This window comes from Diplotaxodon limnothrissa, linkage group LG7 (genome assembly GCF_057381915.1).
Source record: "Diplotaxodon limnothrissa isolate DT_005_m linkage group LG7, D_limnothrissa_male_GT1.1, whole genome shotgun sequence".
Classification (NCBI taxonomy): domain Eukaryota; kingdom Metazoa; phylum Chordata; class Actinopteri; order Cichliformes; family Cichlidae; genus Diplotaxodon; species Diplotaxodon limnothrissa.
In genome coordinates, this window is record NC_140602.1 from 55232682 (window position 1) to 55303776 (window position 71095).

General features: G+C 41.4%; 4 protein-coding genes across 5 annotated transcripts in view; 3 read left to right on the forward strand and 1 right to left on the reverse strand.

Moving 5' to 3' along the window:
• dab2 (DAB adaptor protein 2) overlaps positions 1-4562 on the forward strand; it is a 9296-nt gene extending 4734 nt beyond the window's left edge. The window contains exons 6-15 of one of the 2 annotated variants that reach the window (XM_085359968.1): positions 352-435; positions 699-725; positions 831-878; positions 977-1039; positions 1705-2328; positions 2805-2931; positions 3048-3653; positions 3747-3922; positions 4063-4152; positions 4236-4562. In XM_085359968.1, the coding sequence (XP_085216094.1) occupies positions 352-435; positions 699-725; positions 831-878; positions 977-1039; positions 1705-2328; positions 2805-2931; positions 3048-3653; positions 3747-3922; positions 4063-4134 (1827 nt within the window). In that variant the 3' untranslated portion in view covers positions 4135-4152; positions 4236-4562. The remainder of the gene's footprint in view (positions 1-351; positions 436-698; positions 726-830; positions 879-976; positions 1040-1704; positions 2329-2804; positions 2932-3047; positions 3654-3746; positions 3923-4062; positions 4153-4235) is intronic. The other variant, XM_085359969.1, reaches the window with a different exon arrangement.
• Positions 4563-10064: 5502 nt separating this feature from the next.
• On the forward strand, positions 10065-27843 carry LOC146629270 (uncharacterized). The gene is made up of 27 exons (XM_085359970.1): positions 10065-10161; positions 10921-11114; positions 11208-11850; positions 11990-12093; positions 12490-12555; positions 13147-13302; positions 13667-13800; positions 16004-16098; positions 16191-16245; positions 16618-16752; positions 18478-18723; positions 18943-19006; positions 19094-19265; positions 19366-19478; positions 20132-20516; positions 20681-20815; positions 22382-22418; positions 22513-22626; positions 22725-25555; positions 25781-25835; positions 25954-26107; positions 26198-26336; positions 26434-26467; positions 26561-26662; positions 26776-27007; positions 27097-27406; positions 27501-27843. Exons 2-27 carry the CDS (start codon positions 10927-10929, stop codon positions 27597-27599), a joined length of 6798 nt encoding a protein of 2265 aa, XP_085216096.1. The 5' UTR covers positions 10065-10161; positions 10921-10926; the 3' UTR covers positions 27600-27843.
• Positions 27844-29321: 1478 nt separating this feature from the next.
• On the forward strand, positions 29322-50567 carry LOC146629271 (rhotekin-like). The gene is made up of 12 exons (XM_085358465.1): positions 29322-29339; positions 31063-31262; positions 31463-31509; positions 31585-31638; positions 31790-31907; positions 32032-32274; positions 32375-32469; positions 32578-32684; positions 32775-32909; positions 33719-33881; positions 42602-42700; positions 50476-50567. The coding sequence occupies exons 1-12, from the start codon at positions 29322-29324 to the stop codon at positions 50565-50567; spliced, it is 1371 nt and encodes a 456-aa protein (XP_085214591.1).
• Positions 50568-55382: 4815 nt separating this feature from the next.
• On the reverse strand, positions 55383-58647 carry arid6 (AT-rich interaction domain 6). Its single transcript, XM_085358466.1, has 5 exons — positions 58485-58647; positions 57766-57818; positions 57439-57536; positions 57186-57351; positions 55383-56708 (listed from the first exon to the last, which is right to left on the reverse strand). The coding sequence occupies exons 1-5, from the start codon at positions 58627-58629 to the stop codon at positions 55383-55385; spliced, it is 1788 nt and encodes a 595-aa protein (XP_085214592.1). The 5' UTR covers positions 58630-58647.
• Positions 58648-71095: the final 12448 nt, after the last annotated feature.

Here is a 71095-nt window from a genome sequence, read left to right on the forward strand (position 1 = left end):
AAGCTTAACAGCTCGCTACCTAGTTGGGATGTAACTGTCAACCAGCCATGTGTCTAATAATGTATAACTTGATGTCATAAAACGGCAGTTCACCCCTTTATGGTTGTCATGAAGGTAAAAGGTTTACTTAAGTAACTTTTTTTTTTTTGTATGTGGTTGTTAAAAAAAAAAAAGAGATATATATATATATATATATATCTCTTTTTTTTTTTTTTTATTTAACTGAGAAGCTGGAGATTTTAACATTTGAGCCTACCTTCTTTTGATAACTGCTAGAAGTGGTACTGCCACAGGCACCAAAGACAAACTGACTCCAATTTCCTAAGATTTTTGGTCTTTGTTTCCATACAGGCAGAGCCACTGGTAATCGATTTGAAGGATCTATTCCAAGTCATCTTCAACCTGAGGAAGAAAGAGGCCGAGGGCACACAGAAGGTAATGGAAGCAGAAGCATTTAACTTCAGACTGGAAAAAATTTTCTCCAAGTGAATGGCAGCATTTTCTTTGTGAAAGAAAAACACTTTCATGTGGTCCTCTGGGAGTGCTGACAGGGTACACACTGTATGTACCGCTTAAAAGTCAACACTGCCTCTCTGTGTTCTTTCAGTGAATCACATCCTCAGCCATTTTTCATTTTAGTGATGAATGCGTCATTTCAATGGAAAGTCTGTTCGTTAACAGTATGCCTCTGTTTACAGGTTGAAAATGGCAGTGATGTAGTGGAGGTAAGCAATTAAGTTTTTTTTTTTTTGTTTTTGTTTTTTTTCCTTAAAGCAGTTACTGACTTTTTTTAAAATTTATTTTTGTACATTTTTACTTTCTGTCTCTAGAATGGAAATGCCTTGCTATCTATGGGCAATGACGTAAAATCAGCTCAAGTAAGAGTTATTGTAATGTGTCCATCTTAACAGTGAATGAAATGTTGGAGTGCTTTATTTTCTTAAATGGCATGTTTCTGTTTCATTTTCACATCCAGCCAGTAGAGCAACATGACCTCTTTGGAGATATGTCAACCCCTCCAGACATTCAGGCTCCAAATGTAAGTATCACACCATGATGGTAAATATTTCTTTTAATATGGGGATTGTAATTGGTGAAGTGTATTATTACTGTATTTACACAATTGTGTACCTGCTAATTATTATCACTCTTATGTAATGAACGTATTTGTAAGAAATGACTCTATAGTAAAATCTCAACGCCCTCTGCGAACTCCATTCTGAAAAGACTTGTGAAGTCATCAGATTCTGTTCATTTTAAGAATCTATGAAGAGTCTTTTAGGAATTGAGTTTATGCTTTGTGTTTTACTAGTCTCGTTGTTGTTGTTAACTTTAAAACTGCTACAAGTAGAATCTGTTAGACTTAGAGTTGTGGCAAATCTTTTACGTCGGTGCTGCTGAAATGTCTCATTAACCTGAATTTATGGGTAAGTACCAAGCGCCGGCTTTGACTTGTAGTCCAACTTGTTGTTCAGAGCAAGTAGGATTACAGTAAGTGAGTTAGAAGTGGACCCTAGACCTTAAAGTTGTCAGCATTAAATTGACAGCGACTCTTCATAATCTGCAAGTAGCAGTTTTAAAAAGGCATTTCTTTTTCACACCATGTGATTCATTGTTCATCTTGTTAACACATCATTACCTCCCTTCTGCAGAAATTATTTATCCTTTTCTCTTTTTCTCACTGTCCCCTCTCGTGTTAACCAGGACTCTAATGACATTCTCTTACTGGACTTTTCTGCTGAAGTTGACAGCAATCAAAATTGCATAAAGGGAAATTCCTTTGTAACTTCCTGTGCCCCTGACTATAGGGCATATCCCCAGACAGAGAATCCATTTTCCTCAACTTTTGGCTATTTCCCAACCCCAGACAGTGACCCTTTCAGAGATGACCCCCTTTCTAAATCACCCACTCTATTGGCAGCTGATAATGCACAGATTCCCGTCAACACCACCACCAATCACCTAAACGGCACTGTTGGCAGCACTAGTAAGACAATTATTAATGGTGGTGTAAATGGAGACTCTGAACATCTCAGTCAGCAAATAAATGGGTTATCCAGGGAAACCATGATCCTCGCGCTCAGTAACGGACAGTGGCCGCTGGGGGGGAAAATAACTCAGGGAAACACGACTACCATGATGGATGGAAATGAATCTGGACAAGTTCTCTCAAACAAAAATCCATTTTTTGACTCTTTGAAAACTTCCCCTGTCTCTAATGAAATGACCCATCGCCCAGAGCTGCCAGTGACTCATAGCAAGGATTCAGTTCTCATAAGCCCGCCTCCGCACAACTCTAAGTCTGGACGAGGTCGAAGGAGCGCAAAGGTGAAATAACACGGCTATGCCAATGGTAGTAGGCTTGCATGTGTTATGCGTTTTAATAAAAAAGGTTTACAACACATTTGGAGCTAACATCTCCCTTGAGCTTTTGGGTTATGCATTGGTGTTCGACAGGATAAGGCACTGAGAATGCACTGGGTTAGGGACTTTAATTTTGGAACTCTGGTCATGGTCTTGTTGTTTGGATAACTTCTTTTCTTTATGCATGCACTGGTGTTCGCATGCTTCTCGAACTGGCTTGAATGACTTTAACAATCAGCTGCTCATAATCTATTTTCCTAATGTTCACGCTTCAGTGAAAAGAGCAGGGGTAAGTGGCAAAGCATGCAATCGTATGCTTAACTATAGTTAATTATTAGTTTCTCTTAAGCATTTGTTAAATCTTAACTGCCACATAGTTGTGACTTGCTAACAAAATGTGTTGCATTATTCATTTTATTATTTATTTGTTTTGTGACTAGTCTACATCAAGTGATCTGTTTGGAGCAGAACTGTTCGCTGCTTCCAGTCAGTCTGAGGGGTCATCTGCTCCAGACCTCTTCAACAGTACACCGGCAAACTCTGCTCCCTCTGCCATAGCTGCTCTGGGTAATACACAGGAGGGGGAATTTGTATTTCACACATCTCTTTGTTTTTTTTTTTTGTTTTTTTTTAAAAACCTGTTTTGTGTCTGTAAACCTTTTTCTTCTTTTTGATATATTTAGGGAATCTCCAGTTGGGTCCACCAGCTACCACAAGTGTCCCTGCTGTAACCATGTGGGGAGCCTCCAGTGCTGCACCCAACATGTTCCCCATGCCAGGAGGGACAGTTCCAGGGCCCAGGCCCGCCTTCCCACAGCCATCTGCCTTTGGTCTACCCATACCACCAACAGGTTGGGGTCAGCAGATGCCACCACAGTTTGCTGCCGCTCCTCTCTCTCCACCCCACCTTTCTTGGGGTCAGCCTGCCTCTACCAATCCTTTCCAGCCTAATGCATTCCCAGGTATGGGTGATCCACAGGGTCCGTCACGCCCCCCTCCAAGAGCACCTGCTAAACAGGTCCCTCCGAAAGTAGAGAACAGTGCCTTCACAGCTTTGGATCCCCTCGGAGAGAAAGAGAAGAAGACTGGGAAAGACATGTTCAAGGACTTCCAGCTCGCCAAGCCTCCTGCCATCCCAGCCAGGAAAGTAGAGCTTGCAGCAGGGTCAGATCCAGCTTCCAGTGGCAAACAACCGGGGGCATTTGATCAATACTTCTCCACTAAAGTGGGCCTCGTGCAGGATGCTGCAGATCACGATGACTTTGAAATCAATAAGATGCCGTCAATTGGTAATGCTAAACTAGCTGAAATGGCTTATGTCATAATCTGATGACTGTGACCTGTTGGTAACTGTGTCCTGTGTTTGTAATGTGCAAATTTAGATGCCTCTAAACCAGCTGCTGCTCCAGTTCCAGGGCTCTTGGATGTTGCCTTCTCCTCTGCTCCCATCCAAAACAGTTCAGCACCACCCCAGGGATCAGAACTTGGTCAGGACATGTTTGACAAAGCATTTGGAGCCCCTGACTCCAGTCCATTTGGAGTGCCACCTGTAGCTATGGTACAGAGTTTTATTTGTGACCACCTTTTACTTTATCATCCTAATCCCAATGATCCTTTTGATAACAAGGATATTGTTATACTTGAGTTTTTGTTTTTTTCCCTCAATTTTTTTTTTTTTTTTTTTTTTTTTTAAAACAGAATACATCTGTCGGTCAGAGCTCTGGTTCAACAGCTGCCTTTGAGGATCCTTTTGGAAATCCTTTTGCTTGACCACAACTTTGTCCATAAGTAAGTTCATGTTTTTATGATGCTCCTCTGATTTCATTTAGAGTGAAGACATTTGTCACAGTTTTTCTCATTTGTCCTCATAGTTGGAGTAAATGGAACAAATGAAGATTTCCACTACCGTCATGATGTTTGGGAGAAGCTGCTCAGTGCACGACAATCCGGAAATGAACTATTATCCCAGACCCACCCTTCTATTAGATCTCACCTCTGATGGTGTTTTGTTTTCTGGGGGGGGGTCCTCCCTTTTCCAATCAGTAGTTCCCTCATTTTTGAAGACCACTGATCTACAAAGTAAATGTTATGTCAAAATCTGCTGAAGAAAGAGATGTGCTGTGTGAGAGAGGATGTCCAAAGTGGTTCATTGCTGATGCTGTCTTTGTTAAGGAAATAAAATGAATTATTCATCAAGTTGCAAGGTATTTGACTAATGTATTAATTTTTTTCCTTTGGTTCTGATAATGGTTTTTAAAACATCCTTTTTAACAAACTGAAATTATATCTATAGGTAACTTTGATACATTTCTGCTACTTGCTGGTATTTCCTGTTTTGCAAGGCATATTTCCTGTATAGGGGAACATCTACATTCATCAGGCAGAGCTGTGCAGTTGTTTTGCATTTTAGATCCAGAATCCACTGATCCTATCGCCAGTCAAAGGTCTGCTTAAGGTGCATTCAGTTAAAATTTTACTGCAGTCATAGAAATCCTAAATGAGGATGAAAGTTGCACTGCTCACTATCATCTGGTGACTATAGCAAAATAAAGTATGTATTTTCTCTTCTTCTTTTTTTTTTTTTTTTTTAAAGGATAGATTTCCTAAGTGGGGCAAATTACTGTAATACCATTCGCAGGGTGATCTATTAACAGCGTGAACCACTGAATATTAACCAGAATTCTGTCAAGAGCAGCACAAATTGGTATCTCAAAAACCAGCAAACCCAATGAGGGACAGAATGATGTTGGTCATCTAACCAAAATAACAGTGCAAGCTCTGGTTTTTGCTTCTCTCCCAGCCACAAGGGGGCCACAAGCCAGTGTACTCTTAGTGCCAGTGTCCCAGTCCCAAGCCCAGATAATTGGTGAGGGCTGCATCAGTTAGGGAATCGAGCATGAAGTCATTGCCAAAGCAAACATCAGGAAGGAGATCTTCATACTAGATCAGTAATGGCCTGGGTTAACAGTGACTCAATCTGGTACTGTTAGCCAGCTGTGTGTTAGTGGAAACTGTGCTACTGTTGGCTGGAAGATGAGAGAGGGTGTGTTAGGAAACACCAAGATGGAAGGCAAAGCCAGGAGTATTAGAGGTGGATTCAAACTGTGTTTGATGTATTCTCTGGAAAGAGAACAAGAAAACTTAGTGGTGGAGTGGGGAAGTACAGGAAAGTATTCAAAAGAAGAGGTTGACAAAGAAAAAGGGAGTCAGGTAGATGAAGAAAGTAGACAAGGGTATTCGGACTAGGTACTCCTGTACTAGGTGTACAGCAAAGAAAGGAGTAGAAATATTCATAATGACTTGTATGTAAGGTTGGACACTTACAAAGGAGTGAAAGGACTTGAATTGACTGGCTAGGCAGAGGTTGAGCTGGAGAGGATTTGCAGCGGGTTAGGGGGATTAGGGTAGCAATGGAAATGTACTAACCAGTAACGAGAGAAGATTTAGAAGAGTACTTTGAGGCACAGATAAAGAAAATGGGAGGAAGACAGGAAGTACAGAAGATTAGTGGGGAGTACGTGAGGGCAGCTATGAAGTGGATGAAGATTTGAAAGGCAGGTGGCCCAGATGACCTACCTGTGGAAGTATAGAGATGCCAATTTGAGAGAACTGTGGACTCATTGAATAAATTGTTTTACACAATCCTGAAGAGTGAGAGGAAGTGTACTGGTACAAGTTTTAACTTTTGAAAAAGTGTGATGTGCAGAGCTGTAGCATCTACAGAAGGTAATGTTAATAGGTCATAAAATAAAGCTTTGGAAAAGAATTGTTAAAAAGAGAGTTGACAATCAGCAAGCAGTGGTATGCCATCATGCCGAGAAAGAGAGTTACAGCTTTCAGAGTGTTGATAGTGAAGGTCAGAAGATGTTGCACTGTGTCCTTGTAGGTCTAGAGAAAGCACTGTGGTGTTTCACTTCTACATAAGGAAGTGAAGGGAAGTTGGTGCAGGAGATGTATGAGGACAGAGGTGAGGTGTGCAGCTGGAGTGACAGATGCATTCAAAGTTGGGGGGATTAAATTAGGGATCCACTCTGAGCCCCTTTTTGTTTGCAGTGGTGATGGACAGGCTGACAGATGAGTTCAGGCAGGAGTTTGTGGATTATGTTTGCAGACGACATTGTGCTCTATATTGAGAGCAGGTGGAAGGGAGAGATGGAGGCAGGGCTGGACTGGGACAAAAAAAAAAATGGCCCTGACATTTTTGGTCCATGTGGCTAAAGCTAAAGCTACACTTTAGCTATTAGCACTAAGCAATGACTCATGGTCAAAGTAGCCATGCTTTACCTGAATTTCTGAAGCTCTCCCCTCCTAATTATGTCACTCCTTCTATTTTCTTTCCACTTTAATTTAACCTTCCTGGGTGGAGGTATAGAATGAAAGTCAGAAGGTGAAGCTCCAAGGAGGGGAGGTAGTGAAGGTAGATGAGTTTAAATACTTAGGGTCAAGCATGCAAAGCAAAAAATAAATAAAAATTGCTTGTACTCATGCTGCCCCGACGTCATGCCAGCACATATTGTGAATGGCATAGGCACCGATCGGTTTTCTATCGCCCATTTGCTGGGAGTAAGGGCGCCCTCCGTTTGCGAGGTGCGCCTGCTGCTTGCGGCACAAGGAGGAGAGGGCGGGGCGGCGGGGGATTCTCTCGCTGGCTGGAGCAGCGTCTAACCCACCCCCAAAATAAAATAGAATAAAAACAAACCAACAAACACGAAAACACCAGACATCATTATACAGACTTATAATTTGCACCTATGTTTTTTCGAAATTCTATACGTGAAAAGTGAGCGCGAGAGCCCTCGGTGCGCCTGCTCGCTGCTGATGTCAAAGTAAACTTTATTGTAATCTCCGCTACATACAGTCCAGTATACAGAGAGACGAGACGACGAGGCTCCAGTTACAGCAGTGCAAGTAAACAAACAATATATGTAAGAAAATAAATATACACTTTAGGACCAGGGGTAAAGGGATCAATAACGATTTAAAGTCTCACACACAACACATCGAGAGGGGGCTGCTTCCAAATAGAGCACATTTCATTCATAATGCTGTAAATCCAAGCCCATTATGTATTCATGATTTGAATACTGGGTTGTGTGAAATCCCAGAAATAAACTCTAGACAAAGTGAATCTGTGAACTAAGGTGTAGGTCTATTAGGTTATGTTGTGGTGATCCTCGAGTTGGGGGATGGGTGTTCATACTGGAATGCAAAATTAAAACCAAGATGGACAAGAACAGTTCAAAGCCATCAGGTGCTCAGTTTACAAAAAAAGAGAAAAGAAGAGGAGGAGAAACGAAAGATACAGGACATTGGATAATGGCAGGTCATCCTGAAACAATCCGAATCAGAATACTTTATTATTCCCTAAGGAAATTATGTGGGTTACAGTTGCTCCAAGAAGAATTGGTAAAAATAGTAACAGTAACAGACTACTCCAAACTCCAAACAATACATTATGTTACAGATTTTAATATTAATTAGTCATTGTCAGTTGTTGATTTGTCCTGTTCTCATTGTATGACGAATTATGATGGCTGTTTGTTAGCCGTTTGCATACTATGCATACTCTCTCTCTCTTCATATGTGTGTGTGTATGGGGGGGGAGTGTTCGCCCAGGGCGCCAAACAGGCCAGGACCGCCACTCGATGTATGGTTTGGACACAGTGGTACTAAAAAAAAAAGGCGACAGAGCTGAAGATCTAAAGATTTTCACTGGGAGTAACATGAGTGGACACTAGGGCTGCCACAAACGATTATTTTGATAGTCGACTAGTCACCGATTATTTTTGCGATTAGTCGACTAATCAGATCATGCATCCATTGAACGTAAAACGTACAGCTTATTGCACCAGCATGCATCTGCTCTTATATAACTATCATTAGCTTACAGCTTTAAGTGTTTAAGGTATGTGCTAACTAAAAATAAAGACAAGATGATAGTTTATTAAATTTTAATGAAGTTTGCAGATTGTTTTGGTGGAGTTTAATAAACGCAGCCGTCTGCTCCTTGCTATCTAAAATATAACAGGACACCGGAGTATATTCTCGAGCATCTCACACTTCTGATAATCAGTTGTCTGCTTAACCTTTATTCAGCTGTGTAAAAACTATAACTTTAATCTCAGCCAAACTGATTTACTCAGGAACAAATAAAATACTGAAAAAAGCCAAACAATAACATTTTTAAGTTATCTAAGTGACTTATATATCATGTTTAACCTGAGTAGCGAACTACAGCGGTGGGTTTGAAAATGATTTGCCGGGAGTCCGGTGTTCTCACCGGCTCTAGTGAGCCTGTAACCCCGGCTAGCTAACGAGCTAGTGGGTAACAGACATCTCCGAAAACGTCGGAGCGCTTTTGAAAATATGTGGTGTCTTGATAAACTGAGCAGATATTTGAGGTTTACACAGCTACATTCTCGTCTGAAAATATGTTAAACGTCTATTTTGTGACCCAGAAAGAATAATAAGAGTAATATTAAAACTAACTAGCTGCCGCCATTGTTGGAAACTGAGCAGGGCGCTATGAATTCTGGGACAGTTTCTTCTTCTTCGTTTAACGGCAGCTGGCATCCTTGTACATGCAGTGCTGCCATCTTCTGTTTCAGTCCGTTATTACACTCTTAAATCCTACTACTTAGTCCTGCGTCTTTTGGGATCTTACAAAGCTTCAAACGACTGTCGACTATTAAATTAGTCGTCGACGATTTTGATAGTCGACGTAATCGTGACTAGTTGACTAATCGTGGCAGCCCTAGTGGACACCATTAGAAAGGAGAACATCAGAGGGACAGCTTAGGTTGAGCTGTTTAAGAGACAAGATTGAAGTGGTTTGGACATGTGTAGAGGAGGAATAACAAGAGATGTTGAATATGGAGCTAGCAGTCAGGAGGAAAAGAGGAAGAACAAAGAGAAGATTGATGAATGCAGTGAAGGGGGACACGCAGAAGGTTAGTGTGGCAGAAGAGGATGCTAGGGAAAGGTGGAGGTGGATAATCTGTCATAATCGGAGTCACCAAAAGAAGATCTTTCTGAAAACAGTGAGCTAAATCAGATTAATTAGAGGAAACTGAATGAGAATCAATATATTTTTGATATAAGGATTAATTCTTTTGACAGAAATTGCTGGGCACGGTGTATGAGGTCCTGTTTACCTAAACCAAACAGATAAATCCTACACAGATTTAGAGTCAGTCATGGGGCTGACCAGTTATTATCCTATCGGTTTAATCAGTTTATAGTAATGGGTAGCGCTAAACCAGTTAATAGTTATAGTTATATAATAGTTAGTACTCTGGAATCTTGGTTTCTTTTTTTAAAGACTACATTTACATGTAAACATAACCTGATAAACCACCATAAAAAATCAAATATTTCCGTGCTACTTAAATATGTATATTAGTTTGTTTCTCAAAGAAATTAAAAGAAATGGGTTATTTTCAGGAGATAAAACATGGTGGAGGGAAGGCAGGCACAATTTAAAATCACATATTTTCTTATACTTACATTTCATACAGACATATTTTATACTTTACACTAAAGCTTTTTTACTTTTTCTTTGTTGTTGTTGTTATTACTATTATTAGTAAAGCGCAGACAGGATTGCTTACAGAGATCGCGGTCTTACCTCATCCAACTCTTTGAACCCAACTACATTTCCCATAACCCCCTTCACTCAGGAAAATATTACGTCACTAAAACATGGCGGATTAACGTGTGCTTTGGGTCCGCTACTTACCACTTCTCGTCGGTAAATGAAGGCTTATTTCTTCCACAAAACGACATATTCTTAGTCAGGTACGTTAATACAAGTAAAGTAAAATATGTGGACGCGATAAAAATATCAGTGAAGCGGTCTTAGCTTCAAAACGTCATGAAAAGGGCGACCCAACGCATGCAGAGCGTCACGCTTAAACCTGTTTTTACCCGAGTTTGAGTCCAGCTTGTGCACTTTCCCAGTCTTTCTCCACCATTAAGATTGCATTTTGCGTAATTTTCACTGGTTTAAATTGTGTTTGTTGGCTTATTCCACGTCTGGCGGTGTTTCCGAGTGATTTTAAAGCGTTTGCCATCAAACTTAACGGCCTCTCGACTGTCGACGTCACCAGCCCTGTAAACAAAGTAGCTGAGTTTTGCATTTTTAAGTAAAAGAAGAGATCATTTAAATACTTTTTGTGCAGGCGAAGTTTATTGTTTTGTAGGCGAAATATGCCTAAGCTGCAGTAGAGTAAGCTGCTTTTTGTCAACACTGAGACGAAGCAAATGCATATTAGTGTCGAACTCCATCCATGGAGAGATGTTTATGTATTCATTTCTATTTAGCAAATAATTTCTTGAAAAGCTATATGTAAAGACGAGATTTGGTGCAGAAAAAGATCCCCACCTGTGACTGCTGTTCTGTAAGGGCATCTTTTCTTGGTTGATTTCCAGAGCACCTTTACAATACCTGAATACATTTTGATGGCGTATTAGGGCGTTAGATGGAGTTTAGCAGTATTTCATTTGCAGATTGATGTCATGGCTATTTGTTCAGTACTGATGCAGCTTTGCTTTCAGGTCAAAATGTTCCGTCGGTCAAGATTTAGTGTGCGTCCCAATGTAAGTACAGCAGGGCGATCAGCACCTCCGGAAGCAACTCCAGCAAATCAGGAGGCCAGTGAGGCCCAGAGGGAGGTTGGGGACAGCAACAATGCTAGTGCTCTGACGGATAAGTCCGACATTACCCTGTCAGAAAAAGCTGCAGCTTCAGTGTGAGTTTAAAGTAAAGTGTCTTTGAATTATTTTAGAAGCCTTAAGACTATTTGTTATGTTTGACAACAATAACTTTTCTTACTACCGTTTAGGGATGGCAGTGAGCAAAATGTGGATGGTACCAGCTCTTCAGTGGCTGTCCAAAGAAGGAAACGATTTTCTGTTAAGCCTAAAGTGGCCCCTGGCCGCCCCTCTGCTCTCTCTCGGACACCAAAGTCTCCCATCAAAGCAGTCTCTCAAACATCTGTTGATTGCTCTGGTGCGGGCCTTGACAAGGCAAAAGCATCCAGTCAAACGGGAACAACAGCAACTCCGAAGGGACTCCAGTCTCCAAGGCGACGCAGGCCTTCAGAAGACGGCAAGCTGCCTAAAATTCAACCTAAACCCACCTCCATTTCTTTGGACGCTTCAGAATCTTCAGCTGTTTCCTCAGCTGTACAGTCAGTAGAACAAACCCATCTTCCAGCAGACAGTAGCAAACAATCAGAGAACATTTCAGACAGACAAGTTAAGGAAGCTCCTCCCAGACCACCAGATAGACCCTCCATACCAGACAAAGAATCTACTGAACTATCGGAGAAAGCCAAAACACTTGCATCATCAAAGACTGTGCCTTCACTGACACCATCGGCACTCTCCCTGAGTAGACTTCTAAATGACCCATCAGACGTACAAAGGCTTGTGAAGGCTCAGAAGCTCAGAGATTTGCTCAGAGAGGAGAGACGCAAAGAAAAAGTGAGTCCTTGTCATTAACTAAGCATTTTTAGCCATCTTTTCACAGGTGTCTGAGTTAAATAATGTATTCATCAGATATAAACTGTTAGCTTTATCATGATTTGTTAACTGAAAGGTGTGATGTCATTTGATTCTGCAGAAACTTAAGAAAGCTAAGGCTGTTTCGAAGGTATTTAATTTAGATCCTGCCAAAATGACCATGCGGGACCTTATCCATTATCTTCCAACGTCTAACCCAATGACGTGAGTATCTTGCAAAGTTGTGAAATTCATGTAATTATGTGATGTTAAAGTATGGGGGAGGCCATTGTTCAGGAGGCAGGCAGGAGGCACGTTGTCTACTATTCAGAAGGTTGGTGGTTTGATGCTCGACTGCTCCGTTGTGCACGCTAAAGTATCCTTGACAAGCAGCTACAAGTTGCTTCCGATGTGTTCATCGGTGTTAATGTTAGGTAGAAAGCACTTAGATGCAAAAATGTGCTTTTATGAATGTGTGTGTAAATGGGTGAATGAGATATGTTGCATAAAGTACGCTCCTGTAGAACAGTCCAGTCCATGTACCATATATTTCACTTATGATGTTTTATATTGACGAACACTGATTTTACTTGAGAAAACTGAATTTTGAAATTCTTCCAGATCTGGTGTAGAAGAATTGACCCAAGAGAATGAGACTGTGCTCCCACCTTCACCAGGAAGAGAAGCGTATGTTTGTCCTGTTCTTTAAATCATGTTTTTTTTAAATGGTTTGTCTATGTTAAGCCTGTAATTCAAATGGAAATTACTTCAATGTTTGACATGCTTTTTTTGTCACATTTTCTTATAATATTTAAGTTTAAAAAGTTATGTTTTTTTTTAATGCTGCAGAAGGACACACATGAACCATGTTCTCACTGTGTGCAATTGCTGATCATCTGTTGTTCCTCAAAGAAAGAGTCATAAACACAGTTTTTCATCACAAAAAGTATTATGAAAAAAATATGAATGAAACAAAACAAAGTTGAACACTAGAATTGAGTTTGTCCCAGCCAAACATTATTCGTTTAACGTGTTAATTCAGTCTGTTTGAATCACTGAAAAGTGACTGCACATCTGATACAACAGAGAACTTGGTTTAAGTGTTTTAACTTTTTGGCGTACTTAAATGTGGAGGCAGCAGTGCATTTTAAACAGTTTGTCTTTCAAAAGCTGTGGCTTGCTGCACGTTTCAGAATGTGTAGAAAGTTTGTATACCAGTTGCTTATAATAAATTGATTTTTCTTTATTTTCTTTCTTCTTCTTTTTTAATGTTTGAAGGTCTCCAGAGCAGGCACAGGAACCTGAAATCCCCCCTAATACCATGGGCAACACAGAGGAAGAAGCAGAGGAGGCAGAGGAAGAGCAGGAAGAAGCACTTATGGTTCCTCAAGTCAAAGTTGCAGAAGATGGCTCACTGATTATTGACGAAGAGAGGTTAGTAGAGATTTGTAGACCATTTGATCTGTATCCCCAGGCAGGGATAGCTCATTAGGTAAAGTGGTCGCGCCATGATTGGAAGGTCGGTGGTTCGAATCCACTGAACTGTTACTCTGAGGTACCCCTGAGCAAAGTACCGTTGTGATGGATTGGTGGCTGCTCACTGCTTCACTGAGTCAATGGGTTAAATGCAGAGAGTAATCGGCCTACAGGGGATTAATAAAGTATGCATTATTATTATTATTATTATTTTATTATTATTTTGCCCCATCCATATAAAATAATTGCTTTCCTATTGTGATATTGTAGAACGTTCAAACCATTTATAGGCTTTTTAAAACCCTTTCATCTTATCTCTCAGCTTAACTGTGGAAGTCCAGCGAGCCAAAGGGCCAAACCCAGCAGAGAATCGAGACCCCATCTTTGAACGAGGCTCCACTACAACTTACTCAAGTTTCAGGAAACTTAACCATGCAAAACGCTGGACCAGCGAAGGTGAAACAGCCACAATATTAAAGGAACCTTATGCAAAGCAGCACTGGCTTTGCAGAGCAAAAGCACGAGACATTGGAAACAAATACGTGAGTTGTGTGTAGAGCTGGGCGATAGAACGATAACGATATGTATCGCGATATAACTTTTTCTCGATAGAAAAATTCAACTATCGTGATAGACCTCGCCGCTCTTGTCCTCTTTAAAAAAAAAAAAAAGGTCAGCCAATCCAAATTAAGTAGCGCAGAGCCGAACCAATCACAGCTGCAGCGTCACGTCACGTGACTTGTTACGTACAGCACAAGTGCCAAGCCGCACATGTGTATTTGTTTGGGAAGCAGCCAGCCACCGTACCGCCCGGGTAATGGAGGAAATGAGTGTGCCGACTAGAAAAATCAACCGAGCGTGACCGAAGGTTACCGAAGAGAAAACAGATGATGGTTCCAATGCCGGAGAGATTGTCGAACGGAAGAGCCATAGAAGTTCCGTAGTGTGAAGGTATTTCGGCTATTTCAAGTCTGACAAAAAACAGAGTAGTGTGCACTGTAAATTGTGCCGAAAGCAACTCTGGAAATACAATAAACTGGTGCATGCGCTACGTCCACACGTACCCGGGTATTTTTGAAAACGCAGATTTTTCTATGCGTTTGCACCTTTCGTCCACACGTAAACGGCGTTTTTGGTCACTGAAAACGAAGATTTTTAAAAACTCGTAAACTTGCATTTACGTGTGGACTAGAAAAAGGGAGAAAACGCAGCGTCAAAGGTGTGCGCATTTTTTGACGTCACACTGTGCGCCACGTTATTGTTTCGGTGAAATGAATTTCTACAATACTGTTAATTCTACTCTCTGCAGTGTTTAAATGCTTACATATACACACAGTTACTGTCCCTCCACACATACGACTCGGTTCTGCTTCTATGCCCCAGCTTTGTTTACTTTTTCCCACCGAGGCTTCTAGACTTCTGATTGGCCAACATTTCTGCACGGTTAGGAATCTAGCGCCACCTGCTGCTTTGGAATGTTCATAGCAGCGTTTTCCTTCATTTCTCCCTTTATGTGTGGACGGGATTATTTTTTAAAACGAAAACGGAAAATCTCCGTTTTCAAAAATACCCGTGTACGTGTGGACGTAGCCTCAGTCTCTGACTGGAAGCGCTAATTCGTCATTCGGCTTTTGTCAGACTAAAGTAACTGTTAAAACTGTTTGAAAAGCTAAGCTATACAACAAGGAGAGATTGAGAATTTCCTTTTAGTTCTCAGTTTATTTGATATTGACAAAAGTTAGTCAGTTTTGTCTGTTCTTCTGTAAAACAAACTAAGATTTATTTTTAGAATTAATATTTTGTTTCTAAGTGGAATCGACAATTTAGTAGTCTGTTTCGTTTGTTCTATTTTGAAACTTAAACGCTTTAGCGGCTGCCTTTTGTGTAGTTTGCAATATTTGCCTTTATTTATCTGAAAAAGTCTCATGTTCCTTAAGTACATCTACCCTGTTGAACTTATTATGGGAAATAAATATTTAAATAAAAACAAGCTGCTGATTATTTCACATTTTACTTGTGAGCAACAGCACATTTAAATCTTACAAATATAGTTATTTGGCTTATATCGTGATAGATATCGTTATCGCCTGAAATGAAAAAAACATATGAAAAAATCTTATATCGCCCAGCTCTAGTTGTGTGATGGGTCTTGTTTCCCCGTCCCACGGATACTTTATCAGATTGGGATCTGAGGAGTTCTTAGGTTGGATCAATTCCTTGTGTTCTTTTTTATTTTCCTTGAGTCCTGCTTGAGCAGTTTTTGTTGTGTTGCAGGCAGTATTGTTCTTCTGAGGAGGCTATTGCTGTCAGGGACTGTTGCAACATAGATACTGTATATAATTTGGTGATTAGCAAAGTCCTTTTTTGAAGCCTTTACCTATTGCAGGTAAAGGCTTGTCTGCACTGACTCGTCTTTTCAGGTCCTGAAGCCATCTTTTATATACAGTCCGCAGTAATAGTTAAGAGTGTGGCATGTGTCTAATTGAATGCAGAAAATTATAACCACACAGTCGATGCTGTGCACTTCACATGTGAATGGTTATAATACAGTGGCTTATCAGGTAAGATAAGCCACATATATGGTAACATATTAAGTGTTTTTATTATTTTGTTTTGATGCCTTTTTTGTGACTTTTCTTCTTAAATTTGTTTTCATCAGAGACAGACATGTTCTTCCTGGCAGTTAGCATGGTGGGGACAGATTTTTCTATGATTTGCCAACTGTTTCCACACAGAGCTCGATCAGAGATAAAGGTCAGCGATAAATACAAGTATGCATGGTAAGAAAAAAGAGTTTAAAGTTGAACTAAATACACAGAACTGCAATTTTGAATTTGATCTTTCAGAACAAATTCAAGAAAGAAGAACGAGAGAATGTTTGGAGGATTGACAAAGCTATCAGTAAGTATTTAGTAATAATCTTCAAATGTAATTATTCACGTATGTCATTTAAAGGTTATATTTAATTGAAAATGGTAAAAAGACAATATATCAAATTTCAAAAAAAGAACGAATATAATATTAATTAGTAACATAACTAGAGAGAGAGGAGATTATGCAGCATAGTGGGAAATACACACGCGCACAAAGTTCTGTGTTTTTGTTTAGTTAATTATAGAATCCCAAGTGTTCACAGTATTGTATGTTTTTCCCTTTTTTCCCTTCACATTTTACACAGTTGCCAAACGTTTTGGAATCAAAATAACCGAATGATTAACGTTCTGTGTGTACATTCTTAAATTTAATTTAAGTTGGCTGATGATTGTTTTGTAGGAGAGAGGCGCAAACTGGACATAGAGTACTTCTCTAAGCTGTTAGAAAAGATTTTGGAATATCAGAGAAGTAAGAAGAAACTGAGATCAGTGGCTGAGAAGAAATCGTCCCAAAAGGGCAAGAGAAAGACAAAAGGTAAGATACAGTGGGGCAAAAAAGTATTTAGTCAGCCACCGATTGTGCAAGTTCCCCCACCTAAAATGATGACAGAGGTCAGTAATTTGCACCAGAGGTACACTTCAACTGTGAGAGACAGAATGTGAAAAAAAAATCCATGAATCCACATGGTAGGATTTGTAAAGAATTTATTCGTAAATCAGGGTGGAAAATAAGTATTTGGTCAATAACAAAAATACAACTCAATACTAACATAACCTTTGTTGGCAATAACAGAGGTCAAACGTTTACTATAGGTCTTTACCAGGTTTGCACACACAGTAGCTGGTATTTTGGCCCATTCCTCCATGCAGATCTTCTCGAGAGCAGTGATGTTTTGGGGCTGTCGCCGAGCAACACGGACTTTCAACTCCCGCCACAGATTTTCTATGGGGTTGAGGTCTGGAGACTGGCTAGGCCACTCCAGGACTTTCAAATGCTTCTTACGGAGCCACTCCTTTGTTGCCCGGGCGATGTGTTTTGGATCATTGTCATGTTGGAAGACCCAGCCTCGTTTCATCTTCAAAGTTCTCACTGATGGAAGGAGGTTTTGGCTCAAAATCTCACCATACATGGCCCCATTCATTCTGTCCTTAACACGGATCAGTCGTCCTGTCCCCTTGGCAGAAAAACAGCCCCATAGCATGATGTTTCCACCCCCATGCTTCACAGTAGGTATGGTGTTCTTGGGATGCAACTCAGTATTCTTCTTCCTCCAAACACGACGAGTTGAGTTTATACCAAAAAGTTCTACTTTGGTTTCATCTGACCACATGACATTCTCCCAATCCTCTGCTGTATCATCCATGTGCTCTCTGGCAAACTTCAGACGGGCCTGGACATGCACTGGCTTCAGCAGCGGAACACGTCTGGCACTGCGGGATTTGATTCCCTGCCGTTGTAGTGTGTTACTGATGGTGACCTTTGTTACTTTGGTCCCAGCTCTCTGCAGGTCATTCACCAGGTCCCCCCGTGTGGTTCTGGGATCTTTGCTCACCGTTCTCATGATCATTTTGACCCCACAGGATGAGATCTTGCGTGGAGCCCCAGATCGAGGGAGATTATCAGTGGTCTTGTATGTCTTCCATTTTCTGATGATTGCTCCCACAGTTGATTTTTTCACACCAAGCTGCTTGCCTATTGTAGATTCACTCTTCCCAGTCTGGTGCAGGTCTACAATACTTTTCCTGGTGTCCTTCGAAAGCTCTTTGGTCTTGGCCATGGCGAAGTTTGGAGTCTGACTGTTTGAGGCTGTGGACAGGTGTCTTTTATACAGATGATGAGTTCAAATAGGTGCCATTCATACAGGTAACGAGTGGGGGACAGAAAAGCTTCTTACAGAAGACGTTACAGGTCTGTGAGAGCCAGAGATTTTCCTTGTTTGAGGTGACCAAATACTTATTTTCCACCCTAATTTACGAATAAATTCTTTACAAATCCTACCATGTGAATTCATGGATTTTTTTTTTCACATTCTGTCTCTCACAGTTGAAGTGTACCTCTGGTGCAAATTACTGACCTCTGTCATCATTTTAAGTGGGGGAACTTGCACAATCGGTGGCTGACTAAATACTTTTTTGCCCCACTGTACGTCAACGTGATTTCTTTTCTCGTGTGATCATTGTAGGCTGTATGTGAATATTTGGGAATTCTCCTTTAGCTTTTCCCAATTCAAAAGTCTATGTGCTCTTATTCCTTCTACAGCCAAAAAATCAGGAAGGAAACTGAGTGATGTGGAGGAGGAAGATGAGGAGGATGAGGATGGGAAAGAGATCCTGGGGTTGGAAGAGGAGGAAGAGGAAGGGGAGAAAGAGAATGAGGATCTCTGTAATGATGGAGAAATTCCTGTTTCTGACGCTAAGACAAAAAGAGGCAAAAGAAAGAACAGAGAAGTTGCTCTGGATGAGGAACCAAATGACAAGAGAACCAAACGAGTGAGCACTGAGCAAGGTACAGGGACTGTGAGCGGTTTTGTTGTTACAAAACATGTAGGTATGTGGTGATTTCGTGGTAGCTACCTTTTGTCTAACTGTTTGTTTGTTTTTTAAAATATTTCCTGAAAATTAAGGGTAATAACTTTCCCCCCCCCAAATCAGTACTCGTTTCCCCATGTTTTCTTGGCTTTTGTTAAAGTGCCATGCCATTTTTATTTTGCTTTTAAATTCTCAGATGAGGACGGCGTATGCGAAGATCCTGAGGCAGAGCTTCCTGACAACCACAAAGACTCAGACACGTAATGACACTAAAATCATATTGCTGTGAATATTATTTTTTTTGTACATATCTCTGCGATTAAAATCAGTTTCTTTCAAATGTTTAGGTCAGAGAAAACTCAAAATGCAAATACAGCTAAGGACACTGCAATCAAGCCAGCTAAACTCTCACGAGGCAGAGCATCAAAACCACTACTGCCTTTAGGCCGCAAATGGAGTAAAAAGCCTTCACCTTGTACAACAGCTAAAAGTACTTCATTGGATGAAGAAGATGAGAGTGTAAGTGGTTGAACTTGTAATAAGGTTATTTCACTTTCTGTTTATAAGCCTTGAAACCTTTTTATGAATACTGGCTTTGCTTTACTGAAACTTACTGTAGGTAAATAAAGATGCATCATCTTTAAGCCAAGCCAGCAGGGAGCCAGTCGGTGATGATATTTCCTCAGAAGGGGAGGAGGAGGATGCCATAGTTAAACCTCCAAGACCTACCAGGTACATGAATGTAATTTACTGAAAAACTCCCATTCTGACCGTGTATCCACTGTATCCAGCGCTTAACAAATTTGTTAGACCACCTTTCATAAAAATAAGAAAACACAAATATTTTAGAAATCTCTCATAAACTTTTTTAAAACTAAAAATTAAATATTTGTTCAGCATATTTGTCCAGGAGTGAAGGATTTCAAACTGAATTCATGTTTGTATTCCCAGATTTCAGCCGGCACACTAGACTTTTTTTGAGAAATTAGCAATTAATCAAAACAGTTAATCAATTAATTCAATCAAACAAATGTTTCTGTTCACAAAGCAAGCAAATAGCTGTAATTTGACATCTTAATAAAAAAATAATAATGTGCTTTACTTTTTTTTTCAGCATTTTTGTAAAGATGGTAAATTTGAAAATTGATGAATTACAATAAAAATTATTCCTTGGCATTTAAAAAATGACTTTGATTAAAGAGTTTAGACATACTGATGGATTCACCATTACAGAAACATATGAAAATGTTTTTTGTAATTATCAATACTGTTAATACAGGGTTTCTTGTCATCTAACATTGTCTGGTGGGCTGATAGATTTAAGAACAATATTCCTATTGATCATGAATAAAGTGTTTTTATTAGTGTTTCATTTTGTTTTGTAGATGTGGTAGAGTGCCTAAACCCATCAAGCCCTTGACTTATCCAGCCAAAGATGAAGTACACTCCTCTGCATCTGAAACTACACCAGCCTCAGCAGCTGGGTCCACTGCATCTGCTGCTAAACCAAAATCCCAACAGGCAGCCAAGAAGAGAATCCTACCACAGCATGATTTGGCCCCAAAATCCAAAAAGTGTAAACTTGTCACTCTCACAGCTTCTCAGACAGAATTTAGTGACGAGGACAGTCATCAATGGCAGGATGAAGAAGTGGAGGAGGTGGAACTCGCAGGTAGCCCCAGTAAAGACAGCAGTGCACCTGCGTTTGTGCCTGCCGGCCTGCACACTCCTCGTCCTGAGATTAAAGAAGTGGATGAGACAATTGCTGAGGTATGATAAACATTTTCTCCATCACATGCCTCACTAAAACACCAATCATTCTTTTTATTTTGAAATAATTCCCATGACAAACATTTTTATGTTTTGCTTTACTTTTTATTTGCGCATGGTTTTACATTCCAATCTTCCTCTGACTCCTCCTATGCCACCTGTAGCTTGATATCTTGGCCACTATGCCTGATGTTTTGGGCATTTCCCAAGATGCACTTTGCCCCGATTCTGCTTGTGAGCAGGCACAACATGAGACAGGGTCAGCTGAACCATGTGAACATCAGTTGGACCTGTTGATTGTAAGTGACCTATGCTTAAGAAGTAGTACCAAGTTAATTAAATCATTAACCCCAATAACAGATCTGGGGTTAATGATTATCATTCCAGAGCACTAATCTTGAAAACACAATTTTATCTATTATTAAAGGCTCAAAACTGAGTAAGTTCAACCTTTTATTTTTTTCTGCAGTGTCTTTCCATTTTTGTTTTGAATACATGTATTCAGTATGTGGTTGAATTACTTACACAGCAATCAGGCAAAACATTATGGCCACAGACAGGTGAAATAAATAACATTCATTATCTCATCATTGCACCTGTTACTGGGTGGGTTAGTGAACATTTTGTCCTCAAAGTTAAAAAAAAATTGAGGGCAAAATGTAAAAGGATTTGAGTTTGACAAGACTCTTTTGGGACTTTCTCGGTCTGCAGTATTAGTCAATGAAGGAAGAATGGTGAACCAGCGATAGGGTCCTGATAGGCTCACTGCTGCATGTGGGGAACGTGCATCAGTGAGCCTTGGCCACCAATGACCAAGGCTGGCTTGTGTGGTCCGATCCAACAGATGAGCTAGAGTATCTCATATCAACAAGTTAATGCTGGTTCTAATTGAAAGGTGTCAGAACAAACAGTGCATCACAGTGTATGGAGGTGCATACCACAGACAAGCCAGGGTTCACATACTGACCCCTGTCCTTCACCGAAAGTGCCACTTGAGCATCAGAACTAGACCATTGATAGAAGAAGGTGGCCTGGTCCAAATAATCACATTTTTTTTAATGTCACGTGGTTGGGTGCATTTGCGCCTCTTACTTAGGGAACACCAGGATGTGCTATGGGGGGAAGGCAAGCCGCCAGTGGCAGTGTGATGTTTTGAGCAATACTCTGCTGGGAAACCTTGCGTCCTGCCAACCATATGGATGTCACTTTGTCATGCACCACCTCCCTAAGCACTGTTTCAGACCACCTTCATTTGGCCTCATTTGGAATGATAATGCGCCCCGCCACAAAACTAAAATGGTTCAGGAATGGTTCAAGGAGCACAACAAGGAGTTTGAGGTGTTGACTGACTCCCAGATTCCCCAGACTGCAGTCCAATTAAGCAGCTGTGGAATGTACTGGACAAACAAGTCTGATCCATGGACAGCCCAAATTTGCAACTTATAGGACTTAAAAGTTGCTAATATCTTGGTGCCAGATACCACAGTACAGCTAGAGACGTTCTATTGGAGTCCAAGCCTCGACAGACCAGGGCTGTTTTAGCAGCAAAAGCAGGATTAACACAATATTAGGCCTGTGGTTATAATGTTATGCCTGATCGATGAAAATTATAACATGCATAAATAACAATGTGGTTTGTAGTAAACCAGTTCAGTGATCAATAAGATTAGAAAGGTGCCTAAAATGTCATCTTTATTTGCTATACAGTCAACTGTAGATGTACATATCTGTACAGATGTGTACAGATGTAGAAAAGATATTGTAAATGAAGCAGTGTACTGTACTTCATGTTTTTGTAAAACAGCTTTTGTGAATAGAAAGGAGAGCTTTTGGTGTTATTTATGATATGTGTGTTTGCGTTGCAGGATGTTATAGAATTTATTTCTTCAGAACATGCAGAAGGTATGTTGAAGATGTTTTATGATTATTTGCTTATGAATTTTATATATAGTTTTAGATTTAAAGTTCATATTTTTTGTTTGTCTTTTTATTTCAGTATCTGAAGATCAGAGCTACAACGAGGCTGCTCAAACCCTGCTGACCATCGGAAACCTGAGTCACGTCTCTCAGTCGGAACAGAATCAAGTAGACATACGAGATCATGTAACAGGTTAGAAAGACAGAAAAGAGTCCTTATAATGGACAGTTTCATTTGTTGTTAGACTGAGCAACAGTCAATGTAAAATGTGCCATTATATTTAACTGCAGGGACGGCATCAGCTGATGTGAATGAAACCACCCACCTAGAAAAAGGGCTTGTTTCCGATGCTGCTGTACAGGAAGAAAGTGCCACTCCTTCCGTGTCTGCATTTGATCATGATGTCACACAGACATCGGCGACTGTGGCCACTGTGGAACAACAAGTTAGCAAAACAGTCAGTGATGAAATGGCAGTTAAAACCAGTGATGAGCCACATCCAGAGAGTTCAAACAAAAATACTCTACAAACTAAGAGAGGTCACTTTTCCAAAATAAAACCTAAACCTAACCTTAGCCGAGTCTCCAGGACTGTACAATCCAAATCCCAACCAGATATATCTGCAGCAAGGACAGCTGAAGAAAGCCACAGAGAATCTGCTAACATTAAAGACTGTTCTCCAGCATTGCTAAAAGCTGACATTTCCTCTACTGAAGTTAAACTAACAGCAAAGCCATCTGAGAGTCAACCAGATATTGTTGGGGTTGAATCAGTTGCAGAAATCCAGTTCCAGAGTCACAGCTTTTCTGAATCTACATTTGAACCACATAGGGATCAGGCCACGAGAGAGACAAAGTCATTATCTGAGCCCACAGATGAAAAACTTGCTTCCCATGTTGAACCTTTTGAGACTGGTTTTAAGGATCCGCCAAACTCTGACTCACTCATCACAGAGGTTGAAGAGGAGTTATGTTCAATTGTGTCCCCAGCCAAGGAGAGCAGTGATAAACCTACGGGTGAAACACACGCAGGAGAATTATCTGTCACTGAAAAAGGAGAAAGTGAAGTCTCAAATACTTGCCAATCTAGAAGGAGTCGATTACCAAAATTCAAACCCAAGCCAAATCTGCTACAGACATCAAGAACTGCAAGATCTAAATCCCAAACCACAAAGCAGCCTGAAGAGAGAGACCCCATCCCAACGCAAGACCCCAAATCTCGCAAACAATCAAGATGCTTAACCACAGAGGATGAACAACCACGATCATCATGCTCTGCTTCTCCTGAAAAACATGTAGAAAGTGTAGATACTCTTTTACCAACAACCACAGATGGTAGACCGGACTTGGGTGCAGTAATAACGGATTGCGGTCCCTCACAATGCCAGAACTTGGAATCTGAGTTTGATCTCAAAGGGAATCAAGTCACTAATGACACAAAGTCGTCATCTGAGCCCACAGAGGAAAAAGTTCAGTCCTGTGTTGAAACAGCCAAGAGTGTTTTCAATAATTCAGCAACATCAGACTTGGCGATCTCAAAAGTTGAACAGGAGCCATGCATAGAATCAGAACCAGGTCAAGAGAGCGCCGAGAAACCTCCTTCATGTGTTTCACATCCAGAAGATTTACCTGTCAGGCAAAAAGAAGTGAACAAAGACACAACTCCTTCACCATCTAGAAGGAGTCGAATGCAAAAGGTCAAACCTAAACCAAATTTAGCACAGTCCTCAAGAATTTCAAGGTTTAAACCTCAAACTGTAAAATCGGTTTTAGAGAAGGACTTAAGCCCAACTTCAAACATGAGATCACCTGAAAAAACAACAGCAAAGGTGGAACCACAACTAGTATGCACCCTGTCCTCCGAAAAACTGAGTGAAAACGCTGACCCTGCTTCAGTTTTAAAACCATCAATAAATATAGTTTCTACACCTACACTCTCGGAGGAGCTATCAACAAATGAGGAGTCTAGTTTAACAAATGTTAGACTAGACTTGGGTGCAGCAACTTCAGATCAGAGTGCCTCAGAAAACGTGAACCTCTCTGCATCACAATTTGAACCCAGCAGGGATCAGGTCAGCAGCGAGACAAAGTCAGCATCTGATCCAGAAAAAAATATGCCTTGTATTACCACATCTGTGAGTAGTTGTAAAAATGTGGTAGCACCTGACTCAGCAGTCACAGTCTCACAAGCTGGGGAAGCAGGTGATGCAGAATCAGCCTCACCCCAAGAGAGCAGCGTCCACCAGGCTGTTCTTGTTGCACCTGTTCAAGAGTCACCGCTTAATCAAGAAAAGAGTGAAGCTGCTTCTCAGTTGAGGAGTCGTCGATTGCAAAAAATCAAACCCAAACCAAACCTGCCACAAACACCAAGAACTATGCAGTCAAACTTGCAATCCACAAAAGACCCTGTTATACACACGCAGGTTGTGGAAAAACCCTGTAGCCAGACTTGTGTGTCTGAATCAAGTGACTACAGAATGAAAGATGCAGAAGCCCAGCCATCTTGCAGTCCTACCTCTCCAGAAAAATCAAATGAATTTAAAAGTCCTGATGCTTATTCAGTTTCTGAACCATCACTGGAATCTGGCTCTTCTAATAAATGCCGAGAGGAAATATCTTCATCAGAGAGGGAAAAGACAGATGCTGTATGTGGCCCAATGTCAAGCGCAGTGAGCTTGGAACAAAATATCCCACAAAGATTGCGGCGGTTTCCCAAGGTCAAACCGAAACCCAATTTGGGATCATCCTCTAGAATTACACAGACAAAACTACAGCCAGCTGATATCAGTAAATCTGCAGAACATGTTGATACAATCTCAAATATAGCACCAGCACAAGACCCTGGGGACAATAATGATGCACAGAAATCTGTGAAATTGCCAGAGAAAAACCTAACATCAGGACATTGTTCAATAAATGTAGAAGTCTGTTCAGTAACATCTCAACCTGTAGACTCGGAGAAAGCACTGGGCACCTTAGACAGTAAGGATCCCCATCCAAATGATCCCAGCTCTCCTCTTGGATGTTTGGCACAAGTTAATGAACAACAAAGTGAACATGACCATCATTCAAGTAATTCTGAAGTCCCTCTGGTTCCTGTGAACCAAGTGTCTTCTACCCAGGTAAGCTCAATAATGACTCTGTTTTGTCTGGTCTTTAATCCTTTTACAAGCTTTGCAATCAAATCTGTTAATGTTGTGTCAAGACTTGCTAATTAATACAAGTTAATATTATATATCCAATTCTAACAGGGGTAGTTAGAGGTATTCTCCGGTAGTCAGTAGTTTTAAAGTGAAAAAGTCTCTCTTGAGTTTCCTTAAATGTTTCTCTAATTCTCCTAATCCTAGAATACATCAACATTAAGTACAAACGACATCCAAAGTTTTCCAATATTTCAAGAGAGTAAGTCAATCATATATTATGTTCCAGTCATATCACTTAAGTTTTGTGTAAACTTTATATAATGTTCTTCTTGATTTGATTATTTATTTATTGGGTTTTTTCTTTTTTTAAATTTCAGTGCTGCCAGAGAAGGTGCCTTCAGATCCCGACGAACCATTTTTCATCCTTTCTCTGACTGAGATCCCGCTGTCCTCATCAGGGGAGGTGGTGAACAGTGCAACTGAGAACCCCTCTTGTCTTTCTGTAGCAGAGTCATCAATACCTCAACCAAGGTTTGTCTGCTTTTAATCAATTAGCTGTGTGAGCAAGCATGTAGTCTGTTTAGTTTGGTGTCTAATTCTGTGCCTTTCTTCATCCTTTAGTGGTGTTTCTGGAGAGAGTGTGGCAGCGGCAGGAGAGGGGTCTCTGTCTAATGTCCCCATGCCCATGTTCAAAGAGATAAAGAGTGTGACAGGCCTCATCAGTGTGGAAGAGACTGTGCTGAACCCATCTACACTGATTGTAAGTAAAGCTCTAAAGAAGAACTGTTGGCGGTCAGAATGTGATTTTTTTATTTTTTTTAAATCTTTTTCACATGCTGTGTTTTTCCATCCATCAGGATCATAACATTCAGAAAACAGTGGATCCACAGGGTAGAGTGACTGCATTATTCTGTCACTTTCAAGCTACTGATTGTCATGCTGATTCATGCTGTGTAACTTTAATTTTGTGCTTTAATTGAGCAGAACATACTACAGACAATCCACCAAAGTTTCCAGATGCCGTGGACAATAATGAGCCCGAAGCAGCACTTAACAAGCAGAGACAAACAAGTATTGGAAGAAGAGGTATGCAGAGGATAAATACATACTCACCAAATGCACTTTAAAAAATGTGTGAACATTTTTCTAATGTGAACATTAAATGTTGCTTTTTCACCCTGTATGAATCTTTCAACCAGCCAAACTGCAAGTTAAACCTAATGCAGCGAGGAGAAAACAAACCAGCAAGACCAAGTCAATGAAAGCAGCGGAGTCAGCGCCTACCCAAACAAACACCACCCAGGAGCCAAAAGCCAGTGATGCTGTCATGGAAGCACAAAGGGGAAGCTGCAGCCGTGATGAGGAGATTGTGACAGATGGAAAAGGCACTACCAGCAGCTTAGAAGCTCAAACTTCACAGAGGCGTGTGAGGTGGGTGAAGAACGGTTTCATTTTGAAAAAATTCACATTGGCTTCTATCAATTATTGAGAAACGTTTAATTTTTCCTAATATCTAACAGAAAACCCAAAGGCTCTCTTTCCTCGCTTTCTGTAACAAAGAAAACCAGCCTTCCACAAAATCTTCCACCTAGCAAACCAGTTTCCAAGCGATCTAAGCTTAAAACGCCACTGACTGAAGGACAACAGTCTTTGCTAGAGCCTGTAGCCTCCACATCACATGATGTCCCTTCCACACAAAGCTTGACACAGACACTAAAAGAAACCCGTCCAGCATCGATTACACTGCTAACACAAACAGCAGTGAACATCAGAGAGACCTGTGATCAAAGTCCCAGGAGCCCAGATCCTAGCACTTCACAGTGCACAGAGGTAAGAAAGCTACAGGTGGATTGAAGCTGTTTTTCCATTCAGTGTAATTCATACACGCTCACATGGAGATGTGCTCTGTTTTGTTCCTTCTTAGCAGGATGACTGTGTGGACAGCTGTGCTCTTGAAGAGGAGCCCACCAGTGTGTCTCAGTACTTCTTAACCAACATTTTCACAGAAGTGGATGAGGGGTAAAAGCCACCTACGTAGTTGGATTAAGAAGTGGAATTTGTTGGCTTTTCAAATTTTTATTTCTGTAAATAATAATTTATAACTGAAAAGTTGTTGTTGTTGTTTTTGCTTTTAGTTTTAATTCTTTCTTCACCATACTGATGAATGCAGTTTCACATTTGCAAACATTTACTAGAGTATCAGTTTGTTGAAACAACATTTTAAACCTCCGTTAGTTTAAATATTAAAGCACTGTACAAATGGATAACAACATTTGTGACTCATAGTTTGACTGAAGTGGTGGCAGCTTTTGCTGAATTTTTCATAAAAAATACTTCAAACCTCAGATGTCTTACCTATTTTTTTTCTTCCTTTTGATACAACTGTGAATTTGTAAATACTGTACATGGTAGCAACTTCTTTTTTTTATATATATATATTTTTTGTCCGTTCTTGATTAATTTTCAGATGACTTTGACCTCAGGAAGAAAAACACAGTTCGGTAGATTAAGACCATGTACAGTTGTACATTTCAGTGTAAAGCCTTTTTTAATGTCTCTTCTGTGTACTTTAGAAATGTAACATATGTGGAAAATAAAGACAGAAATTCTGTTTAAAAAAAAAAAAAAAGGAACCCATTCAAAACAGAATAATCAAACTATCAAAGAGTTTCTGCTGTATGTTAATATGTTTATATATAGTGTTGAAATAGTGACTGTACCACACAGTTATGCACCGTTTGACTTCTTGTTTCATAAAAACACATTGTGTTTTCTACCCTAAGGGTTACATTGGCTCACTGAAAGTGAAAGATGTAATTCTGTAAGATCTGAATAAAAAGTATTACACCTAGATTTGTCTTGTCTTAATGTACATGCATGCTAGTTTGCTGTTGAAAATGGGTTTACAGCCTGCTGATGAAACAAAAAAGCAAATGATAACAAAGATGCTTAAGAATGAGTTAGGACCTAACTGTAAGCTAACATGTTGAGCATCACTTCCCTTACAACTGCTGATCCAGGCACCTTGTACTAACTAGATAATGACAAGTTGCTAAACCCAAGTAATCATAATTTGTGGCATTAAAACTGCTAATCATGTATTATATGTTACCCCAACATGTGCTGCTGATTAGTTCTCATTACTCAAGTACCACTTCACCATTACTTACCAGTTCTTTGTAAATTTTAACAAGAGTGAAGCCCTGCACACTACTTCAGGATCACCTCATTGCTATGCAGTAATTCTCCCTAGTTTGCCACAAAGGTAGCCGAAAATGTGTTTAATTGACAAGCCCTGGTTTATTTTGAGTGTCGCCATTAATTTCATGATAATCTATAACAGGTTGGCAAATATGTCATGTAGTTTTGGATACTGGATGCATATTTACAATGTTCCCTTGTTTATTGTTGTTCCCCAACGGTATCATTGTTCTGAACAAAAATAGTTCTCTTATATTTTATGGTTTGCCCGTGTTTGAATTGCTCTATATTTAGGTGTTTGTGGTACTTATGCTGGAGCTGATGGCTAAAAGACTAAAACGTTTGAGACTTTAATCCCTCATGCTGCAACCTCTTGTAGGGAGGCTTAAGACTGTTTTGATCTCTCTGTTGAGCAACTGACTGCTCCGTCTGCAGGTCCACTCTTAACGCCGTTTCACTCAGCTATGAGATTATCAGTTCGCTCAGTGTACTTCCTGACTCAGCGGTGGTGGAACAGTCCTCTTACGTCCTGCACACAAGGAAGATGAATAATAATACGCAGGTTAGTAAAACCATATTATTTTTATATTGACTGACTTTTAGATTAATGTAAATAGTGATTTGATACATTACTTTTGATGATATCTAAAAATCTAGGTGTAAAATGTAACCTTAATTGTTAACTTCATAGATCTATAAATATCTGAACAAGGAATGATGTCCATGCATAACAGACAGCCTATCAAAAAAACCAAAACAATTTTAAATGGTATTTTTAGCACCTTGTTGCAAAAACTCATCAGAATGCCAAAACTATTTAGCTAGCATGGTGTGAAGTGTGACCTCAAAGAAATTGAGGAAACTGGACCAGCTGAGCATAAAAGAAGATGTTGCAGGCCTAAAAACTATCTACAGCAGAAAACAGCATTCATTAAGAAAGGGGGAATAAAATAAAGCAAAGACTTGACACAGGACCTGAGACATGCAGGTGGCCCTTCAGATGATCCATCTACTGCTCACTGAAACTTAATCAGAAATAAAGAGTAAGAATCACCAATTCTTAAGGAAGAGAATACAGGAAGAAAAGCCGTAGCTATGCCAAACAATGCAAAAACTGGCCTGTGACATTGACATTTTTAGTTAGTTTAGTTTAGTTTACAAAAACAAATAATGATATGCTGTCAGTCATGGATTGGCCTCCTCTGAACCCAGACTTCAAGATCCTTGAAGCAGTGTGGGATCATCTTGATACAGAACAAAACGCAGCCCACATCCAAAGAAAAGCTTTGATTGTTCTTCAAGAAGCCCGGAGAGCTATTCCTGAAGACAAAGACGTTACAAGAACGCTTGTCTAAGAGAACCGAGGCTGTGATCAAGGATAAAAGTGGTCATACCGAATACTGGCTTTCAAGCTCAATAAAATAACACAAACTATGATTTTGCCTTTATAATATATTTCAATTAATGTTTGCAAGTTTCAATTAATTGCTTAACCTATTTCCCATTTTCCATGCACACATTTGCCACTGTACTATATGTGAAAGAAAAATTAAATTACTAAAACATATTTCTAGATCTGGGAGAAAAACAACTCTAAAACTAGAGTTTGTTTAATTATTTGAGCTCTGTTCATAGTGAATTACACATACCAACAAGGCTTAGACTCAGAAAACATGACTGAATTATGCAACAGTCCTCTGATCATTAAAGCTGTACTTCACCTCAAATGATGACTTGTTAATCACTTCAGAGGAGTGTGAATAAGAGTTCTTTGTCAAACAGGTCTGATAGTTAACAGCAGTAAGTACATAATGATTGGAAATTTACTATTGATAGTCATGCTTCCTGATGTGTGTCTACTCACGTGCACTTTTTAGATCTTTATGTTGTAATGCCCACATTGTGGAGTAATAAACCAGTACTCTCAAACAGAGAAAAGCTCATTAGGAAATGTGCTTCTAAGTGGATGGTGCATAAAGAATTCCTTGAAGGAATTCAATCTGCTGCACATGCACTTTGTGCTTGAAACACACTACTATATTTATACTTCTCAAAAACATCCTTGTTAACACAAACCTTTAACAAGAACCTTGGCACTGCTTATATATCCAAGGATTAAAGTGATGCACCAACATCTTCTGAGCTCTTATGTAACAGCTGGTAATTAAAGTCAATAGCACAAAATCTTCGACAATGTACATAAGATCATAGTTCTAAAATGATGTAAGATGTAGCCCTTTGAATTCTGATATCATTGTCTTTTCTTTTACACAAATCTGTGGCAGGATACTGCAGTGCTTCAGCACATTGAGAGGGAGGTACGCATGCGTGAAGGAGCTTGCAAGCTACTGGCAGCATGTTCCCAAAGAGAGCAGGCCCTGGAGGCCTCCAAGAGCCTCCTAACCTGCAATACCCGCATTCTGGCCTTGCTCAGCCAACTACAGAGGATGAGGAAAGTACAAATCCTACAAAGTGTGGGATGCAGGTCAGATAATTGAACTATATACTGAGGATGATGTAAATATACACTTGTATCATAGAATAGAAACAAATCATGTTTCTGCAAAAATCCATGCCTCTAGCTAGCAATTAGAGTTCAGCTAAGCTGACTGTTTAAATGGACCCCAACCCCAAACCTAACCTTATTCTGTGTGGTTGATTGACATACTACGTGATTTACTGCAGGCCATCTGACGATCTGGTGCCATGTACAGGAAAAGTAGCACTTTCAGGTGTGTTTTAAAAGATTTCTAAAAGTACTTCAACTAGCCTTTTACATTTCTAACACCATGATGTGCACTCTCTAGACCTGCGAATCCCCCTCATGTGGAAAGACTCAGAGTACTTCAAAAACAAAGGAGGTAAGTCAAAATGAAAAAGAGCATGTGATAGCATCTGGTGCATTTTTTGGTTTACACTATGTGCACTAAATCCCTATGTACTGGCTAAACACACAAAATATTCTTCATTCCCAATATATAACAAGTGTTTACCTAAAGTTCTTACTTTCAGAACTACATCGCTGTGCCGTATTCTGCCTGATCCAGTGTGGCACAGAGATCCATGACACTGACCTGGTGATGGTAGACAGGACACTAACTGACATCTGTTTTGAAGACACTATAATATTGTGAGTCAAGTGTTTTTTATTTCAGTTTGAAAGCTAAGTTTCTGCTTTCTCATCCTCCTTAAAAACACATTCGCAAGCTTTTGTTGAAAAAAAAAAAGTAAATGCATTTTCTCTGTGTGAGCAGCAACGAGGTAAGTCCAGGGTTTCAGCTTCGCGTTGAGCTGTACAGCAGTTGCGTGGTCGATGAATTCTCCCCTGGGGCCATAGGATCCTGGAGAGTGAGCCGTCTGGGGGGCTCTTTGGGATGCTCCTCTGGGAAAAAGATCCGTGCTGCATTCGAGTCTGCAGCTGTTTGCGGATCCATTTCCAGTGGAGATGTAAGATCCGGAAGCGTGCCACCAACATTATCACCTGACCTGTTGGCACTGTGAGTATGACACTATAAGGAAACATTTTATGGTGTCGCTTGGAAAAAAAAAGCAACAACAAAAAAAAGAATGATTGTGCAAAGTTCTTTCTTTCTCAAGGGGACCTAAGTACAACCTTTTGGCTCACACAACCCTGAGAATTGAGCATGTCCGGGAAGGTTTCAAAACGCACGATTTATCACTTTCAGCGACAGGTGAGTCTCCTGTCCTGTCATTTCCTCTCCTCTCTCCTCCTTAAAATCTAAATATACATAAATAATGAATCTTTTTAAAATTCCTAATCCTTTTAAATGTTTTGCCAGAGGATAATCCATTCTGGTTGCCTTTGTACGGAAGTATGTGTTGTTGCTTAGTTGCTCAGCCTCTGTGCATGATTCAGCCAGTGATAAGTGGCCAAATCAAAATCAAGGTGACAGAATTTTTTTTTTTAATTGTTCAATATTGTTATTCATTTATCATTATTATTCACATTATGACTTTTCTCACTGCTCTTGCTCAGCTCAGCTCAGAAGAGGACTGTAATTATTCTGAAACTGTCTATGGTGTCCTCAAGAGGCAAGCCCTTCTCTGTTATCAAAGTCAAGAAGGCCTGGAGTCTGAGGACAATCCCTTGCTTGAGATTCCAATCACAAAGGTTGGTTCTAAACAAGCAAAGTCTGATGAATAAAGGCAGTGATTCATTTAGCATTTTGCCAGTGTTGATTATAATTACACACCAAGGCCACTAGAGTGCACTGACGAATTATTTAGTGGAGAGGAAACGTGTTGTAAGGGTGAGGAGACTGAAATATTTTGCACAGTTCAAAACAGCTTTTTTAAAATTATATAGATAGCTCTAATTAAAATCAGTCATGTATGTTCAAAGCTAGAGATAAAAAAAAAAGATAGCATCTCCTTGAATCCCCTCTTATTTCTACCCTTTTAAAACCAAAAATAATTTTCTGTTTCGGCAGGGAACAACACTGAGATTACGAGCTCTTTTTAAAAAGATGTTGGTGTATCAGAATCACCACTGTTGCAAGGATAGACTCACCACAAGACAGACTAGGTTCAACTGAAGAAAATCTGAACTGCAAACACTTGAGTATAGATTTTCTCTTTACGTGTGAGATTTTCAGGGAGCCTTGTTTTTGAGAAGCTCAATTTTAACATGTGATACAATTAAATGGTGACTTTGTGTTGTGGGTATGCTCAGAGCAGCATACCCACAACACGAAGCTTGGCAGCTTTTGCAGGTGAGCATCATGGAAACATACCATGGAATTTCTCTCTATTAGCTAACAATGACCATTCAGCCTTTTTAATGCAGTATGGAATGCAGTGATGAGCAGTTTATTGCCTGTGATGAAGCCATTTAGGTAATACAAAAGGTATTTCAGTAGATCAGCTGTAGCGTTGAGGCTACCTGCAGTGTCTCAGCTTATTCTTTGTTTTTCCTCCCAGGATACCGTTGTCTGTATGTCTGACAGAGATCCTGCCAATTGCCAGAAAATATACATCAATACACAACGTCAAGGGGAGGACATAACTTATGTGCTTACCACATACACACTTGAAGACACACAGCACTGGAGGAAGGCCCTCTGTCAGCACATCTATAGCATGAGTGAGGCCTGAATGAACTCTTTGTTTCTTTTGCTTGTTTTTTTGTTTTTTTAAGTTCTTTGGGCTTTACAAGCACGGACAGTCAAATCCCTGGCATGACCTACTAGCAGAACTTCTTACACAATCTTTACACAGAATGACGCTGGATTTGCAAGGGAGACGTTACAGGGATGTTTGGTCTGTCCTGTTTTTACTTCAACGAAATTATGAGTACGTTTATACAACAGGGTGTGCACCAAACTAAACCAACAAGTGTGAACACTCTTTGAACAAAGAAAGTTCACACTTCTGCCAAGCTTGCATAATCCCCCAAAATACGATATCAAACTTGCAGGATGATTGTAATGAAATGTTTTGGAGGTGTGCATGCACCAAAAAGCACATGTGCAGCACAGTTCACAAGCCCATAGACATCTGAAACTGATCACACGATTTGTTGTTCTGTTGCAACTTTGGATTTTTTATGATGCTTTTTTGAAACATAAGGAGTTTAAAAACAAAAAAGACAGCATTTATATCTTCATTAAACAAAGAAGGTGCAACCGGTAGGTGAAATAACCTCATATCACAATCTGTTTATTAGTATTCACGTGTATCTCGGCTGTAAGAACTTCTGGTTTCAATTGGATGTACGGAAAAAGTGACGATATGATTTCATTAACTTTTATCGTCTTTGGGCGGAGCCACGGTAGTTGTTTTCCCCACTTTTTTTTTTTCAGTCTGCATACATAAGATAGTTGATAGTTGCTTGCAGTATCGTGTTGAGGCCTGATTACTGAGAATGTTGTAGGTTTTCATGCCTAGTGCTAAGTTATAGCAGGGCTTTGCCAAAACGTAAAAGTATTATTCTAAGATGCACAATCTTGTTTTTGATAAGGTTCCAGGAGCACAAAAAGAAAATCAAATCAGAAAGTAGCAGCGTGGAAATCAAGTAACTCATAATTAGCTTCATTCTAACTTCATTCTTATTTTTGGGCGATGCTTTTTAGCTTTTATTTTGATAGGACAATGGTGAGAAGGCAGGAAAGCTGGGAGAAAGACTAAATGGCTGCTTCAAGGCAAAGCCAGGCCTCTGCATTTAAGCTGGTGGTTAACTAACACATTACAAGGTTTGCTGTATCAGTGGGTGCAGATTCATACAGTAAATATGCAACACATACAGTATGCCACCTCCTCATATTTCTTTGCATGACTGACAAAGAAAATACAGATTAACATAGTTGCAGTCACACCTGTGTTTTAATATGTCACGGTCCGCTGTGACGGACCGAGTGGAAAGTGCGTGGAGGACTCAGGTGCAGACACGAGTGATAAGGAAGTTGGACTTAAACAAAAGCGAGCCTTTTATTGTGGCTGATGAATACAACAGAAGCAAACCAGAATAAGGGCAGCACAAGAGCAATAACTAAACAGAAACCTAAACTGGGAATAAACTAAGGTAAGGCTATGACTTGGAATATAATAGACCGGGCATGGAAACACGGAGGGGGGGAACACAGACGACGCGACACAGACTGTACGAAACACAGAGACTAAATACACATGAGGGATGATCAGGGGAAGTGGATGCACACGGGGAACACAGGTGACACTGATAATCATAACAAGACACGGCAGGAGTGAACGTAACACTGATGGGAGATGGGCAAAGTAAAGCAGGAAGTACACAGAGGTTCAAACAGGAGGAGAGAGAGCACGGGGAGAACGCAGACATAACGGGCTGGGGAAAACATAGAATAAAGCACAAAGAGAGACGAGGGCTCATAAATACACAGAGGGGCACACAGGGGGTAAGAGTCACGAAGGGAAAACACATAAGGAACAACGTAACAGATCAACCCAGGAAGCATGGCCTAAATAAAGAACAAAATACAAAAATACATGAAAACTAAGAATACTGGGCCCACATGGCCCAGGACCATGACACCACCCCCCCCTAAAGGGCTGGCTCCCGACAGCCCAAACCCGAGAAACAAAACACAAGCGAAACAGAAAACACCCCACCCAGGGCGGGAGGCGGGGGACCAGGACGGAGGGAACAAAACGAACCAAAAACAAGGAGCACGAGAACAAAACTGAGTCCACAAATACACAAAAGAGTCCAGAACAGGAAGGCGAATGTACAAAGAGGCCCGAAGGCCAACCCGAGAGGCGACAACACAAAAGTCCAGTCCAACTGTTCCGGAGGCCGGCCACGGGAAAGGCGGCCACGGTGACAGAACAGATCCGGAGGCCGACCGCGCGGAAGGCAGCGGCGGCGGCGGCGAAGCAGTTCAGGGGGCCGGCCGCGCGCAAGGCAGCGGCGGCGGCGAAGCAGTTCAGGGGGCCGGCCGCGCGCAAGGCAGCGGCGGCGGCGAAGCAGTTCAGGGGGCCGGCAGTGCGCAAGGCAGCAGCGGCTCTCCAGTGTCAGGCGTACTGGCCGAGGCCCGGTGGGCACAGGACCAGTCAAGGCGGGACCAGACGAAGCACAGGCTGAGGCTGCAGCGGACGAAGACTCTGAGGCTGCAGCGGACGAAGACTCTGAGGCTGCAGCGGACGAAGCACAGGCCGGAGCTGCAGCGGACGAAGCACAGGCTGGACCAGGCGTAGCAGAAGGTGGCTGGATGGGCTCCTCGGACCCTCCAGCGGAGACAGAAGGCTGAACGGGCCCCTCGGACCCTCCAGCTGACGTGGCATGAGGCTGGTGCGGTTCTCCCGAACCCCCAGCTGACGAGGAAGGTTGCTGAACGGGCCCCTCGGACCCTCCAGCGGAGACAGGAGGCTGAACGGGCCCCTCGGACCCTCCAGCGGAGACAGGAGGCTGAACGGGCCCCTCGGACCCTCCAGCGGAGACAGGAGGCTGAACGGGCCTCTCGGACCCTCCAGCGGAGACAGGCGGCTGAACGGGCCCCTCGGACCCTCCAGCTGACGTGGCGTGGGACTGGACGGGCTCCTCGGGCCCCCCAGCTGACGTGGCGGGAGGCTGAACGGGCCCCTCGGACCCTCCAGCGGAGACGGGAGGCTGAACGGGCCCCTCGGACCCTCCAGCTGACGTGGCATCTGAGGAGGCCCTGGGGAGAGTCTTAAGCTCAGAAGCGACTGGTGAGGCAGCACATAGAACACTGTTAGCATGACAAGCTTTGAAAACATAATTTCTCAGGTCATGAACACTTTCGGTAACTCGAGTAGTAGATGCCAACTCCCTGTCGGTATTGTCAACACAATAGTTCATGGTAGGATTGCACATAAGTCCGTAGCTGGATTCAGAGTCACATAAAGAGGCAGGCATGCTTATGGCTGGCCTAACAGTCTGCGACTGAGAAGCAGTAGCATCAGAGCTCACGTTCCTGTGCATTTGGTCTTGAGCACTGTCTGCAATCCCACCATCAGGGAATACGGAACTAGACTCCACTACGATCTGCACGCGGGGGTAACACTCCGTCTCGGCTGTACGAGTTTGCTGCAGTAGATAACAGTCTGAGGCGGAGAGAAAGCTCACGCCATTCCTAGCAGGCTCAGAAGCAGACTGTACAGTCGACGTGTGAATCCCTTTCGCTGTCTCATGAACCTTTGCTCCATGTGGTGCGGCTATGGGAGCAACACTAGAAAAAGCCCTGGATTCTACAGAGACAAGAACATGGTCTGTGGTTTCGTTGTGTGCTCCTTCAAAACAGTTACACACAGTTTTTTCAGCTCTGGAGCCCAATTCCGTTATAGTCTCCGGTCCCGGCAAATCAACACTCATCTCACTCTGCTTCATAGAAGGGACGTGAGGCGCAAAAACGCAGTCACTCACCGGAGTTAGTGCGGTGCAACGGCGGCGCCGGCGCCGCCCCCTTCTGGTAGCTGGCGCGATGGGCGCTGATGCCACCACTGCAGAGGGTGGCGTAGCGGCAACATCCTCCTCTGCCCATATCCTCGCTAACGGCGAGGCAGGGGAAGCGAAGTCTGAGCGGGTTGGAGACGGCGAGCGGCTGGTAGGCGGTGCAGCAGGTGAGAGTTCCTCCTCTGGGATGAGCCAGGGTTTCCACCGGAGCTCGTCCTCCCGATAAGCCCGTAACACCTGCTGACGCTCATCGTCCCCGAAGTCTATGGCCTCCACCGCCTCCGTGTGCCGGTTAGTGCAGCATGACGGTGGCGGAAACGAGGAAGCCGATCCACGGTGAGGCGATGGCTGAGTGGAAGTGGGCCTCAGCGTTCCCCCTGTCGCAGCCTCTGGCTCATGAGGCAGCGGCGCCGACACCCGTTTACGGGGTGGAGGTGTGGGTGCTGAGGCGGCATCCAGGACCCTCTGGGCCAGCGCACGGGCACGAAGCTCCTCCTTCAGGGGGCCCAGGGAGTCAAATGCCTCGACGAGGCGGGGGAGCTGTCGCAACCGCGGCTCCCGCAACATAATGGCGTCCACGGCCGCCAATCCCGTGGAAACCACTCTCGGATCCGTGCATCCGATGATGCGATCCATTACGCGGCAGAGCCTGTTCAGCTCCTCTCCCACCTCCTCTGAAATGTCCGCTGAGTCCGACATGGTCGCGTCGTACTGTCACGGTCCGCTGTGACAGACCGAGTGGAAAGTGCGTGGAGGACTCAGGTGCAGACACGAGTGATAAGGAAGTTGGACTTAAACAAAAGCGAGCCTTTTATTGTGGCTGATGAATACAACAGAAGCAAACCAGAATAAGGGCAGCACAAGAGCAATAACTAAACAGAAACCTAAACTGGGAATAAACTAAGGTAAGGCTATGACTTGGAATATAATAGACCGGGCATGGAAACACGGAGGGGGGGAACACAGACGACGCGACACAGACTGTACGAAACACAGAGACTAAATACACATGAGGGATGATCAGGGGAAGTGGATGCACACGGGGAACACAGGTGACACTGATAATCATAACAAGACACGGCAGGAGTGAACGTAACACTGATGGGAGATGGGCAAAGTAAAGCAGGAAGTACACAGAGGTTCAAACAGGAGGAGAGAGAGCACGGGGAGAACGCAGACATAACGGGCTGGGGAAAACATAGAATAAAGCACAAAGAGAGACGAGGGCTCATAAATACACAGAGGGGCACACAGGGGGTAAGAGTCACGAAGGGAAAACACATAAGGAACAACGTAACAGATCAACCCAGGAAGCATGGCCTAAATAAAGAACAAAATACAAAAATACATGAAAACTAAGAATACTGGGCCCACATGGCCCAGGACCATGACATAATACAATAGAGCTAGACAAACAAAGTGAAATTGAATCAAACTCAGTCTCCATTCTTATGAATGGGTGGAGGCTACATATCAGGTTTACAGTCAGGTCAATAAATATTGGGACATCGACACAATTCTAACATTTTGGGCTCTATACACCACCACAATGGATTTCAAATGAAACGAACAAGATGTGCTTTAACTGCGGATTGTCAGCTTTTATTTGAGGGTATTTGCATCCAAATAAGGTGTAGGAATTACAACAGTTTGCATATGTGCCTCCCACTTGTTAAGGGACCAACAGTAATGGGACAATTGGCTTCTCAGCTGTTCCTTGGCCAGGTGTGTGTTATTCCCTCATTATCCCAATTACAATGAGCAGATAAAAGGTCCAGAGTTCATTTCAAGTGAGCTATTTGCTTTTGGAATCTGTTGCTGTCAACTGTCAAGATGAGATCCAAAGAGCTGTCACTATTAGTGAAGCAAGCCATGATTATGCTGAAAAAACAAAACAAACCCATCAGAAAGATAGCATAAACATTAGGAATGGCCAAAACAACTGTTTGGAACATTCTCAAAAAGAAGGAACGCACTGGTGAGCTCAGCAACACCAAAAGACCAGGAAACAACTGCAGTGGATGACCGAAGAATCCTTTCCCTGGTGAAGAAAACACCCTTCACAACAGTTGGCCAGATCAAGAGCATTCTCCAGGAGGTAGGTGCATGTGTGTCAACGTCAACGTCAACAATCAAGAGAAGACTCCACCATTGTGAATACGGAGGGTTCACCACACGATGTAAACCTTTGGTGAGCCCCAAAAACAGGAAGGCTAGATTAGAGTTTGCCAAACGACATCTAAAAAAGTCTTCGCAGTTCTGGAACAACATCCTATGGACAGATGAGACCAAGATCAACTTGTACCAGAGTGATGGGAAGACAAGAGTATGGAGAACGAAAGGAACTGCTCACGATCCTAAGCATACCACCTCATCAGTGAAGCATGGTGGTGTAAGTGTCATGGCATGGGCGTGTATGGCTGCCAGTAGAACTGGTTCTTTTGTATTTATAGATGATGTGACTGTTGACAAAAGCAGCACGATGAATTCTGAAGTGTTTCAGGCAATAAAATCTGCTCATATTCAGCCAAATGCTTCAGAACTCATTGTACGGCGCTTCACAGTGCAGATGGACAATGACTTAAAGCATACTGCAAAAGCAACCAACGTTTTTGAAGAAAAAGAAGTGGACTGTTTTGTAATGGCCAAGTCAATTGCCTGACCTGAATCCGATTGAGCATCCATTTCACTTGCTGAAGACAAAACTGAAGGGAAAATGCCTCAAGAACAAGCAGGAACAGAAGACGGTTGCAGTAGAGACCTGGCAGAGATCACCAGGGATGAAACGCAGTGTCTGGTGATGCCTATGTGTTCCAGACTTCAGGCTTTAATTGACTGCAAAGGATTTGCAACCAAGTATTAAAAAGTGAAAGTTTGATTTATGGTTCATATTTTGTCCCATTACTTTTGGTCCCTTAACAAGTGAGAGGCACATATGCAAACTGTTGTAATTCCTACACCTTATTTGGATGTAAATACCCTCAAATAAAAGCTGACAGTCTGCAGTTAAAGCACATCTTGTTCGTTTCATTTGAAATCCATTGTGGTGGTGTATAGAGCCAAATATGTTAGAATTGTGTCGATGTCCCAATATTTATGGACCCGACTGTACATAGCATTATTCTATATAACATGCTGATACCTGCTACCTACCTGCATTTATTAATGCTGTTCATAGAATCAGATATATTTGCGTGACATTTTTTGTACTTTGTGTTATGGAGAAAAAATCTCTCTTATGTTGAACTGAAATCTGATAAGGTGTTTCAGTTTGTTTCTTATCTGGAAAAAAAGGGAAAAAATGCAATAACATATTTATCTATACATGGGGACGAGTGTAAGGGTTATCTACTGCATCAACATATCGTTCCACCTGTATCCACAATGCTGCAAGTGACATTATAGAAAGTCAAGAGACCAGCTGACGTGTATTTGTAATATTGTACATCGTGAGATGTTTAACGCTTTACGCTGGTATTTCCCAAACGGGTGCCCACGGTGAATCGGGATAGATTTTACACCAAATGCCCTTCTTGACATAACCCTCTGATTTATCTTGTCTCTCTTCCTGGTGTCAAACTGAAAGGGTTTTGTTCACGTGCAAAGTGAGTGCGCTATCTGAGTTTATAGACACCGTTTGGTATGTGACTCTTCACACATCAGTAGACAGAGGAAGCATCAAACAGTTCACATACTTTGTTGTATTATTTCATTTTAGACTGCCATCAGTGTACACTCAATAACCTATATTTAAACTTAAAAGACAACTAAATTCTTCTGCATATAATTAGAAGCCAAAACAGAGATGCAACATTGAACTCCACATGCGATCAGGTGATTTTCCATGAGATGTGTCTAGGGCTTAATTGGATTAAATGACGAGGCCTGGAGTCACCCGGGTTCTTTCTAGAGGTGTCCATGTGGCCTTGTTCACAGATTAACCAAGCAGGGAGGGTCATCAGCACATTTATTTGACTAATCCCACATACACAGGGAGAGTCCTATCTGTCTTTCTTTGGAAAGGTCATGCATGTAGAAATCATGATCATTAAAAAAGGTGTGTTTCTAAATAAAAATACATTCTGCATACCTCAGGGCTATTACTGTTAATCTTCATTGTAATCTTCTTTTAATAAGGCAACTGCAGAACATGTTGCTGCAATGATATTGTGAGTAGGAGAATGTGACATTACGTCACTTGTTGATGTGAACAAGGGAGTTCTTGTTTGTCAGTGATCTGTCAGTGTGGATTTATTTATAAATTTTATCGAGTTTTGAAAGAAAGTATTCAGAGAACCATCATGTGGGCTGCAACGTGCAAAAAAAAAGATGCAATGACAGAGCACCTTGTACATCTAATATGTAATTGTGATTAAATTACATATTATTATGTTAAACAATCATGAACATAATAAATAATGTTAAATAGGGAAAATAAGCATAAGCTTATTTAATTCGAATTGCACACAGACAGTGTGCACACAAGCCAAATCTGAGTGCAACACCGTCATGAAAAAAAGGCCTCTTTGTCTAGATAAGCTTGATTGATGATGCCTTGCAGTTTTAAGAGTTTTTGTTTTTTTAGTGGCTTCAGTCTGCGCTGCCTCTTGTCCAGCAGGTAAATCAAGACCGTGTCATCAGATGAGAATGTCTTTCAATGCTCAAGAATACTGAAATTACTGTACAATGTAAATCTGGTTTAATATTGGTCAATACTGAAATATTGCTTTTTAGCCAATGCAAACAATTATACTACTGATATGCTTTTAAACACCCATTCAGGGCAATAACAAACATGCTTGCCAGCTAATTTCAAAATAATTTGACAAGATATTTGCTGATGTCAATTTTGGATTGAATTCTTTTCTATTCATCTGCTACATAATTGTATAATATTTGTATTATTATTTTTGCAGGCCATTGGAAACAGTGCTGTGACAACCTCATGAAGATACAAATGCCGAGCTCCAGGAAATCAGTAATGACGAAGCAGGGATCTCTATACCATGAAATAGGTAGAGTAACATGCGCAATGACTGAGTGATGCCAGCTTATGCCACAGCCCCAGAGATGGTGTTCAACTAAAATCTTAAACTATCTTACCAGTCATTTGGTTTGCCTGACTTGGCCAAGGACAGTCTCATTCTCAAGTGTTTCACTTCCTGGTTAAACAACAACAACAAAAAAAGTAACTGATTTTAATTTCTACATCTGACAGCTTTAATTTTTTATCATTGGATGTTTATTTTAAATTGACTTTAAAACAACCCGAAGAGGAGACATGGGCACATCCTCCCGCAGGCCCACCACCCGCAGGAGGCGCCATAGGGGTCGGGTGCATTGTGTGCCGGGTGGCGGCCAGGAGCGGAGGCCCTGGCGGACTGACCCCCGGCTGCCAAGACTGGCAATAGGGACATCGAATGTCACCTCTCTGGTGGGGAAGGAGCCTGAGTTAGTGCGTGAGGTTGAGAGGTACCGGCTAGATATAGTCGGGCTCACCTCTACGCATGGCTTGGGCTCTGGAATCAGTCTCCTGGAGAGGGGCTGGACTCTGTTTCAGTCTGGAGTTGCCCCTGGTGAGAGGCGGCGGGCTGGGGTGGGTATTCTAATATCCCCTCGGCTTGCTGCCGGTACGTTGGGGTTTTTCTCGGTGGATGAGAGGGTTTGTTCCCTGCGCCTTAGGGTCGGGGAACGGGTCCCGACAGTCATCTGCGCTTATGCGCTGAGTGGCAGTTCGGAGTACCCAGCCTTCTTAGAGTCCCTGGGGGGGGGGGGGGGGGGGGTGCTGGAAGGTGCTCCACCTGGAGACTCTGTTGTCCTGCTGGGAGACTTCAATGCTCACGTGGGTAACGACAGCGAGACCTGGAGGGGCGTGATTGGGAGGAACGGCCTCCCTGATCTGAACCTGAGCGGTGCTTTGTTATTGGACTTCTGTGCTAATCACAGTTTGGCCATAACGAACACCCTGTTCGAACATGAGCGTGTCCATAAGTGCACGTGGCACCAGGACGCTCTAGGCCGTAGGTCGATGAACGATTTTGTAATCGTATCACCAGACCTGCGACCATATGTTCTGGACACTCGGGTAAAGAGAGGGGTTGAGCTGTCAACTGATCACCACCTGGTGGTGAGTTGGATCAGGTGGCGGGGGAGGACGCTGGACAGACCTGGTGCACCTAAACACGTAGTGAGGGTGTGCTGGGAACGTCTAGCAGACGCCCCAGTCCGCGACAACTTCGGCAGAGCTTCAACAGCATTCCGAGGGAGACTGGGGACATTGAGTCCGAATGGACCATGTTCAGCATCTCCATTGCCGAAGTTGCTGCATTGAGCTGCGGCCGCAAGGTGGTTGGTGCCTGCCGTGGTGGTAATCCCCGAACCAAATGGTGGACACCAGAGGTGAAGGGAGCCACCAGGATGAAGAAGGAGCCCTATCGGGCTTGGTTAGCCTGTGGGACTCCGGAGGCAGCCGACAGGTATCGACAGGCCAAGCGGAATGCGGCTCGGGCAGTGGCTGAAGCAAAAACTCGGGTGTGGGAGGAGTTCGGAGAGGCCATGGAAAAAGACTTTCGGACTGCCTCGAAGAGATTCTGGCAAACCGTCAGGCGTCTCAGGAGGGGAAAGCGGTGCTCTACCTGCACTGTGTATAGTGCTGGCGGAGCGCTGCTGACGTCGACTGAGAAAATTGTCAGGCGGTGGAAGGAATACTTCGAGGACCTCCTTAATCCCACTGACACGTCTTCTGAGGAGGAAGCAGAGTCTGGGGATGAGGGGAATGACCTGCCAATTTCTGGGGGTGAGGTCACTGAGGCAGTTAAACAACTCCTTGGTGGCAGAGCCCCTGGTGTTGATGAGGTCCGCCTGAGTTCCTGAAGGCTCATCCTGACATGCCTCTGCAATGTTGCGTGGAGATCAAGGGCAGTACCTGTGGACTGGCAGACCGGGGTGGTGGTCCCCATCTTTAAGAAGGGGGACCGGAGGGTGTGTTCCAACTACAGGGGGATCACACTCTTCAGCCTCCCTGGGAAAGTCTATGCCAGGGTTCTGGAAAGGAGAGTTCGTCCGCTAGACGAACCTCGGATACAGGAGGAACAATGCGGTTTTCGTCCTGGTCGCGGAACACTGGACCAGCTCTTTATCCTCTCGAGGATACTTGAGGGTGCATGGGAGTTTGCCTAACCAGTCTACATGTGTTTTGTGGACTTGGAGAAGGCATTCGACCGTGTCCCTCGGGTTGTCCTGTGGGAGGTGTTGCGGGAGTATGGGGTGTCTGGCCCATTGCTACGGGCCATTCGATCGCTATACAACCATTGCAAGAGCTTGGTTCGCATTGCCAGCAATACAGCAATAGGTCGGACTCGTTCCCGGTGGGTGATGGTCTCCGCCAGGGCTGCCCTTTGTCTCCAGTTCTGTTCATAATTTTTATGGACAGGATTTCTAGGCGCAGCCAAGTGGCGGAGGGCTTTCGCTTTGGTGGCCTCAGAATCTCATCTCTGATTTTTGCGGATGATGTGGTTCTGTTGGCTTCATCGGGTGAGGGCCTCCAGCTCGGACTGGAACGGTTCGCAGCCGAGTGTGAAGCAGCGGGAATGAGGATCAGCACCTCCAAATCTGAGGCCATGGTTCTCAGCCGGAAAAGGGTGGAGTGCCCACTCCGGGTCGGGGATGAGTTCCTGCCCCAAGTGGAGGAGTTCAAGTATCTCGGGGTCTTGTTCGCGAGTGATGGGAGAAGGGAGCCGGAGATCGACAGACGGATTGGGGCTGCAGCTGCAGTAATGCGGACGCTGCACCGGTCCGTTGTGGTGAAGAGGGAGCTGAGTGTAAAAGCGAAGCTCTCAACTTACCGGTCGATCTACGTCCCTACCCTCACCTATGGCCACGAGCTGTGGGTAGTGACCGAAAGAATGAGATCGCAGATACAAGCGGCAGAAATGAGCTTCCTCCAAAGGGTGGCTGGCCTCTCCCTTAGAGATAGGGTGAGAAGTTCGGCCATCCGGGAGGGGCTCAGAGTAGAGCCGCTGCTGCTCCACATCGAAAGGAGCCAGCTGAGGTGGTTCGGGAATCTGACAAGAATGCCCCCTGGGCGCCTCCTGGGTGAGGTGTTCCAGGCATGTCCCACCGGGAGGAGGCCCCGGGGCAGACCCAGGACACGTTGGAGAGATTATATCTCTTGACTGGCCTGGGAACGCCTGGGTGTTCCCCCGGATAAGCTGGAGGAGGTGGCTGGGGAGAGGGAGGTCTGGGCCTCTTTGCTTAGGCTGCTGCCCCCGCAACCCAGCCTCGGATAAAGCGGATGAAGATGGATGGATGGATGGATGGATGGACTTTAAAACAGACTTTTTCACTTTGACTTAATATCAAAAACAGATTGAAGCTACATTTACTGAATCTGTTTGACCACATGGCATAAGAGGAATTTAGCAGTAGCCTGATCTGGTATTACCTGGTTGCACATCCTCAGATGCTGAACTCCATAAGCATTTAGACTTATATTTCTACACCCTGATGTATGAATTAAGTATGCACTGTTCCTTACCAGTGTTTGGTTTGTTGCCAACTTACAGGTGAAATATTTGTCTCTAATATCGCTAGCGTTGATATTTTTGTTGCGACTGGCTAGAGTTGAGGATCCACTCCAATCTGATCTATTTCTGACTTTGGTTCGCTACTATTTGTGAAGAGCATATTCAGAGGGTTGTTTGAGGTTAAAAAACAATGATGTTGCATAAGAGTGATGCAAAACAAATAAGCTTAGTAGCTCAGCCCAAGCCAAATGCCACTGGCATATAACACCTACACTAAAAAGAGATGAATGAATAGATTTCTATGTGTAAATGATTCTCTTCTTACTTGATTTAAATCCATTAACACCTTTTATAGTCACAGTCTTATTCAATATAGTATGATCATTTTGTAAATCCCAAAAGGTTGATTAGTTCATCTGGAGAAAGTGTTTTCAGTGGGAGAAACGTATTGTCACTCATCCAAGTGACCAACCTTATAAAGAGTACATTGCACAATGACTGAAACTACCACCACCGAATGAACAATGTGCTGGGAGGTCAGTTCCTTGATGCAAATTCCTATGACCATTGATTAACAACTACTGATCGAAGTCCATTGATCAAAGACCATTGATCAATGGCCATGAGTACCATTCACAGAGACATTGCTACTAGGAGTGGGTTTCAATAATCTATTTATTGATTAAAATTGATTTTAGCTTTAATAAAGCGATATTGATTCATTAAAATCCTGCATCGATTTTTAAATATACATGTATTTTGCCATAAACAGAAGAATCTCAGGTTAAAGCTCAGAAAACTATTTCAAACACCATCAAACAGCTAAAACAGCAAAACAGAACAGGTAAATGGATTCTGCAAAAAGAGGTAGACACAAAGCGCAGACCCGCCGACGCATCAGAATCAGTGAGATGTCAGCTTTCTCACCCTATGTGCCTTCAAGTGAAATGGACGCGGACACACGCCGTCGGGTCTGAAAGCCGACAGCTCACAGCATTTAGTTGTTTAAGAAGAGGGGAAGTTTTAGGAGTGACAGCGGTGTTTTGAGAAGTGAGAGATTTGCAACGTTTAGTGCAAATCTTGTGTAGTTAGTGTGTAGTATAGTCAATAGTTTTGTTGTGTGTGTCAGGGTTTTCGGGAAGAGCCGTGCTGCTCTCTGGCAAGAAGCACCATGCCCTCCCTTTGTTTTAAATGCACTTTACAACAACACGCAGCAACACTACATATGAGTGGGCGGGGCCTCCCTGCTACTGCAGATAAGGAGGTGGTCTGCTTTCCTCCACCCCAGAGAGAAGGGTTGCATCTCCTGGATCCGGGTACGGTTTGCCCCTCTGGGGGCAGGGGTACCCGGAGGACCCCAAAGCGCTTTACACTATATTCAGTCATTCACCCATTCACACACTGATGATGGCAAGCTACATTGTAGCCACAGCTGCCCTGGGGCGCACTTAAAGGTGAAATGTAGCGGGAAAATCAAAAGTAATCAAAAATGGACAATTATACCCTGGACCCCAGAGGGTTAAACTTTTTTTTTAAGTAACGCAATAGTTACTTTTCTAGTAATTAATTACTTTTAGAATCTAGTAACTCAGTTATTGTCAAAAGTATTCACTTGTCTGTCATTACACGCATATGAATATGATTCTTAATCCATAGGGTTTATTATAATATCAGTCCACCCTTTTCCAGCTATAACCTTTCTTTGTGCACTGGTGCGCAGTCATGTTGGAACAAGAAGGAGCCATCCCCAAACTGCTCCCATAAAGTTTGGAGCATGAAGTTTTCCAAATGTCTTGGTATGGTGAAGCATTAAAAGTTCCTTTCTCTAACTGATGTAATGGTGGCAAAGAGAGAAAGTGACGTAAGATTTGCGCATGCGTGGTACCCTATTGGTACCACGCAATCTATGGAGTCCCTTGTGGGGCTCCATAGATTTGTGGTAATTTTAAAAAGTTTACATTTCTTAGGCTTTCTTGTCTGAAGTCATTTAAAAAACCAGCGGCCAACAGCGCTGTACACAACAGTAGACTGGTGGGTAATAAGCAGTGTTGGGCAAGTTACTTTGAAAAAGTAATTTATTATAGTTACTAGTTACTTCTTCAAAAAAAGTAACTGAGTTAGTAACTGAGTTACTAGATTCTAAAAGTAATTAATTACTAGAAAAGTAACTATTGCGTTACTTAAAAAAAAAGTTTAACCCTCTGGGGTCCAGGGTATAATTGTCCATTTTTGATTACTTTTGATTTTCCCGCTACATTTCACCTTTAAGTGCGCCCCAGGGCAGCTGTGGCTACAATGTAGCTTGCCATCATCAGTGTGTGAATGGGTGAATGACTGAATATAGTGTAAAGCGCTTTGGGGTCCTCCGGGTACCCCTGCCCCCAGAGGGGCAAACCGTACCCGGATCCAGGAGATGCAACCCTTCTCTCTGGGGTGGAGGAAAGCAGACCACCTCCTTATCTGCAGTAGCAGGGAGGCCCCGCCCACTCATATGTAGTGTTGCTGCGTGTTGTTGTAAAGTGCATTTAAAACAAAGGGAGGGCATGGTGCTTCTTGCCAGAGAGCAGCACGGCTCTTCCCGAAAACCCTGACACACACAACAAAACTATTGACTATACTACACACTAACTACACAAGATTTGCACTAAACGTTGCAAATCTCTCACTTCTCAAAACACCGCTGTCACTCCTAAAACTTCCCCTCTTCTTAAACAACTAAATGCTGTGAGCTGTCGGCTTTCAGACCCGACGGCGTGTGTCCGCGTCCATTTCACTTGAAGGCACATAGGGTGAGAAAGCTGACATCTCACTGATTCTGATGCGTCGGCGGGTCCGCGCTTTGTGTCTACCTCTTTTTGCAGAATCCATTTACCTGTTCTGTTTTGCTGTTTTAGCTATTTGATGGTGTTTGAAATAGTTTTCTGAGCTTTAACCTGAGATTCTTCTGTTTATGGCAAAATACATGTATATTTAAAAATTGATGCAGGATTTTAATGAATCAATATCGCTTTATTAAAGCTAAAATCAATTTTAATCAATAAATAGATTATTGAAACCCACTCCTAGTAGCAATGTCTCTGTGAATGGTACTCATGGCCATTGATCAATGGTCTTTGATCAATGGACTTCGATCAGTAGTTGTTAATCAATGGTCATAGGAATTTGCATCAAGGAACTGACCTCCCAGCACATTGTTCATTCGGTGGTGCTAGTTTCAGTCATTGTGCAATGTACTCTTTATAAGGTTGGTCACTTGGATGAGTGACAATACGTTTCTCCCACTGAAAACACTTTCTCCAGATGAACTAATCAACCTTTTGGGATTTACAAAATGATCATACTATATTGAATAAGACTGTGACTATAAAAGGTGTTAATGGATTTAAATCAAGTAAGAAGAGAATCATTTACACATAGAAATCTATTCATTCATCTCTTTTTTGCAACCAGAGAAGTCGCCCTGTGCTGGTAATTAGAAAGCATGCACGTTTAAGAGACTTTGACTTCATTTTACAGACTGTGAGATTACTTCTATCTTTTATATACAGACACATAATTAGGTGGATCACATGGCTGCCTAAAATAGAAGAAGTGTGATCGATTTAAAAGGGTATAAGGACCGATGAGACTACGCAACCTGTGTAAACCCAGTGATTTTTTTAAGTGATTTACAGATCATGTCGAATTACCAGGGAAACACTATTTTCCTCAATCAGAAGGGAGATGTGCTGTAGAGTACGCACTAGGGAACAGTTTTTTTTGTCTGTCTCTCCATAACAGGAATTCAGACAGTCTTCATCTGTAAAAAGCTGGAGAAACACCTTGACAAACGAGTTTGAGTAAATAGCAGGATGTAAAAGACAAATAATACTACGGAACAATGACACAAAAGAACAAACCAGATACTGTTGACGTGAATAGCTGCATTATCTCAGACACCTGCTGACAAACATGTCAGTCAGACCAAATGACAACATGTTATAAATGAAGCACCTTAAATACGGGTGTGTTTAAATAACAAAATATTCTCTTCGAAACTACGTCCCTATCACTAAAACAAGTCACACAGAAAGAAAATGTCTCTAAAAGGAAAAAGAAAATGCTGTTCAGTCTTTTAATTCCTTCTAGTTGACTACTTATCAGTTTGAAACATCTCCAGTAAGAAATTGAGTTAAGATAATCAGCCAAGAGTTTTACAACTGAAAAATTTCAAATGATTGTTTCCTTTGTTCCTTCTATTTTTTTTCTTTCTTCAATATTTTCAGCGACACCCTCCTCGCCCAGAAAGCAAACTGAGGTTCCAGATTTATCTACTGATATCAGCTCTTTGCTCTCTACATACTACAAGGAAAGGTAGGTTTTCTAAACCTCTGCGCGTGCAGTCTTTTTAAAGCCTGCCAAATACACCTGTATGTATTTGCCAGCAGGATTTGCTTTCTCTTCAGTCATATTAAATAGTAAATCCACTCCTAATGCTCACCACCACACGCATAATCACTTGTTGTATTATGACATTCCAGCACAGCTTACCTCGTAACTACAAGCAATGAAACATTACACTTTGCAATTAATATTTGTTATGACCGTGGTAAGTTTTCCGTAGGCAAGGCCCAGGACTTAGGTATATTTTGTGGGGCAGATGTGGCTACAATATAGCTAACAATATACCTAACTGTAAGTGGAAACTTACAGTCACAAGTTGCACATTAAACCTATTTGAGTGTCAAGTTTATTCTCTGTCATATAAAAAGCATGCACAAAGTTGTGTATAGCAGGCCACAATTGTGTCTTTCTCTGTCATCTTTCTAAAGGACATTGTTCCAGCTGTACTGCGCTTTGGTTAAATGCAATGCACGAGAAGAAAGTTTCCAAACAAGTCTTTGTCTCACTTTACTGTCATTAACGTAAACATTTAACATGCTAACTGAGGCCTGTAGAGCCTGAGATGTAGCTCTTGTGTTCTGAGCATTGCACAGTCTGACCTTGCGGTGAATTTGCTGGGATGTCTGCTCCTGGGAAGATTGGCAACTGTCTTGGATTTCTTGAACTCTTCGAGTTGGGAATAATATATTACTGTAAGAATAATTAAAATGAAAGGTGTGATTTTCATACTGTACTGAAGCTTACAGCAAACATGCACATAGACAAAGCGTGCAAAAATTCAGTGGCATACAGGTCACAATTGGGTCTTTCGTGCGCTCGTCGACGTCAGCAGGGACAGGAATTAACACAGAAATGCAGGTCAGGCTTAAGCAAGATGAATACCTCTTAAAGTTATACAAGCATTGTCTTTTGTAATCTGGACTGTTTTTCAAACACTAGCTGATAATTTAACTTCTTAGCAAACAAAACTTACAAGTTCAAGTGTGCACATAATAGACCTTGTCAAAAGGAACATACTGTGTTCAGGAGTGTGGTGATTTGTGTACAGAGCTAAGGCCAGAGATCAGTCAAAAGATGTCTCAGAGAACAGGTTTTACAGTTTGATAATTGATATATGCGAGGTAACAACCGGAGAAGACAACTAGACAGGCTTTCACAGTGCTGGCTTTGTTTAGTTTTCAGATACTTTGTGTTTGTGGTTCAACCGTGTTTCTTTTAACAGAATTCCATAGTGAGTCAGACTGTTACACTGCATGCATAGCTGTGGGATAGAGAATATAAAACTACCTGACAGATTTCCAACTTTGCATTAAGAGAAAGATGCTTGGCAGAGAGGTTATGAAATAAACTCACATCTCAAAAAATAATACAATTTTGGACTTGAGGCCTTTAAATGGCCAAAGACAAATTCTGCAATTCTGAAATATTCTGCACCTAATGAGGTTGCATAACAATTTAATCAGTTAGGTAATAGACGTATAAGGTAGATGTATCTTTTTTAAATAACAAAACACAAAAAAGAATGGTATTTTCTATATATTAATTTATTCTTCTTTGTTCTTTCAAAGATACTTTATACAAAGTATAAACATGTGCAAAGTGCAGGCATTTTTTATTTGCACCACTGAAACCCATTTTAATATACTTGAGCAGAATTATTATTTCTTTAACTTATTTTGTGGCGTATCGTAAATATGTAACATTCATGTCATTGTTTAAAAGAATTAATTTGGATTTTTGTAATACATATTAAATGAGAAACATTTGAACATAAGTTTATTTTTGTTTTCCCGAAAAATAGATATTCAGGAACACTGCACATGCCCTCAAATTGCTACGTTTTTAAGTGGTTATAACCTGTTACTGCAATGTACATAAAAATTAAAAAATTTTCAACTATACTCAAAAAGTACCCCATGGCAACATGTTCTTTTTAATATGAAAAGTTATTGTCATTTTTCATCAAAATGTACAACTTTAGAGACCTGTACTGCATTACGATCACAATAATACAAATATACAACTTTAGTGATTTGTGTGCAAATTTGTGCATTGCGTTGAAAATACACAACAAGTTAACCTAAAAGAACTCGGTGGATGTAGTAGAAATTTTAATGGCTTGTTAACCGGACCCCACGCTGCACCCCTTTAAAGTTTGATCAGTTTGATCAGAATTCGTTCAAATCTTTTTGAGCTGTCGTTCTTACAAACAGAATGACATGCACACAAACTATACCAAAAATGTAACAGACAAACACACACACACAAAAAAAACAAAAAAAAAAAACCACTTGGACTTACTTGGAAAACAAGACAAACTGACATCCTTGTGACAGTAATCTAGCAAATAACCTGCGCTTATTCTTGTAAGTGAAGCAACCATATCCTCATACCAGCAGATCATCTGATAAGAAACTTGCAGTTGGAGTTGTGGTTTCAAGACCCATTTGTTGAAATCACTTCAGCTGCCAAGAGGGTGTGATGCTTTGGTACATAATGGAAATATTAATGGGTGAGGGAGAGGGAGGATGATTTTTCATGTCAATTTATCATCCAGACACCTATATTACCCAACAGAGATAAGGTGCATTAGATGGCAACTGTTTTGTTTTCTTTGATTGATTCTTTTTTTTGTGTTGTCCCATTTTTTACAGTTATTGATCACCCTGCCAAGTACACTGGGAAAGAGCGAAACACACTTCTCAGCAGCCCAATTCTGGTTACCTTGCCCGGTCAAGGAGTTGGAGAAGGACATGATAATTGGTGGTCTTTTATGATTTGGAAGGTCACCAGAATTACTCAACTGTGCTTACTTTTTCATGCTACTCCTGAATGAATCCAAACTGTTTATCCAACAACAATAGCTAGCAATTTTTGGAGTCAAGGTGATATAATGAGATTCCACTCTAATTTTGATTCCATTTACCTTGGCCCCTTATCTTTAGTTACTGTGATAAACATGAAAATATCCATTTATTAGGCACCCACTGGGATAAAATCATGTCTCACTAATTTGAGTATCATGTGCAGCAACATGTGCAAAAAGAAACTTGAAAATTCATGGATGACAAAAACAATTACATTTCATTATTAAAAAATATAATTTTGATTACAGAGCTTGAGCATACTGGTAGATAACAATTAGAGATAAGACATTATTTTGGTAATGTTTATTTATGGCAATTGTGACATGAACCTTACACTGGATGGTGGTCTAATAAATTTGTTGAGCTCTGTACGTTATCATAAAGGACTTTTAAACAATTTGTAAATGTAAAGCTAAAAATACACTGTGTGCTTTATTTGAATTAATACAAATTTCCTTATAAATTATGAATCTGAAAGTGAACTTTTGAGATAACTTAGTTTGTTCTTGATGCCAGTGCACACGTTTGAGGATGTGAAGCACAGTGCGTTCCACTCTTTAAATAGAATATGTGTAACACGGAAGCACTAAATTACATTTGGCTCGAGGGTTTCCTGGGCTAGTACTCCTGTCAACAGCTTTTACATAAGAAAAAAGCTATTTTTGATCAACCTGTCCAGGGTGTACTCTGCCTCTTGGCCTATGACAGCTGGGCTAGTCTCTGACCCTGGGTAATTGGAAGAAAATGGATAAATGGATAGACAACACACGAGTATTATATGATTATTTTAACCCATACAAAGGCCCGGGTTAAGCAATACTGTGCTGTGTAGTGACAGTCAAATTCCTGTCTGAACATGTCACATGTCTCTCAGGCACCGTTGGGTTTTTTCTTTTTTCAAGCATTTTGAAATGTCAAAAATGCATTTAGGGGAAATAAAAAGAAAAAAACAAAACAAACCCAGGAAACATTAGGATCAACTTTGATCTACTCAGTATTGTTCCCACTGTTAAGCACTGTTCAAAAAAAATAATAAAATAAAATAAAATTTAATCATAATAGATTTCGCAGCACTTTTGTGATGTTAATTAGCAATTTGCACGTAATAAATTAACATCTAAGTTTACTGCAGTGGGAGTGTCGCTTCTTTCTCAATGTGGTTGTCAAACCTTAAAATTCCACGCTTTCAATCAAAGAGTAGTAATTACATAAATAAAAATTAAAAGAGATACTGAGCTGCCTATGTATCATTCAGGCATGACAAATAAAAACAATGCTCACTAAAGGACAACTGACGTATCTTCTTTTCACTAAAGTGAAAACACGTCTTTTATTCTACTGCAACTATGAAAATGTTAAATAAAAGGAACAAGTAAATGTCACATTTGGATAGTGAAGTTCAGATATAGCATCATGCTTTAAAAACAAGTGAAAAAAGAGGATTAAGAGAAATGATTCACAAAATGAAAGGATAAAATAGTGTTCACTACATGTAAATGTGTAGAGCGTTGCAGTTATAGCTTACACATCTTTCAAAAATAAAACTGTCTCCAGATGGGAAAGGTTTACAAAAAGAATTTATTGTTTCAACAGATTAATTTCACAATATAACTGGTGTAAAACAAAGCCTCTATTAACAAATAGAAAAAATAATCTACTTCATGTGCTTTAAACAAGATTGCACAACAATGAGACTGAAGTGTTAAATGCAATCAACATTTCAGTGCAGAACACAAAAATAGCGCAGATTATCTTTAAATCAAGCAGATTTGAATGGTTGCTTGTATTCCTTTTTTGTGTTCAGCTGATACAAATTGATTGGAAATTAACCTGAAGTATATTCAAAATATAGAGCTATAATATGAGCATGAGCCAGCTTTAACATGGTGTTGGTGTGTTTGTGGTATTGTCTTAACTGGTCTCTACAATGAGTTTGAGATGATTTTTTTCAGCTTCATGACTTCTTCAGTGGTGAGCTGAAAGAGAGGAGCAGAGCTGGAATTGACCATGAGCATAGCTGAAGGCTCCGTCTCCGCCTGCTGCTTCCCTCCCTGGACACCTGCGTAGAATTTATAAGAAAAGTCTTGGTGAGTCCTGGGGGGACTAGGGTCGCTCTCCACTTCAATGGATGACTGGGTCTCTCTCTTATGGGCACCCCAGAAATTGGGTGACTTGGAGTTGTATGACTTATTAATATCCTGCTGATCTTCTGACAAGACATCCTGGTTTACTGCATTTTTCAAAATGGCACCTGAAGGCAAAGGCTTGTAACTCATGAATTGGTTTTGGATTTTATTGTTGTGACTGAGGTTTGGCACATTTCTGAATGTTAGATCGTCAGCAGAACTCTGGCGTTGGGGATTTGTGTGAAATGTCAGTTTGGTAGGGAAAGTGTTTGCGTTAGGCCAATTCCTTTCTGCAGGGTGTCCTTCCTGAGTAGGCTGAGGAACCTTACTTTCATGCATCATTGCTGAGGACTTGCACATCTTGAGCAATTTATGAAACACTGACAGGGGTAACTCAATTTCCATTTTGCCATCCTTCTCTTGAGGGAGACTGGACAGTATTTGGCTAAGATTGAGCCCCATCACTTCTGGAATCACTTTTGTCTCTTCTTTTGGCGTGACTGCAAGGTCTGTGTTTGGAGAACAGGGTTTTTGTGCCACTGCAGCAGCCTCTGTTCCCAGTGGCAGAGCAGAGTCATATATGGGTCTGCTTGAGGGTGCCGTAATATCGACATCAATAACTTGTTCCTCCTGTGCTTTCATGGTATAAGGAGAGGGTGCAACTCCATCACTTGACTCCCCATCTTGTGTCTCAGAGCCTTCATTTGTCAGAGCCCCAGTATGATGATGGGCATATAGTGTGGATGGTTTGTTCAAAAACTTTGGGTTCTTGCTGGCTGAAGGTGGAGCAAATGATGAAACAGGGTTGTTGCTGATGTCCCGGCCTGATGATTTAACGCTGAGGTTCAGGGGCTCAGCCAGTCCGGATGAGGTCTTGTACCGCTCAGCCAGGTAACGCAAGTGCTCTAATGGTTCCTTCACCCTCTCTGTTGAGTTTACACAAGGTTGACTGTAAGGGAATTGGGGCTTGGGAGCAGGTGGGTGTTGTGTGGCCAATATTGAGGGGGGCATAGGGATGTAGGGAGGCAGAACTGTGGGGCTTGACTGATAGTAGGGAGGGTAGTGGACAGACAGAGGGAAGAGATTTCCGTGTTGGTCTGTCTGGAGGTTATGAGGGTTCTGCTGGAGAAAAACACAACAGTTCATCATGTGTTTGAAGAGTAGTTATGGAGCTACATAAGAAAGTAATTCCACTCTCATTCCTGCTTGATAAAAATTACACAGTGTTGCTGTTAGCCTGATAGTTGTTCATTATTTTCTTTATGCCTTCACTTTAACAAGGCTTTGGCACCTGTTACATATTTTCAGTACAATCCATGAGGTTCTTAACTTCCTATGTAACCCATTCTTCAAAAAAACAAAACAAAACCCCCATAAATTTCCTTCAATGTAATGATTTATTTATTGTGTTTTAAAGATAAAATATTTAACTAACAATGAAAGGTTTTCTAAATAGCAACAAGAGTAAATTGTTCAATATGGAATACTTTTTCATTTAATATAATAAATAATATTTCTATAATTTTAATCAATGCAAAGCAATAAATCAATTTTGTTATAATTTTTTGTGTGTGTATGTCAGTAAAAACCAATACCAACCTGATACACTGGTATGGATACCAGCCTGCGTTTCGCTGGTCTCTGGACACCGTCGTCTTCTTCTTTACTGTAGCCGGCAACAAAGTGGAATGGCTTTAGCTGATGATGAGGCATTATGGACCTGATGGAAATGCCTTTCACGTGGCATTCATAGGGCAGCAGCAGCCTACACAAATAAAAAAAAAGGATCAGATAAAGACAATATAACACCCATTCACAGCCAGATGGACGGACAGGCATAATTTGAACTTACTTCTCGTAGTGTCTGCGGGTGCAGGTGGCTGCGCTTGTACTTCGAGGGTTTCCACCAAGTGTATTGTAAACCTGTTTCCACAATTGCTGAGCAGTCACCTAGAGTAATACAAAAGTGTGACTGTGAGTTTTGACATCTTAGCAATATTATTTTTACTGCAAGCTTAATTGAAAATACCTTTAATATAATACTACTATACTATAATACTAACTTACTATTACAATGACAATATTACTATTATTATTATTATTATTATTAATGATAATAATAATAGCCATCATGATCATCAAAATTATTCTCATAATAACGAGATTATTCGATTATTACCTGGTGGTAGCCGCCCAAGTCATTGACAGTTTTGAACATCACAAATAAATCAACTGAAAAAAGGAGAGACATACATGTTAAAATAAAATTGACACAGTTGCAAATTTAGGAATATTAATTTCACTAGAAACCCTTTAAAAAAAATTACTTTCACAAAACATTTAATAACTGAGAACTAAATATCACAGTTTCTCGGAGCTGAAGCTAATAGCAGTGGTTTGCTTTAGCACTTGTTTTAAAACAGAATGAAGAAACTGTAGCAAGAAGAACATGTTCTTCATGGCATCTTCATAGCATTTAAAGAAAAGGCATTTATGATGGATGAATTTTAAAGAAACTGGATTCGATAATTGTAATAATTCATCTTTGTTCAATGACCTGATGAATAATTTAACAAATATTTATATCTTGATTACTAGCTCAAAATTTAACCCAAAGTTACATCTACAAACATTAGGAAAGAGAAGCAAATTGCAAATCAAGCATAGTTTTACAGATGTTTCCTTTACTCTTGTCGCTACTACTGATTTATTGGTAGGTTCTCTATCAAAACATGTTGTACAGACACATTTCCTTTTTGAAATATTAAAAATATTTCTAATGAGAATATAACATACTTTCTAAAGTGTTTATACATTATTTTTTCTCACATTAAACAACAGTGAATTAACACATTCTTGAGCTGTGAATCCAAATGTGCTGTAATAGATAATATTTACTTTGTTTGAAGCCCAGATGTGGGATCCTTTCTATTGGTGTTTCTCTCTTCTTCATAAAAAGGTAGAGATTTTTGAGAAAGTGTTCCTCTGTGATCTCCTCCACCAGTTCTTTGGTTTGCTCCTCTTTGAATTCATTGTGTGCCATGTTCACTTGTTCCTGGAAATGCAGTTAACAGGAGAAAATATTTTATGCTGTGAACTTTTTATATTTGTGTGTTATTTATGTGAAATATGATAAACACCTCTATGTGAGGTTCCTGAGTGACAATGCCGAATCATCAGGACTAATGATCCCCAAATACATTCCAATTTCTGATTATATATCAGAGGTTAATTATGTTTGCACTTAACTCAGTAAAATAAAACTCGTCCCCTCAGATTTGCTATTTTTGTCCCATTAATATGCGATCTAAAGGGTTGCCAGTGCTCTCCTACTATATCGTCGCATTGCTTGTTTTCTCTGACAAATACACAACGGCTCTACCACAAAGGTGACTAGAGACTGAAAAATACTAAATGATGAATACTTTTTAAAACGATTTTTTAAATGCAGTTATAGGGTGACTATTTGTAGGATTCTATCAGAAATATTGTTACTCACCTGTGTTTCCATTAAGAGAACAAGGATAGGTAAGATTATTTCATTGGCCAAATACACCAGAGAAAAAGCTGTCTGCTACTACTCGATTATAGTGGTTTGTACTCTCTCCAGATGATTTGAAACAAACAAAGATCGCTGCTGCTAGTCTGTTGTCGTGTCAGTCATGAACTTATCTCCAGTGCCTGTGTGACAATGTGAGAAACTAGGAGTGAGGGTGTTTACTCTAACGTCTTTGTGCTGAGATTTCTATCGTCAAACCAGTTCAACTTGCTCTTCAGCATGCGCCCGAAAACCGTGTACTCCTGTCAAATGCCTCACATATTGGTAGAATAATGAGGAAACCAGTGGAAATTATTGGAAATTATAAAAAGGTCCCTGAACAATAACACACTGCTCAAAAAAATGTAAAGAAACTAAATTAATAATTTAAAGTAAAAAACCAAAAAAAAAAAGGATGCCGCAGGCTAGTCTGTTTTGCAAAAATATCACTGCAGCAACTCAAAATAGTACTCAGTAGTTTTTCTAGCCCCCACGTGCCTTGTATGCATGTTTGATAGTGTTTGTGCATGCTCCTAATGAGACGATGATGGTGTCCCATGGGATCTCCTCCCAGGTCTGTCCAGGACATCACTGAGGTCCTGGACAATCTGAGGTGCAACATCAGATGGACCGAAACATAGTGTCCCAGATGTGTTGGATATAGGCCAGATGAGTGTGGGGGCTCATTAGTGGTGTAAATTTAAAGCACCCACTGCCCCAACGAAAAGACTGACAATGGCTTCAAGGATTTCAACTTGAAATCAGCTCTGTGCGTTATGCCCATAATGGAGACATAATCTCCAAATAAAAAATGCTTACAAAGCCAAACAATCTCTAGACAATCACAGATCACACCACCAACCCGGTCATCCTGAACAATGTTACAGACAGCATAACGTTCTCCATGACTTCACCAGACCCTTTCAGGTCTGTCACATGTGCTCAGGGAGAACCTGCACTCATCTGTGAAAAGCACAGGGCACTAGTGATGTGCGATACACTGATTTCCTTTCCGATCCGATACCAAGTAAAATTCAGGGTGGTATCGGCGATACTGATCCGATACCGATACTCTGTACAAAAACTTAATGTTTCATTATATTACATAATACAATATATAATTGTATTATGTAATTGTAATAATAACATAACCATATTGCTTCATAATGATTAGAGGACATCAGACAACTTGTTTTTATTGCTTAATAATGCAGAATAATCATATAGAAATAAAAAAAAAACCTGAAGTTGTGAGCTATTTGAACATGTTGCCTGCCTGCAGCACTATGAACTCCGCGAGAGACATCTGTCTCGCCCTAGCAGCACCTGCCCTTCTCATCCTCTTCAGTTCGCCTCAACATAAGCTCATCATATTCTGTGATATGATTTACTCCGAGGTGTTTGACGAGGTCAGTGGTGTTGCCACAACACCTCACTGTCTTGCCACATATATCACAAACTGCGTCTTGGCTGTTTGTGGAGGCAAAACATGACTTTGTTTGTGCTCAGCCATTGTTGTAAGTGTGCACGCCAGGGGCTGTGACACATTTATACAGCTGTATTTCGCATATGACTATGAAAGGCGTAAGAGGAAGTAGTTCCTTCCAAATTAGACGATCCGAATGATATAGTTTCTTTCCACTGCGTTCATTTTAATGGAAAAACTACAAATTTACTCCAGAGTACTAAAATATCGATATTATAATATGAGAATCGATTCTAGAACATAAATTGCTGGTATCGGAAGAATCGAACCGCACACCACTACAGGGCACCAGTGGTGAACCTGCCAATTCTGGTATTCTGTGGTAAATGCCAGTTAGACTTCATGGTGCCCAGCAGTGAGCACAGTGCCCGGCAGAAGAAATGGGCTCCCAGGCCACCCTCATGAAGACTGTTTTTGATTGTTTTGTCAGAGAGATTCACCCCACCGTTCTGCTCATCAGATTTTTTTTTTTTGCTCTGACAGAGCTCATCCTGTTCCCTCTTGCACAAAGGAGCAGATGGGTTAAGTACCCTCTACAGTCCTTGTCCAGCTCTCTTACAAACCCTGTAATACAACATATTGATGTGGCATCTTGGAGGAGTTGGACTACCTCTGCAACCTCTGTAGGGTCCAGGCATCGCTTCATGCTACACTGTTAAAAAAAATATCTTAAAAAAAACGGTAATATTCCGGGAGCTGGGTCGCCAAAATACTACTGTAAAATCACAGAAAATAACTTTCTCATAAAAATACGGTTATTTCCAGTAATGACAATACAGTTTGTTGCGCTAATTTTACATGGGATTCTGCCTTTTCCAAGTGCTTTTAGGCATTAAATTAGGAACATTTTAACGTGACCAAACAATAAAAATAACCTAAAAACAATGTCAATGAATGTGGCAATATGAATCATAATATGTAAATGTACAGAAATATACAGTTAACAGTTGGTTTAAATAATAATGGATTGCATGCCCTGGGACAGACTGACAGAGGCGAGGCTGCCATATCGCACCATTGGCCCCTCTGGCCATCACCAGTAGGCGAAGAGTCTTGACCACGGACACAATACCGAGAGTGTCCGAGCCGGGCCTCGAACTGGCAACCTTCTGATCACAAGGCGAACTGCCAACTCTTGAGCCACGATCGCCCTAAATAGCAATGATAATAATAGAGTGGGGCAAAAAAGTATTTAGTCAGCCATCGATTGTGCAAGTTCCCCCACGTAAAATGATGACAGAGGTCAGTAATTTGCACCAGAGGTACACTTCAACTGTGAGAGACAGAATGTGAAAAAAAAATCCATGAATTCACATGGTAGGATTTGTAAAGAATTTATTTGTAAATTAGGGTGGAAAATAAGTATTTGGTCACCTCAAACAAGGAAAATCTCTGGCTCTCACAGACCTGTAACGTCTTCTGTAAGAAGCTTTTCTGTCCCCCACTCGTTACCTGTATGAATGGCACCTGTTTGAACTCATCATCTGTATAAAAGACACCTGTCCACAGCCGCAAACAGTCAGACTCCAAACTCCGCCATGGCCAAGACCAAAGAGCTTTCGAAGGACACCAGGAAAAGTATTGTAGACCTGCACCAGACTGGGAACAATGAATCTACAATAGGCAAGCAGCTTGGTGTGAAAAAATCAACTGTGGGAGCAATCATCAGAAAATGGAAGACATACAAGACCACTGATAATCTCCCTCGATCTGGGGCTCCACGCAAGATCTCATCCCGTGGGGTCAAAATGATCATGAGAACGGTGAGCAAAGATCCCAGAACCACACGGGGGGACCTGGTGAATGACCTGCAGAGAGCTGGGACCAAAGTAACAAAGGTCACCATCAGTAACACACTACAACGGCAGGGAATCAAATCCCGCAGTGCCAGACGTGTTCCGCTGCTGAAGCCAGTGCATGTCCAGGCCCGTCTGAAGTTTGCCAGAGAGCACATGGATGATACAGCAGAGGATTGGGAGAATGTCATGTGGTCAGATGAAACCAAAGTAGAACTTTTTGGTATAAACTCAACTCGTCGTGTTTGGAGGAAGAAGAATACTGAGTTGCATCCCAAGAACACCATACCTACTGTGAAGCATGGGGGTGGAAACATCATGCTATGGGGCTGTTTTTCTGCCAAGGGGACAGGACGACTGATCCGTGTTAAGGACAGAATGAATGGGGCCATGTATCGTGAGATTTTGAGCCAAAACCTCCTTCCATCAGTGAGAACTTTGAAGATGAAACGAGGCTGGGTCTTCCAACATGACAATGATCCAAAACACACCGCCCGGGCAACAAAGGAGTGGCACCGTAAGAAGCATTTGAAAGTCCTGGAGTGGCCTAGCCAGTCTCCAGACCTCAACCCCATAGAAAATCTGTGGCGGGAGTTTAAAGTCCGTGTTGCTCGGCGACAGCCCCAAAACATCACTGCTCTCGAGAAGATCTGCATGGAGGAATGGGCCAAAATACCAGCTACTGTGTGTGCAAACCTGGTAAAGACCTATAGTAAACGTTTGACCTCTGTTATTGCCAACAAAGGTTATGTTACAAAGTATTGAGTTGCATTTTTGTTATTGACCAAATACTTATTTTCCACCCTAATTTACGAATAAATTCTTTACAAATCCTACCATGTGGATTCATGGATTTTTTTTTTCACATTCTGTCTCTCACAGTTGAAGTGTACCTCTGGTGCAAATTACTGACCTCTGTCATCATTTTAAGTGGGGGAACTTGCACAATCGGTGGCTGACTAAATACTTTTTTGCCCCACTGTACTTATGTGATGTAACACAAGCTTATAGGAATCATGTTATATACTTTTCCATGGCATTACATTTGAATTCAACAGTTCAATCTTTCAAATAATGGACAGATATTTGTGAAATCGTGATACATTTGTGAATCTGTATCTAAATATGCATATGTACAGACAGAAACATTTAATAATCATGAAAATTGTTTTCTTACATTACAGTGATTTAACGTTAATTTACATTTGAAATGTGAAATCACAGTCTATTTACGTAACTTGATGATATTCTAGAAGAACAGAACAAAACTGTAAAATTCACAGTAAAATACTTTTACATTAGGATTTTTTCCTACAGTACAGCCATACCCGCGACCTTGTGGTTGTTATAGTTCACATTCATTGGCCGATGCTTAGCGTCATGTTATTATGTGTACCAACATCCAATGACATGTCACATTGTTTTCATGGCCACACCCTCACCCCAGGTGCAGAGGCCTATTTCTGTTCAGGAATGTTGTGAACACTTTGAGATTAATATTAATTGCAATTCCTACCTCTACATTTATTTTTTTATTTTTTAAAATATATAGTTAGCCGTGCAATGTTTTATATGGTTTTTTTTTAGTTTTTATTCCTATTAATTATATTTTCACTTGTTACCTCTGAATTATTGAATCAGACCTAGATGACATGAAATTTTCAGCAAAATTATAATTCAAATACTCCTTTAATTATTGATTATTCTCATTAATTTTCGATCATTTTATATATTTTTTCCATAGTATTACATTTGAATTTAACAGATCATTCTCTCACATAACAGACAAATATTTGTGAAATTATGATACATTTTTGAATGTATTTTTACAATCTAAATATGCATATGTACAAAAAAATATATGTACAAAAAAATATATGTAAAAAAACAAGTAAATTGTGTTTTACTGTATTTACAGTGATGTTATGTTATTTTACCTATGACATGTAAAATCACAGTCTCCTTATGTAAATTTAATGATATTCTAGAAAGACAGTACAAAACTGTAGAATATACAGTAAGATACTTTGACATTTTTTGGAACAGTGTACTAGTAGTGACACTGACCCTAGCCAAATGCAAAACTACTGAAAAAACAGCCTGAAAAGATGAAGAGGAAAAAAACTTCAGTGACCTCCATCTGTAAAACCATTCCGGCTTTTGGGAGCTGTCACATTGTTGCCCCTCTAGCGCACCTGTTGTGAATTTCATTAACACCAAAGCAACTGAAACTGATTAACAACCCCTCTATTACTTAACTGGCCAGATCAGTGTTTCAGAAGTTGAACCGGCTCTTTCGGCTTGGCTCACTAAAAAGAGCCAGCTCTTTCGGCTCCGAACCGGCTCTTCAGGTTGTTTTTGTTGCTTTAATTTATTTATTATTAACAATAATATAAAATTATGCACAAAAGCAACTAATAATGTAAAAAAAAGTGGTTTTATTTATATATGTTTATATATAAATATATGCAGTGGCCCCTAGAGACAAAGCACGTACAAACTCCAAAACACATTTCTAGCATGAACTGAACTTCCAAAACAGAGCTACTAGATCACTTAAATTACACAGTTGAAAGCATGTGTATTGTTTGTGTATTTATACACAAGCACTCATATATATTCAAATAATTAAAAAAAAAAAAAAGTTAATTTACCTGTTACTACCACACACCAAATCCGGTCGTTGGTACTTGATGGCTTGTGTAGCCACCAGGTAACAAAAGCTCAACACTGCCCCTAGCATCCTGGAGCACTTCTGTTGTGTTTTGTACGTGTTTTGAGTTTTTATGTGCTTCTGAGTTTTTACGTGCTTCGGAGTTTGTACGTCCTTCGGAGTTCATACGTGTTTGTATGTGCTTTGTCTCTAGGGGGCACAGTAAATATACTTTTATTTATAAATGTTCAGCTTTTTCCTTTTAAACAAATTTAAAGTGAAACAACACAAAACACTGCAAACCACAACACAATTAAATATAAATTAAAATATGAAAACTAAAAGATGATGCATATTCTCTGTCATATGGGCCTGCATGACTAAACTTTCTGAATCCTTTATCATCTGCAACTGAAAATAGTTGTGGATGATTACTATACCTTTCTAATGTGACGTTGTTGTCCCTGGCTCTCCCCCCTCTTCTAGGGTTGCCAACCGTCCCTTAAAATACGGAATCGTCCCGTATTTCGAAACAAAAGTACACGTCCCGTATTGAGCTAATAAGGGACGCACTTTGTCCCGTAATACAGTGAGAATCAAAAGTAGTCTATAACTTTTAATGGAATTAACGCTTTGTTTGAAAACATAATTCCCAGCCCCTCTCCTGCTTTGTGACCAATGAGCTGACAGCACACTTATGACAATTCGAGTATGACAAGTCAGATTACCGCTCATCTCATTGGTTGAGGAAAGGTCGCTTACGGAGAAAATACCGGAAGACAACCGATGACCACAACAACAAGCATGGCCAACAGGGAAACAAACGCCGACACTGCGGTGCAAGTCTCGGACGGCACACTGTGCGTCCATAAAATGAAGGTTATAACAGAAAATCTGTCGCTCTCCCTCTCTGTCTTTCACTCACACAGACACACCACCACCATCAACTTTGCTAAATTGCTAATGAAAAACATGATCAGGCAGCTGTGATTGAGCAGCAGTGTAAATCCAACTATTTTCACGGTTGTTGTGGTCGTGATCATTTTGTGATGCCACATGGAAAAGGCTCGGATGAGCTTTCCAAAGTTCTACAAGTTGTGCCTCCATCGCTTGTGTCCAGATCACACGCTGCACAGCTGTGCTGCAACGTCTTTTTCACCGACGTTTACGTGTTTGCGCGTGAGCAGCTGCGGTGACACCCTCACGAGCGATTGATGATCGGGAGCTGGTCGTTACCCCACGTATACTACATGACGCACGATGAAGGCCAAAATCGGGCTGATCACCAAATCGGTCGCACGACTCAAAAATCGGCTCAAAATGGGCCAAAAATCGCACAGTGTGAGCCCAGCATTAGAGCAGCAATGTTTGTTCGCTCAGAGAAAGAAAAAAAAGGCTGCAAAAGTACAGGGAGGAATGGGAAAAGGAAAACACCTGGCTGGAAAAGTGCACTATAAAGCGCACTGCACTGTGTGCCGGCGCACTTTTTCCATAGGCATGCTTCTATTGGTGGGCACATGCATGAAAGCTCGGGGAACCCTTTACCAATTTTTTGTCCGCCAGGCCATGGCAGAAGCAGATATGGTATGTAAACACTGGTTTGTTTTTTTTAAACCCTCTGGTTAAGGTTAATATGGGCATGTGCGGTGAATATCAGGGCTATGTGGCCAGAAGTGTGATAATATAATTTATTTTGTGTAATAAACAACTGCAAGGATAGATGATTACAACAAATAGATCACTAATACATAAAAGTAATACATAGATGAATAATGATGATGAGTTATGATGCGTAATCATGGGAACAAGCGGGTTTACAAACAGGAGCAGCTGATTAGCATTAGAAAAGCTGAAATAATACCTCAACTGAAGCCAACTGTACTAAATGCACTAAATGTGCACTGTTACAAGAATATTTTTCTTTCTATTGTTTTCTATTAATTTATATAATTTTAAGTTAAGCAGGACAGAGTTCTTTTAAAGAAAGATTTACTTATATTCTCAAAAGTTAAGCATGACAGGCTTCTGTTTAAGAAAGAGACCTGTTTTACTGTGTTAATGTTGTCATTGTGAGCTAAAAATAAATGGCTAAATGATCATTTGTTTCCCATATGGTCATATCACAAAGAATATGCATCTGCTTAAATCAAGTTCAAGTCAAATGGTTAAAAAATAATTTCACACACAAAAAAAGAGCTACCACACTGGGAAGGGTGAAGACAACTGGGTTGCCCGGCCCTGGCCACGAGGTGTCCCTTATTTATTTTTCAGGGAGTTGGCAACCCTACCCTCTTCCCAGCGCAAAACACAAGGCTCGCATGCGGAGTGAAGCGAAAAACAGTGCGAGAGAAAAAAAACCCCACGGCTTGCGATAAGGAGTCAGCTCACGTCGTTCACGTCGTTCACGTCAAAGATCCGGCTCTAAGAGCCATTTCGTTCGCGACCGACACATCACTAGAACTGACTCAATGCTGTCCTGAAATTTAAAAAGTGCCCTTTCCTTTTTTTTTTTTCAGTATGCCTACATAAGTGAACATCAGACACTCCTGGAGGGTTTCCAAATACTATTTCAACACATCATTTTATATTTGGTGTTGTGAAATTTGGAGAAGTAGTCTAAACCGGTTGAGTTGACAAACAAAAAGAAATTCCCTCGGGCTTCGATTTACTCTGTGGGAGTATTAAAGTAAGTGCGAACATGATAAATTGATCAATAGCAGGTGTTGGATATGATTCAGAATATGTTTCACATAAATATTTTCAAAGTACTAAGTATTTACGAGATTTTTTTTTTTTTTTAATGAATCTTATTTGAAATAGAAAAAAGCATTTGTTTCAATTCGGGGACAGTTATTTCATTCTCAGTTCAAAGCTGACAGGTATTGAAACTTACCAAATGATTTTAAAAAAAGTCCTAAAGATGTAACAAAAAAAAAAAAAGTCCTAAAGAAACTAAAGATGTAGGTGAATGTAAAATATGGATATTGACCATTGGACTCAAGGGTGGAGTGTTGTAAAGGCTCACCTTTCAACACATTCACTTCACCAGATGCACCTTGTTTCTTTTCCTCACCTTTGATTGGGTGTGGTGCTTGGCCTTAATTGCACTCACCTGTCACTTGTTATATAAGGACTGCACTCACCTACCCCTCACTCTTTCTTCACTCCCACATGGGGCGGCAGCTGAGGTGAGTTTCTCTTTGAGGCTCCTGAGTTCATGTATCATTTTGAGTTACTTAAATCATACTTTGTCCTTTTTAGAGAGAGCAGTCCATGTGTGTCTTTCTTTCCTTTACCTGTTATACAATAAAACGACAAAACCTGCAAATGATGACTGCTTATTCTCATTCTAATCCGATGAGCCCATGATGATGACTACTGAAACCCTGAACCTTCCTTCCTCCAAAACATGGTCCTCCGAGCCGGAGTAGAGTCAGCGTCATGGATTCACAGCAGCCATTGACTGAAGATTTGAGACATTCTGGTCGTGATAGTCGACCTCCTGCCCACCTGCAGCAGTATGACGTTCAGTATCCTGGAAGTAGAAGTGCTCAATGTGATACAGAGAGTCAAACAGAATGCCAGCATAATGACACAGACACACATGGGCTGCAGGATCCTGATGGGGAGTCAGGAAGTCTACCAGAGACATCACTTGCTCCTTTACCCACCAATCAAGATGAGGTGATGAGGGAACTCCTGATGACAATGAGGGAGATTAGGCAACTCATGCTTCAGTTATCTCCTCCCCATTCTCGCAGTTCCTCCAGATCTTCAATTCACACTGTCTCTGATGAAAGCAGTTCTGTTTGCGGTTTACAAGCCATTCCCCAAACACATCAGCAACATGAGCAGTTCCCAGTGATTGATCCAGCAACATGTCAATCACACTCTCAGCCCCCCCAGGTTAGCCGTCACTCTGGTGCAGTTCTGGCTGCTAGCCCTTCTTTCCCTAATTCAACAATATTAGATGCTGCAGTTCCTTCAAGTGGTTTGCCTAGACCAGTTTTTCAGACACCAGATGAGACTCCTTTTAATTTCCTGGCCACGCCACTGCAAGGTCCCCACCAGATTTCATGTGTTCAACCTGCTGTTCCTCTAGATGAAGACCCCGCTCAACCTCTCGTTTGCATTCCAGAACCAAGGCAGCACCCTCCTTTAAAGCAGCAACCAGCTACATCTGATGGTTTGCATGCACAAAAACCTTCGGTACCCATTACTGCTAGTTCTAGTCACCCTGTTAGCACCAGAACACATGTGTATAAACTTGAGGGTCCTTCTTTCCCAGACCTTACCAGAGAAGATGAAATCCAGTATAGGCTGTTACGAATGGCCCTTACTAACCTGCTTGACCCTCATGAGACAGAGCATTTCAAATATCATGTCCTTCTTGATCACCTGAAAGTAGACCAAGCTAAACTGTTAGCTATTTCCTTTTCCTATGCTCCTGACCCATACACTCAAGCCATCAAAGCTCTTGATGAGCGTTATGGGCAACCAAGACAGCTAGCATTGAAAGAGCTACGGAATATACTGGAGCTTCCTCCTATCAGAGCAGGTGATGGTCGGACTCTGGACAACTTTGCTCTTCGTGTGCAAGCTTTAGTTGGCTTGCTTAGCACTATGGGTGATCAAGGCCAGACAGAACTAAATTGTGGCTCCCATGTCGATCGCCTACTTGAAAAGTTGCCCGCAGAGCATTCCAGTCGCTTCAAACGGCACATTTACAGGGAACAAGGAGATATGATGTATGACCTACCTTTGTTCTCATCCTGGTTGCAAATGGAATGCAAGTGTCAACCAAGAAAGGACAGTCCTGTTTCATCCTTTAACCAGCCACGACCTGCCCATAAGTACACCTCTCCACTCACAACAATATTACATGGGACAAATGCATCCGATCCTGTACAGGCAGCACAACCCATCATAATGACTAAGGCTAGATGTGCATATTGCTGCTCACCTAAACACCACATTAGCAAGTGCCCTGAGTTCATTAAGACAAAGGATGAGAAAATAAAGTGGATAAAGAGAAACAAACGGTGCTGGCGTTGTGCTAGAACTCATCAGGCTGCGAAGTGTGATCTGAGGAAAGCATGTGCCACCTGCATGGAAAGACATCTACAGATCCTATGTGAGGTGAATCAGAGACCTAGAACTGAAACTAATCCTGTAGTGAGGACACTGTACTTTGATAGACCTAGCGATCGCCCTAGTGTACTATTAAAGGTTGTGAAAGTGCTCCTGCGTAATGGCAAAAGAACCCTGGAAACATATGCAATACTTGACGATGGCTCCCAACGTACCATGCTTCTGACATCTGCAGCTAAGCATCTCCACCTAACCGGGAAAGCTGAAAAATTATCACTCAGAACTGTCCATCAAGAAGTTGAAACCATTCAAGGTTCTTGTGTAAGTTTCCAGATCTCACCCATCGCACATCCAGAGAAAACTTACACAATTAATAATGCCTTCGCTACAAGTCACTTAGCACTTTCAGACCACACCTACCCCGTATCCCCTCTTCAACGGAGATACAAGCATCTTCAAGGTATCCCATTAACCTTCATTAACAAAGCAGCTCCACTACTGCTCATAGGCTCTGATCATACCCACCTTATTACGCCTATTGCACCAGTTAGACATGGACCATTTGGATCTCCTGCAGCAGTCAAAACCCGCTTAGGATGGACACTCCAAGGTCCAATCACAGACTTCCAACCCCAGAGCAGTTCCACGCATGCCCAATGTTTATTCACATCTTCCAGTTCAGGTTCAGGAGAACCGCTCCAGCACATCCTTGTGTCCGCTGATGGCTCTGAATTCATTCAGCCACCTCATACTCTACCATCAGCAGTACCTATGTCGTCACCGGCAGTGCCACTATCACCAGTTCCACCGCCTGTGGCTGCCATTCCGCCAGTGGTCAGGGCGCTGCCTGCTCCTGCATCACCTGGTCCTGCCTCTGCCAAGCCCCGTACATTGCCCCCAGCACCTGCAAAACTGCCCAACGGTCTGCAGGTCTGGGCCTGCCGC

Excerpts from the sequence above, each read along its gene's own strand:
- LOC146629270 (XM_085359970.1), top strand. The coding sequence starts at position 10,927 with ATGTTCCGTCGGTCAAGATTTAGTGTGCGTCCCAATGTAAGTACAGCA. Across the intron at positions 20,517-20,680 it reads TGGATGAGACAATTGCTGAG|CTTGATATCTTGGCCACTAT; the intron begins GTATGATAAACA and ends TGCCACCTGTAG. Across the intron at positions 25,836-25,953 it reads TTTTCCAATATTTCAAGAGA|TGCTGCCAGAGAAGGTGCCT; the intron begins GTAAGTCAATCA and ends TTTAAATTTCAG.
- LOC146629271 (XM_085358465.1), top strand. Across the intron at positions 32,910-33,718 it reads TTGAGATTCCAATCACAAAG|GATACCGTTGTCTGTATGTC; the intron begins GTTGGTTCTAAA and ends TTTTCCTCCCAG. Across the intron at positions 42,701-50,475 it reads ATCTCTATACCATGAAATAG|CGACACCCTCCTCGCCCAGA; the intron begins GTAGAGTAACAT and ends CAATATTTTCAG.
- arid6 (XM_085358466.1), bottom strand. The coding sequence starts at position 58,629 with ATGGCACACAATGAATTCAAAGAGGAGCAAACCAAAGAACTGGTGGAG. Across the intron at positions 57,537-57,765 it reads ACTTGGGCGGCTACCACCAG|GTGACTGCTCAGCAATTGTG; the intron begins GTAATAATCGAA and ends GTATTACTCTAG. Across the intron at positions 57,352-57,438 it reads ACCCGCAGACACTACGAGAA|GCTGCTGCTGCCCTATGAAT; the intron begins GTAAGTTCAAAT and ends TTATTTGTGTAG.